The sequence below is a fragment of the Uloborus diversus genome, chromosome 3 (assembly GCF_026930045.1).
Source record: "Uloborus diversus isolate 005 chromosome 3, Udiv.v.3.1, whole genome shotgun sequence".
NCBI lineage: Eukaryota > Metazoa > Arthropoda > Arachnida > Araneae > Uloboridae > Uloborus > Uloborus diversus.
The window spans coordinates 161253777-161325865 of NC_072733.1; positions in this window are offsets into that span (position 1 = coordinate 161253777).

Here is a 72089-nt window from a genome sequence, read left to right on the forward strand (position 1 = left end):
GGCAACGTAACATGTGATTAACAATCGCCGTCCAGGAGTGTCTAGCTTACTCAAAATATTCAACCCATCCGACGGACAGCACGTTCTATACATCTGAATCATACTGAAAATGTTTGAGGTGCAGTCATGCTATTCGACAATGCCCTCCAATAAGCAAGGACACCCGTATCCATGACTGACAAAAGAATGAGGTAAATTACCCCTACAGATGCTGGATAATGTTGCGTAAAGCATCACATGACGTGTGGAAGCTTGTATCGCTTTCCATGGTAGCCATACCCCATATTGACATCTGATGGGGGCGGTACTTACGTTTATCACTTTTACGTATTTAGCCCAAAATGATCGTTTCGCCCTTTAAACACTTTTCAGTACCTTCTGGCTATCAGAACACAATAAATTATCGTCATTGCAATGTTCTAGAGTTCTGGCATTAGTTTATTTCACTTAGCATCGAATTACACATTTTTACGCGCTACATAGCCCATTGAAATCTGTCCTTTGCAATTGTCCACCAGTGTAGTATGAGTGATAGATTTAAACAATCACTGCAGTAGATATGCTAAACAGTTAAAATATCAGTTCGCACTTATAACCCACATAATACCTCAAATATAAACATTAACTCTACTGATAAATTACGTTCTGATCAGCCAAATGAGCTTGAACAAGTTGAAATAGATGTCAAATCTTTGTTTGAATGAAAAAAAAAATGTTTTGCTCCAGATAGATTTACAGTAAAAAATTGAGTCGCCCATTATGTAAACCCATTAGCGGATAGAATGCAAAGTTGGATTTCTAGAGTTTGAAATACGTTTTCTAAAGCGAAAAAGGTAATATGCTTAATCAGTCGATTTTTCTCGAAAAATTGACAAACAAACGAAATGATTGCATTCGACTTTTTAGGTTTTGAAAACATATGCTAGGCTTTTTCTTTTCTTTTTTATAAGTACTTTGACACTTACAATTATCTTTTCTCTTTTTTAAAACTAATTCAATTGACAAACTAATTCAGTTTTAACTCTTAACTTTATTATTGCAAGACAAGAAGCAAATAAGTTGATTTTTGTGCTCTTCATTCTAGGGGTTTTTTTTTTTTTTTGTAATTTTAGTTTCATTACACTACTTTAAAAAACTGTTAGTTTTATTTATTTAATATATTGTTCACAACTGTATTGAATAATAAGTAACTGATCAAAAGCATCATAAGTTCATTCAGGTTGGGTACATTATTTTTAGAAATATCCTAGTGGAATGTAAAACAATGTTATTTTGTATTCACATTATTATAATCCAATGAAGTAATTTGAAATAGTGTTATTTTTTAGAACATTATGTAGAAAACTAAAATCCACAAATAAATTGCCGATCTAATGAAAGTTCTACGTATTTTCTCAGTGGAATCAAGTATTCCCCATGAAGGGATTATGTATCCCTAGATATGGGGATATATGATCCTTTTATGAAATTATTGAAAATAAATTATTTTACCGAAACTATCTGTTTCATTCCAACTAAAAAAAATTCTGTCATTTAGAGGAAAAAATACCTTTGTTCACGTACTTTTTTTTTGAAAAAACAGATAATTTGCAGCAGAGAAAAAAATTGAAAACTAAAGAGGGGATCAAGTATCCCCAGTTTCCCCTATAGAACGATGCAAAGAAGAAGAGATTTCTTTGTATTTCCGCTTTGGCTTGGATGCAATTCCGTCTTGCATGCGTAAGACTTGACGAGAATTGTTTAATGTCCTCCGCCTTTTGAAGATAATTCTTAATAAGGTTCCAAGTATTATATCAGTAGTAATCCACCACAGCTGATCCTCAAATGTTGATCATTATTCACACGGCAAACCGATTGAAGATGCATCTTTCAACATAACGTGCGTAGAACAACGTTTTTTTTTTCACTGGAGGTTCTCATTCAGGATCACTGTTGTTCTGCAATGGTTATACATAATTTCACTTCGGCACACATTTAGGATATAGAGTAAAATAGAACCAGGCCCTGTACTAAGAGCGGTTTCATTGTAGATTTTCGTTCACTGCAAAAGAAAAAAGGTTTAACACTACTTTAGGCGATAAAAGAAAACTAAAGCATTAAAAAGAGCATTTCACATCTAGACTATTTTGTTATAGTTCTTTGATTTCAATTGTAATCCACATTATATACCAGGTGACTTTTACGAAAAACTTTATACAGCTGGATTAACAAACTCAACATTGCCTGGTGTAAAATCTACATTTCATCCTACTTTTGCAACAAATACCAAGCTCAAGCTCTGGTACGTGCATGAAGGTACATACATGTAACTACGTGTATATTTAGGTACAACTATTAATTTACGTCTGCAAGAGTATTTACCTATCGACATTCATACACGTATATGCAGGGTCGACGCCAAGGTGGGGGGTGTAGAGGGGGTGCTACACAGCTCCAGTTTTTCAGAAGTGGGACCGCCAGTTTTCTTTTAGTGATGCTACAAACGAAGAAAAAGGAAAACTCGGCGTTTTTTTTTTTAAATTAAAATAGTAAATTTAAATGAACAATTGAAATAATAGTGACAAAGTATTTTTTTTTTTTTTTGTAAAATTGGAATGGAAAATGTAATCTTAAAATACAATTTAGGAACATCAATGATTCTCTTTTATTAAGATTATCGAAGTAAGGGCCGCGGAAATGTGCGTTTCAAACATTTTTTAAAGCAAAAAAAAAAAAAAAATTATTCAGTGCACTATTCACTAGGCCGCATGGTGGGTATGTCTGTCTAGTCGGAAACTATGGGCCCGGTATTGAAGTATTGTACACACAGAAAATTAGCAAAATGGGAGGGAGGACCGGCGACAAAACGTGCACGCCTCGTCTCTCGCGGCACTGGTTAGACAATACCATGCTTCATAGTTCTTCGATTAAAAAAAATACATAAATAAATAAATAGGATGGCTTCATAGGGGCCGCCGAAACATTCCCATATGTAATTTTTTTTTTTTTTGGATGAAAAATATTGTCCTGAAAACTGTTTCTAAGTGGAGAAAAATGCATGGGTCGCCGAAATATATTTGAAACAGAGAGAGGGGAAAAAAAGTTTAATGCTAAAGGAGATTCAAAATATTGTGATGAATACTTACACCAGAAGTTCTAAATGTTTGAACGTAAAACTCGTAAGTAAATCAAAGCTTGATCAAGAGATACAGGAGACATTTAAAATAAAATGAAGTGGAATAAATAAAACCTAAGGTATCACAGAAGATAACCACATCCGTTCAAAATGTCAAAAGTTCTTTTTCTGGGGCCGCAGACGCTTGTATTTCATGAAAACAAAAATATTGGGCTGGAAATTGAGAATTTTACTATGGAAAATCCAAGCAAATAATCGTGTTTGGCAAAGGAAAATCGGAAGAAAGTATTACCACAATATGTTTATCAATAATTAAAATTTTAAAGATAGGGATATAGCCAAACGAGAGTGAAGAACTCAAAATCCTTTTTTTTTTACGTCCCTAAAGCTGGTCTGGAAGTGAGATTTTAAAAATTCGGATTTTAGAAAAATCCGAGAAAACGTTCTCCAAGTCCCATCCCTTCTCCTTACGTCATTGAAGATGGTCTACACATGAGTATTTAGAACTTTCGAAAAACCATGATAGTGCTCCCAACGTAACCCCCCGAAAAACGCCCTCTGAATTAATCATTCACGGTCGAATAAATTTCTTCTTTAGACATTGATTTTAAAAAAACTCCCTGAGGTCTCCCGAACCTGTCTTCCTCCTAATATTACCGAAGATCCTTAAAAATTTCATTGTTAAGGCTTCAATGCAGAAATTTTTTCGCGGGAGAATCTCACAAACCCCCTACCCCTCTAACAGTACTGAATATCACCTACGATTGCGCCAATTGAATTTCAATTTTGAAAATTTACCAGGGGAGGACTCCGAATCTCTCCACCAATTATCATTACCAAAAATCTTTTGAAACTGGTTTTTCTACACATCGAAATTTTTTCGAAAGAATGCCCCCCCCCCCCCTTCTCTCTCGCCAACATCATCGTAAAACGTCTTAAATCTCGCTTTTAGTGCTAAAATTACGAAACATTTCTGTGCACGAGCCCCTTCAAAACTCTGCCCCCCCCCCCCCCCGCTTTCATTGAATGTCGGCTTAAATTACTTTTTTGGAGCTTTAGTTAAGAAACTGGCGTTGCACTCAATTTTAACAAAAAGCCTACAACCGCGTTTTTAAGTTTTCGATTTCAAAAAATATTGGGGGGGGGGATGGGATGGCCCCCGCATCTCTCTTTCCCTTAATATCACCACATATCGTCTAAAACTGCATTTTGCAAACAACAATTTTCAATTTTTTCCCGGGGGAGAGCCTTCAGACCCCCTTTACCTATCACAATCGAAAATAATTCAAAATTGCGATCTTGGAGTTAGAAGTTTTAAAACTTATCGAGGGATGACCCTGAGTCTCCCGTAACATCACCACAGATCGTATAAAACCATATTTTTCATATAACAATCTTGAATATTTCCCGGGAGAGAGCCCCTGAACCCCCTATCAATATGTAATCAAATATAACGTACGACTGTGTTTTGGGAATTTAAATTTGGAGGGGGAGGGTTATCGGGAGAGGCTATCGGACCTCCTCTCCTTTTCCTCTAACTTAAAATATAGTCTAATACTGCGTTTTTTATATCTTCAATTTTGAAAAAATACCAGGAGGAAACCCTCCGGCACTCTTATTTCTGAATGAATATAATCCTTCGGATTAAATTTATTACTAGTACTAAGGTCTAGTAATATGACTATCCCTACTAAACCAGAAACTAAATCCTCTCTCTCTGCATATTGGAACATGCGTTTGGAACAATTAAGGGGCTGCCAAATGCGATGTCCAGGAAGAATAAAATTTTCAATTTTCCCCGAAAAATTGACTTTTTTTCTATATATTTAAAAAAAAATGTAAAGTAAATTTTACGAAGTTATCAAGCGAAAAAATATAAACAGAGTAATGCTAGTAATTAGCAATAAACAGAAATTTTTAACATCTTGCAATATTAGAGTCTCCCATAGTGCTCAAAGTACGGATTTCTTTTCAATTTTAAATAAAATTTTTCATTTTTAAATACATTATTTTTTATTATTCTTTTGCAAATATTGATTTAAAACTTTGTTTGCCATTAAATTTTAAACTTTATATTTTACTTAAATGAATATGTAATTTTTTACTAGATAAATCGAAAAATTCAATTCTTTGAAGAAAATTACAAATTTTAAGCTGCCTGCTGGACACCTAAATATTTTTTAATTGGGATAAATATTTTTGTGGTACATGTGTGGCTATAGGGTGAAATTTTATCAACATAAAATTTCGAACTTGCGATTTTTTATTTTAAATTCAGCCTAGTATTGTACGTTTTTCAGGAGGATTCACTTAACCCCGCCTCCTCTAACGCAGTGTTCCATTTTACGCGGGGCTAATGAGTAAACATATCCACGCGTTTCTAAATGAGACAACCAGACAACCTTACTTGGGTGTGCTTTTAAATGTGCAAACGTGTCTTAGTGTCCTTTACATCACCTTGCTTCACTTGTCTGATGCTATTTTCGTTATTCTTGCATTTTAAAACTGCTGCTTTTACAACAAAATGCTATGATTCGAATATACTTTCCGTCGAAAACAGAGAAATAGAATCATCGAATACAACGTGACGAAAGAGGAGTCAAGTGCATTGTCTTAGAAAACGGACAATACACTGAGCTGGTTCACACTTTCAGGCGGCACGGGTTGCCGTTGTTCAATTTATATGAAACTTTTTTAAAAATTGTTTTGACGTAAAAGAAAAAATATAAGAGGAAGTGCGACTTGAACAATCGACTTAAGTTTTTTTTATGTGGGGGGAGGGGGGCACTCTAATATATATATCGTTGCCTCAGTGCAACAGTAAGATATATAATCCCAGAAATAGCACTAAGATATTTTACTGGTTCGCTGAGGCGACGATATGTGCCCTTATATATACATATATGCTCTTATTCACGAATATGTTCGTATGTATACAAGTATGTATATACTCTAGATGCACGTTCATACACGCTTACAATGATCGACTATACAAGGTAAATTAGAATCATTCTTTCCACTTGGTAAGAAAATAAAAATTTAGTTTTCCCAGAGTAATGGTGAAGTCTTTTTAAGAAAATATGATGAAAACACACACAAAACGATGAAAAAGTTTCAACAGATCAAAACAATGCTATAAAGATCTTGACACTTGAGTTTCGATCGAAAAGAATTTGTGAATAAATTGCATTTATATTGGAAACGTGTTAGCTCTGTGTAAATACTGACCTCTTAAAATTTTTGTCTCTGTATCCATGTTTTCACTGGACTAAATTTTGCATTCTGATTCTATAGTTCGGGCATTTTTCAGATATATTTCTTTTAAAGTAAGAAATTAATTTAGCCTTGAGAAATTAATTTCGTTTTTCTCGTCTATGAGATGCTATTCTCAATTTACTTATAATGTGTGTTTCATTTATTCTTACGCTCTTAAGAGTTCACAACTTAATTTGAAAAGACAATAAAATCCATTTTCTGAATTATTATGCTTCATTTAAAAAAATTGGTGTAGGTACATATCTTTGTTTTTGGTTTAAACAGTTTTGAAAATCATATTTGGCAAGTGCCGCCCCGTATTTTAACGATAAAAATGTCCTCTTTTTTTCCCCTATAATTTGATAAATTTGACTAACGGGACATTTGGTACCAACAAGACTGATACCACGAGATCCCACTAGACTTGACCTCCTTTTTAGACACCTTACAAACCCTGTCAATCTTGATCAGTTCACGTGAAAGAGGTGTAAATAAAACGTGAAAGTAAGAATTTCTAACTTTTACTCTTCATATATGGTAACAATTTTAGGAAACTCGACGAGGGTAGGTCAAGCTTAGTGGGATCTTAGGCTATGAGAACGATTTTGCACTTGAAGGGCAAGGTTACGAAGTATTGGTGGTTTTACGGAACACTTTCCAAATCATTTTAGCTAAATAAAGAGTGATTAAATGTGCTTAGTTTGCTCCTGGATTTTACCCCATGCTATTTTTTGAAAGCCCGCACTTATGAGAACCGTCCTGGGCCCTTTTAATACCCGTAAAGGCAAAAATTGCCAACGCACCAGCTGTTATGCTAATAGAGGTCATAAGTTACATCGAAGTTTCTCCAGTGTATGAACAATCGATAGGCGTTACCTACCTGATATGATGTTAAAATCTGTATTAAAAAAAAAGTTTCCTCACATTGCTAAAGTAATAAAACTTTCCAAACCGAAATATAGGTTAAATCGAGTCTTGAAATTAAGAAGTTGTGCTGTCGCACACTATATAACACAGGGCAAAATGAAATTTGAATCTCAAATTCTACTCTTTTTTATTGAATAGCTCTATTAATATTAATGAATGTTTCAGCTTAGGGTGTTTAAGTGTTTTAAACTTTGCATCTTGATACTTTATTTTCAGTCAGTTGGTTTAAGTTTTTTTTTTTTTTTCAACAAAATATTTTGGGGAGAACTTTTTCTAATCTTTGGGGAAGTTATTCTCGGCTTCACTTGTTGCCTTATTATGTGTGTTTGATTTAATCTTACACGCATTACAGGAATATAACAATGGGCACAGTTTAGTTTTGGTTTAAGACAGAGCGATTCAGACGAAAAAGAACTATTTCTCTTAGAAATGTCTCAGCTAATTTTGAGAATTCATTTCTTAATTTTACTGTTTGCGTGTCATTTTTCGATGGTGTTTTTTTTGTACAAATTAACTATATTTTGTGTATGTTTTATTCGACTCTGTAGTAAGAAAAAAGCAGTTTGGGAACACAGATTGTTAGTTTTTCTTTACCATGGAGAGCCTTTTTTAAAAAATTGATTTCTTTTGTGTCTTTGGGGATGTTATCTCAAGTTCTCTCGTTAACCAGTGTCTAATTAAATTTTATGCGCGTTAGAGCAACATATCACTAAGCACATTTTAGATTCGGTTTAGAAGAAAACCTTTTTGCGGAATCTCTTCATCTAGTAACGAAACCTTTAGTGAAATATACGGCACTAATTTCCAAAATTTTACTATCTGTGTTATGATGCTTTTTAGTGTATTGAACTATATTCGGTGTATGTTTTCCGCAGAATGTTGTAATAAACATTTATTTCGGGAGACCTAATTTCTTGTTCTTTTAACTTGGCAGACTCTAACCCCCCCCTTCTCTCCACCCCCTTTCTTTGGACACTAATTATATTAGGATTATGTCAGCTAAGTGTAAGATTAATTTTTCAAATTTTACTGTCTTTGTGTCCATGATTTAAACTTTTTCATCAAATTGATTCTGTGTAAGTTTAAGAGTTTCTTAAAGATAAGAAACTAACTTATTTTAGGAGAACAGATTACCTAGCGGGCAACCTGATTCTTAAATTTTCATAAATTTATAACATGAATATTATTATACTATAATGTTTGTTTTATTTGTTACTACAGTGTTCGTGTTAAAAAGCAATGGATTCAGTTTGGGTTTATGCAAATTTCTTTTCGTACTAATAGCTAAAGCATTCCGACAATGATAGATCAAGTGTGAGTACTATTTTTATTAAATTTTATTGCGCGTGCAAATTTCGCATTATACTATATTTTATTTAATTAAAAACTGTCTAAACATACACCTCAGATACATAACTCCGCAACAACCAATTACTTTTTCCATGAAGTATATCTCGTTTTTCAAGTTCTTTACATTGGAATTTATTTCTAAATTCCAACACGAACTTTTAAATTAACACGTAACTGTTTTTACACGCTATTATGAAAGACGTTTAATATTTCAGGACAACTTTAAAGATTTTTTTTTAGATAAAGGCTAGAAATGAAGATGTACGAGGACTTTTGAAGCGATATTATACCATTTCTCAACTTGGAGAAAGTTATATCCAAATTATCTGTGCTTATAATGTGTCTGTATTTTAAGCTCTATTTCAATCTTACACGCGTAATTGGCTTGGAGTAATCGTCGATTATGTAATCGTAATCCGTGTTATCGATTACATTTTTGTGTAATCATTTACCATGATCATAATCTGGCAATGGGATGCTCGTAATCTGGTAATCGTAATTTTAATGAAGTTTCTTGCATAATCGTAACTGTAATCTAAATTCAATTAATCGTAATTTTAGCCTTGTAATCGTGTAATCCTGACTCGTTGAAAGTGAAAACTCTAAGAGACGAAGCTTTTTATAGTCAGAACCTAAGGTGCTGCTGTTTAGAGATCGTTAATGGCCATTTGTAAATAAAGGTCATAAACGAGCCTATTTGGTTTGTACCCCGCTGTAGCGCCGTAGATACCTTTGGCAGGAACGTCTCCTCAGATCTTAGGATTGGTCATCAATTTTCATTTTCATTCTGTCAATGGCAGGAAAACATGCGAAGCTGCAGTCTCGGAAAGAGAAAAATATCACAAGTACACACACGTGTTTTTGTGTCCTTTCCTTACTGTTCGTTTCGTGTTACTTTTTTTTTTTTTTTTGAAATTTTCGGACAATGTCAATTTAAGACATATGAAATCACGAATTAAAAGTTAGTTCATTATCTTCTTCTAAATGGGTTATGTATGTTGGCATAGATTTAAAAACAAAAAAAAAATGATATACCCCATCTTTACTATGTCCGTTATTTTTACGTTATTTTCTGCTGGTCCCTAAAAATTTGGATACTGATAATGCTAAAATATTTCGAATTTAACGTACCCCTTTTAAAAATTTTTGCTTTATATGTTTTTACCCGACTGCGCGTGCGCGACGCAAAGGAGGTTAGTGTGTTTATGAGTCTATGTACACTAGGGTGCGTCTTATTTTTGAAGATGTTATTTTTTAAATAAGGCACCCTTTCATTTTGTTCCTTTAGATGAAAAAAAAAATCACATATCTTGAAAATAAAAATTGAATAAAATTTAGAGGTTGCTACCATTGCTGCAAAATTTGAAATCCATCTTTTTTTTTTGCATCGGTTATTATAATATTTATTTATGTTATCTTTTGGTCATAAATTTTAATTTATAATAAATTTTATTGATACTGACTATAAAATTATTTCATATTTTATTAAATCATGTTAATTAACTGTAGCTACAATCAACTCTCAACTTCTTAACTAACTGTTGGTTAACAACTCAAAGAAACACAAGTTGTCAGTTAAGAACTCAAAAAGAAAATTAAAAGAGTTCTATTTCAATAATCAAAAACAAAATTATTGGAATCCATCATTAGATTATTTGTTTGACCTTGCTCTTGCTGATGATACTTTACGCAAGATTTCACTTTCAGGCGAGAAATTATTTCTAACTGAAAGAAAACTAGGAAATTGGTAACAAATAGATCTCTATTTATAAAGGCAAAAGATTTTGGGTGAAAATAAGAAATTTTGAAAGAAAGAAAATCACAAAGAATCTGAATCAACTGTAGTGAAAGTATTTTTTTTTTTTTAAAGCCTCTGTTGTAACTGAATGTACTTTGACTGATTCTGAAGAGCAAAAATTTGCAATAAAGTGTATCTAGGTTTGATCTTTTGTTGTTTAAAAGCATTTTCACTTACAAGAAGGAAACTGTTGCTTCAAATAATTTTATTTGACATCTACGTGTCATTGCTGAAGAGACAAACTCCAAATTGGTCTCTTTCTTAAAGAAACCTAAAACAACTCCTCCAATGAAACACTGAACAGCAGATGTGGTAGAACTAAAACCAAAGGAAAAAAATAGAGGATTTCATTACTAAAATTCAGATTTTTCACCATAAGACCTTTTCATCAAGTTTTTTTGAAGAGATATTATCAAATAGTTTGGATGATGACTAGCAATCAGAAAAAGGCTTGTATATTTCACATTATTAGAAACTAAGGGGTAAAAAATTACAATATGGGTGAATGGTTTAAGATTGAAATTGTAAACGAATGATATGAATGCGGTAGTGGAACTTTTGCATTATTTTTGTTTGACATTATTATACAGCATAGCAACCATGAAATGCTTATTATTTTTTTATATGCGTAGAAAATAAGTTTTTGGGTTATGTTTCTACCTTAACCAACTCAATTTTATGTTGATGTCAAGTATTGCAATAGAAAATTGGGAATATATTTTTACTCTATTTTTTCACAATGAACGTAATTTTAATCGCTGGTAGAAACCTCTAAATTTTGTTCAAATTCTATGAAACTTTTAAGTGGGTGTTTTTTCATCAAAAGGAAACAATTAAAGGGGTGCCCCATAAGAAATTCAAATTTTTTTCAAAAAGTGCATTATAAGACGCACCCTAATGTAGTACACTGCTCGACATTGAAAATGCAACACCAAGAAGGAGTGTTCAGAAATTTATGCAAATTTTAGAGTAGACGTACATTACTGAGTTATGTAAATGATGTGAAATGCTCAGCTCTCCGACGCACGTGAAGTATAAGATAAGGGAAGGAACTTGCAGAACGGGCAATATTCGTGTCATTATTTCTGACTGGAGAATTATCGAAGAAATTTTGTTTTTGTCTTGGAGGATACGTGTAACACGAGAGAATACCAGGCCACCATCAACGAAGGCACATCCAGCAGATAGACGATTTTACGAGCGGTATGGTGATCGCATTGAGAAGGGGAGGCTGGTCCGTACGTCAAATCGTAGCTGATACCCACACGGATGCGAGCACGGTGCATCGACTGTGCCAAAGATGGTTGGAACAACGAAATGTGGCAAGATTGAGGGGTGCAGGAGCAGCCAGAGTAACGTCAGAACGCGTGGATCGACGCATCCACCGACAAGCTGTAGCAAACCCACAAGTCACTTGTTCCTCGATTCTGCAGCAGGTGCAAGATACCCTGAATGTTCCCGGGTCAACCAGAACCATTTCCTGTCGTTTGGTCGCACGTGGTCTGCAATCACGGCGTCCGCTAAGAAGACTGAAATTGACCCCACAACATAGACAGCAACGTTTAGTATGGTGCCGAACTAGAGCGACGTGGATGACAGAATGGCGAAATGTCGTGTTCTCAGATGAATCCTGCTTCTGTTTATCCAGTGATAGTCGCCGCATACGTGTGCGGCGTTGACCTGGAGACAGATCTGATCCGGCAGTAACTGTGGAACGTCCCACCGCACTACAACCACCGCCCTAACTGCTTGGGGCGCAATTTCGTACAATTCCATATCACCTCTAGTTCGTATTCAGGGCACTATGATGGCCCAAAGATACTTGGATAATGTGCTGCGGCCGGTGGCAATCCCTTACCTTCAAGGGCTACCTAATGCAATTTTTCAGCAGGATAACGCCCGACCACACAGTGCTCGCACTGCCAACATGCTCTCCAAGGCACACAGATGCTTCCCTGGCCACCATACTCTCCTTGCTTGTCACCAATCGAACATGTGTGGGATGTGATTAGACGCCGTTTGCAGACTCCGTCCCTGTCTCGTTCAGAAGACGAACCGTAGCAAATGGTTGAAAGGGAATGGGGAGCCATCCCTCTGGACACAATCCGCACCCTTATTGACTCTATGCCTAGATGTGTTTCTTCGTGTATCGCTGTCCGCGGTGGTCCTACATCCTACTGAGCCAACGCCGTTCTCGCTCTGTATTCTGCCTATCAATTTGAAATTAAGATCATTTATTATTCCTTGCTGTCTCTGTCTTTTTTCCAAATCTCATCACTTTCTGACCACTCCTTCTTGATGTTGCACTTTCAATGTCGAGCAGTTTATGTTTGTTCCTATGTGGCGTTGTACTGGCTAAACCAATTGGCCGATTTTGATAAAACTTACGTCAATCGATATGTCTTAACCTTGGCAGTGTCCCTAAACACATAACAGTAATAATATTTACCATACCAACAACCAGTCGCAATATTGTCAGTTCGTGATCGTGTCGCACGCTACTTGCGTGCTACACAGCGTGCAACAGATGCAGGTAGCGTTTTCGCTGCCTGAATTTTTTGTTTATTAAGTATACTAATTCAAACTTCATCTCTAGCATGTTGTATTTGTTTTTCTCGAGATTCAGGGGACTACGTTTCGCGACGTGTACTCTTTTGACGAATTTTTAGTTTTGGGAGAAAGATTCGACTGACGACTTTTCTGCGCTGTAAATATAACTGTGGTTGACTTAAGTTCACACATTTTTGCTAAAGGTCAAGAATATGTAGCTTTAAGCCGAGTAAGGTCCATAGAGGGACTAATAATCAGTAGTTTAGACCAACGCAAGTTACTTAATAATCCTTACGATAGAAACTTTCTCAATAAAATGAAAATATTGCGCAGTTTGGCGTCTTATGATCATAACTAAGTAAATGAGAATGAACTAAAACGGGTAAAATAAAAAATTATTAAATAAAAACAAAAAACCCGACTGCGTAAAAACCAAAAAAAAAACTTTAAAAACAAAATATAAACCCAGTAGTTTAGAATTAAGTATACTGCCGTGTGCAGGTAATCGGCAGTAACTGCAGATTTTTTCGATTTTCATTTTTTTGCATTTCTGAAATCTTTATTACTATAATTTTATGTTACAAACATTTTTATTTGGCTGCCGCAGAAAAAAAGCATTTTTTTTTATCAGTGGTAATTAGCAGTAACTGCTTTTTTAGCAACATTTTGCGGGAAGTCGGCAGTATGTACTTACTGCTCTTTACCTGCCCACGGAAGAACGAAAACTTTCTCCCGTTGGCAGGCAAATGGCAGTAACTGCAAATTTTCTGATTTTCATGAAATTTTTTGCCCATGATCGTTCTGCCGTGGGAGAGTAAATGGCAGTAACTACAATTTTTTCCATTTTCTTTTCTTTTCTTTTGGAATTTTTCAAATCTACGCTTCTTCAGTTTTATGGTGCAAACATGTTTATTTGGTTAGCACTGAATAAAAGCATTTTTTTTTATCAGTTGTGATTAGCAGTAACTGATATTATGGCTACATTATCCAGGTAATCAGCAGTATGTACTTACTGCTCTATACCTGCCCATAACCATTGTCCGGAGAATAGAACATAAATGAATCGCCGCCAAAACTTGAACCAAGACGCATAAACAGTTTTCGCGATTTCTTTTTAGCTCAACTAAGCGCAAGCAGTAACACCCCGATGGGAGGTCATTGTGTGACCTCTCAAAAATTTCCTTGATTTGGCAAATTTAGAGAAAATATTGCATTTTTAAAAAATATTCCTAGTCGCCTCTCATTAGATGTAGGTATGCGTGCCAGGTCGTATTTTATTTTTCGACAAAACTTGGGAATTACCGTCTCTCGTCCTTGAGCGAAAGAGATACTTAAAATGGGGAGATACTTGGGGAAAATAATCATACTTTATTTCAAATAAAATCGAAAAAAACGTTTTGTAATTTCACAGCCCTCAAACATTTAAAAAAAAATCTTTGATTCTTCATATCCGTGTTCTAAAAACAATAAAACAAAATTATTTTTTGCTAATGTACAGTTATAGATGATAACATATGAGTAAACACAAGTAATGCTTGGCAGACGATAAATAAACGTGTAGCAACAGAACGATTCTGTTCCATTTGTTTTGTTCTGTCGCAGACGATATTTTTCACAATTTTTTTATATGTACTAAGCTGCTGCACTTTTAGTACATAGTTCGATCATTAACACACAAAGCATTTCTTTCGCCTAAATTTTCATGCATATTTATTGCTTTATTGCAAAGTGCGGAACATTAAGCGATTTGTCGTAGTTTTAAAAATGCCTCAAGAATCTTCCAGTTGCCAAGTGACAACGCGGGAACATTAAAGAGTTTTCGACAATGCCGTTAAGCAATCAAAACATATGCCTTGTTGACTATTCTTTGTCAGTATTTAAATTTTGAGTAAATGTATTCGATTTTCACGATTTTGAACATGTTGTGGCTTCTTCCAGCAACAACAAATTGACTGTCATCAGCATGACTACAGATGACTTCCGTGGTTTTCCAGCAGGACAATCTCAGTGGAAACTGAAATCCATGTCAAGACCGTACGTACAGGACATCGTCAAAGTTGAGTTTCGCCGAGGTTCCCGGAATCTTTCTTACAAAGTGAATCATGAAGATAATCAGTTCAAGAAATTTGATTTCCTAAAAATTAATTTTCATCTGAAGACTTCCATGTCTGCACCCCCCCCCCCCCCCCTTCGTCCGCGATTTTGAGGAATTCCAATTAAGAAGAAACATGACAGAAGATTTAGTAGATGCGCAAAAAAAAAAAAAAAAAAAAAAAGAAAAGAAAAGAAAATCTACTGAAGGTTTTTTCTATTCAGTGTTTAAAAAGGTAAAACACAAAAATGAGTTCGTTGTAGCAGAGATGGGCAGGTTCGTATTCGTAAATCCGAACTTTATTGATAGTGCCTTAACGTGTCAATCCGAATCCATTCGTATTCACAAGTGTGAATTCGAATAGATTCATACTTGCAAGTGTGAATCCGAATACGAAATTCGGAATCATACCTATGAATCCGAATCTAGTCAGATTCAGACCTATGAATCCAAATCCTTTCTGATTCACATCTGTGAATACGAATCCATTTGAATTCACACTTAGATTCACTGAAAAACTCAATTCAAAAGTTTAACATAAATAAATGTCTGTCTGTACCTCGCTACAGGTCGAGTTTTAGGTGTTAGTGAATTTCTGAAGAAAAATGACGATATTGCTATGGGTACAAAAATTTTAAAAGTGGAATTCTACCAAAGTAATGTAAATTGAAACTTTGATTTGTTTATATAATTTTACCACAGATAATTTATGTCAATTTCACAACTTTAAAATATAATGAATATACAGTGATTGATGTTACAAAGGACCAAATTTGATTGTAAAAATTTGTTGATGTTACAGATACTTGTACCGTTGAAAATGGAGATTCTCTATGAAGCGTTTCGTTTAAAAAAAAAAAAAAAAGAACAAATATATTATGATGGAAGAAAACGGTTTTTTACTCAATAATACAAACATACATTTCAACACTCCATCTCCGGAAGGAAGTATCGATCACAAAGATAATTACTCGCTAATGGTTCTAATAACCAAATTTCTCACGAAAAAAACAGAAAATGCGCAAAAGAAAGCTAGGTTGTATTATGCATTTATTTTCAACTATCGCAACCGTTGACTACTACGAAAAAGCTAGTCATATCTGCTAAAGAAGAATTCGTTATCACGAAACCCCGCTGGGCTCGCGAAACTCGGCACCATGCATCTTCGCGCTATCTCCCAACAATCAAGATTTGACTGTTTAATTATTGATTACGTCATCTACGCTATGGTGCCCCTTCAATCGGTGGATGACCCGACGTTCCACAAAATTTTTAATTTTCTAAACATAAGTAACCGAGGGTAGAAGGTTATGAGCTGGCGAACTTTAACACGAAGTCTAAATACAAAATAATTAAAACACGTTGAGGACACAAGAGAAACATTCAAGTCTGTACCTTGGCTGTGCACAACAGTTGATATCTGGTCCTCGGGAAAGAGAAGTTTTATTGGCGTCACAGCTCATTGGATTGACGAAAACAACGAAAGTAAGTCAACAGCTTTAGCATGCAGTGGATTCTAAGGTTCGCATACATACGATAGGATTGCTGCCAAATTACATGGGATTAATTGCAAATATAGATTGTCACCGGATAAGATCGTGGCTACAGTAACCGACAATGGGAGCAATTTCCTAAAAGCTGTCACAGTTTTTGGAGTTCATCTGAGATCCACGAACGTAGAAGAAAATTGTGACGAAAAACTGGCTAACGGTGGTGACGTTGATGACGAACTGTGAGTGTCGGTTAGCGATGATGTTGCAGCATAACTTTTCACCTAAGGTGTTATGTCCACACCTTGGCATTATGTGCAAGCACTGACATTCAGAAAGCAATCAAATCAAACTCAAGTCTGTTGTCTCTGCATGAGTCAGCAATGAAAAAGTGCAATATCCTGTGAGGTATTTCAAACAGGCCAAAAAGCGCAGAAGTGTTTGAACAGATTATTGGTCGATCCCTCCCCAGATCCACCGAAACCCAGTGGAATAGCCTTTATGATTCGTTGAAGGTGATTTTGGTTGTAAAATGCCACATGGAGGAAATTAATCTGAAGTTGCATATGACGTGATCCTTTAGCGATGAGGAATTCACCTATCTCCAAGAATTTGTAAAATGTTCAAAGCCAGTAGCCGAGGCAATACATATACAAGGTGATAAAGAATTCTATTATGGGTCATTATTGCCGACTATTTTAGCTGTAAGGTTGAAACTGCAGAAATTGGCTACGTCTGATCTGCAATATTGCGGCCCGATTGCAACAGCTTATTGTCCGTTTTTCAGCAGTTGAGACTTGGCCACGCCCCCAACACGTGGTATCGGAAGATTCTATATGCGTCTTTTGGGGATGAGGCTTCAGACCAACACTGAGAAAGGTTGCCAGCTGACCATCGTTATCGCACTGGAGGAAGACGAGTGTTCTATAATTTTCTAAGAAATCACCTACCACCTTCTCTCTCGAAAAAAAAGGTGTGCTACAAAGACAATTGTTCGACTTAAAAGTATTTTAAGATTTGCAGTGTATTTCTATACGTTTCGGGTTAATTTATCATTGATTTTGCAAAGGAAATCCTAAACTTTCTGTTTTTCACACTAACTAAACATTTTCTGCAAACACGGTGAACAGTTACTGGGGAAACTGGAACGGAAATGTTTCATTCTATTATACGTGGGGTTCGATCCAGTTTTCTCCTTTAAAGCGTTTTTTTAAAAATTACACTGTAGTATAGCATACATGAGCTATTTTTGCAATATTTCGAACTGTTTTACTTCGAATATAATGAAGAATTAATACATTTTCGAATTGCGTTTGTTGTTACTTTTCGAATTCGAGTCATTTTGAAAACAATACGCAGAATTTGTGAAGTAAACAAGCAAAAATTAATACCAAACGATTTTTTAACTATCACTGCATTGAAAAAATAATAAAAAAAGAAAACGACTGACGACAACTTTAATTTCGAATTTTTCTGAAAATATTTCTCTGTCACCTCATTTTTCGGTCCATTTCAAATAGTCAATCTTTTGTAAAAAATGTTGGGTTGATGTAATCATGTAGAGACAGTATGAAAAAGTATTGAACTACTTTTTCAATTCCTAGGCACTTCATTTTTAACCACACACATTTAAAGTGTACGAACAATTTTGGAAGCCACAGTAGGTAAATTGAACTCTGTGTGATACATTTCAATACTTAAGTACTATTTTTTTTTCAATATAACTTTTATTCTTCAGAAATGAAGAAAGGAACAAAACAAAAGTTAAAGCTTTCACATGCCAATATGGTTATCTACATAATAATTGAATAAGTGCTTGATACAACGTTTTATGTTACTGACCTATTTATTTTTGTAAATACGAAAAAATGTATATGCTTCATTTTTTCAAGTTTTTTCGATTACTCTAAAAGTAATTCAGTTCTTCCAGTACTTTTACGGAATAGCATTACTTGTGGGGATCATAAAATAGGCAAAATTTGTTGCCCGTATTCTAATACAGATCCGAACAAGGACTTATGCAAGGGAGGGGCGATGGGGGCGATCGTCCCTTCCTTGAGTCGAGATGGAAAACTCTTCCACAGCATATTTTTGATACTGAAGTTGAAAATTGTTTTAGCCCATCTTCAATAGCTTTACGAAGCTCTTGCTGTCTAGAACATGAAATTGTAGCACATATCTTAACACTTTAGTGATAGGGATCCGAACTTTATACAGGAAGTACTTCAAAGTTCCAAAAACTCAATTTTAGACGATTTTAGTGATATTAAATAGGGTTATGGTTCAAGGGCTCTTCTCAAGAAAGTTCCGAAAATTGAAGTCCCCTCCCCCCCCCCAAAAAAAAGCAACTATTATGGGACACCTTTGACGGCGTTAAGGTAAGGGATGAGGTTTGATACACTCCTCCGCAATTTTGTACAAAAGGAAGTCCTCCCCCTCCCAAAATAACTGAAATGAGACGATCTTTCATGCTGTTTGGAAGGGGGGGGGCGGAGGTTTGTGAATTTATGAAAGGGTAAGGGTGCGAAATCAATCGCCCCTCCTTGAATAGTCTCTGGATCCGTCCTTGACTCTGAATGTAAAAGGCGTAATTTTTAGCAAGAAACGTTGCTATAGTCAACTTATTCAGTTGTTCAACACATCGCACATTGCCCCCCTCGCACCATTTAGATGAGCTAACTTTGCGAATTTTGTGTTGAGAAAGAGCATTAAATTTAGATTTTAATTCAATAGCCGGTACGGTTTTCCCAAATTTTGAATTGTGTCACTTTCCTTGCCGGGGTGCGATATGATTCTTTGTTAAAAACATACATGATCTTAAAAAAATTATGACTAGCGCTATCCAGGGGGGGAGGGGCAGTCGGTCTTTTCCCTTAAAAGAATTGTTAGTGCGATTTTGGTGACTTAGAGCAAAGCTAAGGAGCCGTTCACAAATGATTGTCACGCTTGAAAGGGGTAGGGATGGAGGGTTCGGGATTCATGAAACTTCTGATAGTTAGTCTCAAAGGGGGAGGAGGGGATTACAAGAAATGTGACTTTACACATTTTGGTCCAAATAAAAGCATTCGTTATAGCAATATGTTCATCGAACATTGTGTGAGATGTGACGAGGGGAGAGGGTAAGGTGAAGTGTAACATCCTTTATGGACAATCCGTGTGGACGTTAAGTTACTGTGTATTGAAGTGCTATAACTAACTTCGTTTCAGCCCCCCCCCCAGAAAAGAAGTTGGTTAGCCCCCCCCCCCCCCCGCGCTGGCAAATACTCGTCCTGGGGGTAGTCGTCATCTCTTAAGACGGCCCTACCGATGAACGTATAATTTTAAAACAGTATTCCAACCAAATTTACGTTTTATAACGCACCGAAAAGTATTACATATTTTTAAACATTAACATTCATGCAATACTTGGAGAAATAATCTTGATTTTGATAGTCAATTGCATTAATATATTTCAGATTGATTTTTTATTGTTTTCTCATTAACTTTTATCGCTCACATGTAAATTCTTTCTGGAACAATTGGCCAGTCCCCGCCTTTGGTTTAACCAGGTTTTTTTTTTTTTTTTTGGGGGGGGGGGACTTTTGTTCGAATAATGTTTTCAGCGTTTTTTAAAAATAACTGCTACTGTAGATCTACTGACTGTATATCCACTCAATATGATCTGCAATTATGTACAATCCATACAGATGCATCAAAGACCCAGCCCCTAAGAGCTGCTGAGGCACCCCCCCCCCTCAAGAAAAAGAGAGAGGGAAATAGAGAGAGATACTAAGCCTTCAAAAAGAACGCAAGCATTTCAATGCCACAGTCTGTGTGGCAATGAAATTTTCCTGCCCCCCCCCCCCTTTTTTTTTCATCAGCGCACTTGAAATTTCGAATATAGGACGTTAGTGTTTAAAAGGATATCGTTCAAAGTTCAGGATGCCTATCCTTAATAGAAATGTTTCATTCGGAAAATAAAATACCTCACTTTTGTTTTTGTAAATACAATATTCATAGTTCTGAAATTTTCAGTTTAAAGGGTAAAAATTCCCCGTAGACGACAATTACGCGAAGCTAGAAACGAAGGAACACTAAGACATTTTCGCAAATTTAAATGCCCGCCAAAGTTAGGGTTGTCTCAATTGCAAGCGGTAGCGATCACCGTTGCGCTAAAATTAGCTCTGCTTTCGGGAAGGCGTTCCGAAGTGTCTTCTCCTCATGAATGCACAATACCTGAACAGTGTGAACCGCCGCTTCGCCACGTTCTTCGAATTGAACACGGCGCAAGGGAAAATTGCAACTATTGCAGCTCTTTCTTATCCAAAATTTTAAAAAGTATGGTGGCCTTGCGTCAATGATCGAGTTGAAGAGTTGTTAACCGATTTCAAGTGTCTTATATACGAATACTTGGCGAACAACCCAGACGAAAACGAGGACAACAGCATGGAAACAGATCCACCCTTAGGAAACTTCTATGATTTTGGGGAGAACGAGAGCGACGCTCCATCTCATTCTGACGACCTTATGAACAAGGCTGGCTTTATTATAAACGGTACTTTGAAGAAAAGAAGTCCAATTTGGAGGTGCTTCAAAATTACCCCATCATTCACAAAATTTTCAAGAAATGCAATACCCCACTGCCGTCGAGTGCACCGGTTGAAAGACTATTTTCATATGCAACGATGGTGAACACACCAAAATCAAATCGGGTTAGTGACGAGAAATTTGAGCAACTTGTGGTTTTGCGAGCAAATGCTTCATCCTAATAAAAAAACCTTAAATTCAATCTCCTTTCCAGTAACTTTTCCTTTCTTCATTTTTTCATGTTTCAATAAGTTCAACGAAAATTTAGAATTTTAGTTATATATTATTGAGGTACTTACTTGAATCCTTTGAATTTAAATTGTATAATAAAATTATTCAATCGATTCAGCCTCATTTAGACCCTACAAAAGCCTCTAGATTAAATTTAATGGTCATCTTATTCAACTTCCAAACTTTGAGCGTTCGCCGAATTACAAAAACGTATAAACATTAACGTTAAATGCTCACTCTTATTCATGTGATGTTTCAATCTGATGTTGCTAAGTGATGTTAACACTATTGTGTATGTGAGAATCTTATGAAATCACAGTTTGCCCTTGATGGAATGAACACACACTGTATAACAGTATCTTCCCGTCCCTTGGCAATGCAAAAATGTTGTGACATCTAACTTTTTTTCCGCTTTTTCTGTTTTTCATGAAACATTTGGTTAGTAAACTCACTAATAAATAATGAAAACGCTAATTTGATTGAAGGTTAATAAACTTGTTCATAATACAAATTTGTTAATCAAGTGCCCATACTTGGGACCCCCCCCCCCCCCCGCTCTTAGTTTTGAGGGCTGGTACACCTGTTGGAAAAAAAAACTATAATTGTATTAATAAAAGCGTATGGATAAAAAATTTTATAAATTCAGTGATATTTTGACGACAATAAATATGTCATACCATAACAGGACAGAACAGTTGTTATTGGTAAAAAAAATTGAAACTATTCATGAACAAAAGACGTTTCGTCAAAAAAAAAAAAAAAAAAAAAATACATTTGTTACTTCTACAAATGAAAATGAGTCTCAAAGTATAGATTAGGCTAATTCATTTGAAGTGAATTTAACGTTACTATGAAGGAATAAAAAGGAATGTGAAATGATGTGAAATAAGGCACATTAAAAGCTAAAAATAAGCTGTGCTAATAATTATTTGGGTTTATCAATTGCTTTTATGTTTCCAAGAGGGGAAAGCAGAAACATTACATGCAAAAGAATTAAGAAGGCAGGGGAGACCTTTAATGTTTTCAGAGGCAGGTGAACAATCTGATCATCGTTGAAAGTTTTCAAGATCATATTATTTCTATCTAATGATATTTTTTTCTTTATTGGGTTGTAAAATTATTTTTTAAATGACAGTCGGTGTCCCAAACTTTTATCTTTTGCTGAATACATGAAAGAAAGATCAAAATAATAAGTGTCCCAAGTTAGTGAGGGAGGTCCCTAACTTGGGACAATGATCATTTGTTTTATTATTTAAGGGACAAATCTACACACTTATACCTTGTCTTGAAGGGAAGTAGTAAGGCACATTCTGAAAATAGAATACTTCGTTCGAATGGAAAACGTTAATTAATATGCTACTAGAGGTAAAAGTTCAAAACTGTCCCAAGTATGGGCACTTGACTGTACGAAAAATTAGCAGAAATTTTTAGCGTTTATGCCCATAAAATCGTAATTTAACTTTTTATGGACTTCTAAAACCTGGGCCCAGTCGTATTCGACTTGGGGCTCCAAATAGTAGGAAGTTCATTTTCGGGTCAATTATTTAGTTTGACGCCAATAAATATGCATCCAAAACTTCGCTAACACCCAAAACTCGACCTGTAGCGAGGTACAAACAGACATTTATTTATTTATATTGGCCTATTAAATTGAATTTTTAGTGAATCCAAGTGTGAATCCAAATGGATTCGTATTCATAGATGTGAATCAGAAATGATTCATAGGATTGAATCCGAATAGATTCGGATTCATAGGTATGAATCCAAATTTCGTATTCGGATTCACACTTGCAAATATGAATCTATTTGAATTCACACTTGTGAATACGAATGTATTCGTATTGACACTTTAAGGTGCTGTGAATCAAATTCGGATTTGGATTTACGAATACGAATCTGCCCATCTCTGCGTTGTAGCAAGGACTGTTTAAATCAGCAAGTATATCTGGTATCTGAGGAGGTACGTAAATGTGTTTTGGATTAAATTTATATCAAGTGGATGTAGGTCGATACCCTATTTAAATTATGTCCTCTTTAATAATAAATTTAAAACCAACATATGTATAAAAATACACATGTATATTTATTAATTTATTTTTATATTGGCATAAAAACATTTGTGTAAAAAATAAATTTATATTCTATTTTTTAATATAAATAAATGAAATGTAATTTAATTTATGTCAAGTGTACACACGGTAATATTTATTTTTTAAAATAAAATATATTATTCACATTGCAATAAATATACTTCGTAATGACATATCTACTCTGTATTACGTTGAATTTGTAATTAATGGTCATTCAATTGTACATTGTGCAGTTACTGCTGATTACCAGTAAAAGTGCATGAAAATTACTTCTGCAAAGAGCAGGTAAACGGCAGTAGCTGCTTTAAATAAAATTTTGATTGCAAAATCAACATGAAACAAACTGCCAAAAAAAACTTCGATATAAACATATAGAATAGCCTAAAATCAAATTTCAATATTTTATTGATATTTGTGGGAAATTAAAAACGCGTTTCTTCAAATATCTCAAAAACTCATTTTTGTAGATACTGCCGTTTACCTGAAGAATCAACAGTCGGTACCCATTCAAATTTTACGGGGTTCCATGACTGGTAAAAAAGAAATGGGCCACGACAGTTGATCCATCTCTTCTGCTTTTGAATTTATGATTTTTCTTACGTGAATCTATTAAAACTATTTCAGTGGAGTAGTTATTCAGTTATACTTAATAAAATTTTAAACTACTGGACTTATATATTTTTCTTTAGTTTTTTACTTCCTTTTACAAAAAAGGAAGTATTGTATTCGCGAAAAAATTTTCACTCAAAAATCGCCCTTAATTTCCATTTTGCTCACCCCCAAATGAATGTTGAGTTTTTTTTTCGATTCGACCACATGCGGAAAAGTGCCTAAGAATGTATAGACACGCGAAATATCCATTTTGACCATCACCGAGGTAATTACAACGACTTTTCTCGTGACGTCTGTATGTATGTGCGTATGTGCGTATGTATCTCGCATAACTCAAAAATGGTATGTCCTAGAAAGTTGAAATTTGGTACATAGACTCGTAGTGGGGTCTAGTTGTGCACCTCCCCTTTTGGTTGCTTTCGGATGTTCCTAAGGGGGTCTTTTGCACCTTTTTGGGGGGAAATCATTGTTAATATCAATGCAAACTTAAGTGGTGTTACAATTTGGCGGACACTTGGCGATATATCGCCAGTCTTTTGGTCGCCAAGTTTTGTCGCCAACTTGGCGGAAAATTTGGCGATTTTTTTTTATCTGGTTTTAATTTGGCCATCGTTTTTAATATTTAGAGATTAAACTATTGAATCACATTAAAATTGCCAATAATGGGAAAATGACATTAAAATGGAGTAAAAGGAAGTCATGTGAGGCACACATCAGCTCGTTTTTTTTTTTTTTTTTTTTACGCAGTCGGGTTTTTTGTTTTTATTTAATAATGATTTTTTTCCTACACATAGATTAAAATCATTTTTCACCTATAAACCTCACACAAGGTTTTTCTTTTCTTTTTTAAAGATAAATTTGCTTTATAGCTGTTAAGAGCCGCTCTGGAACTCTTTCTGTTCTATCTTATTGTCGTTTGAACGATCGGAGGAAACCTTCTTATTAACAATCTTCCTTCAGATAAATTGAGGACCAGAGCTAGAGCTTCTGACGCTCTTCGTCTTGAAAATCTTCCAGAAGTTGATAACACATTATCATTTTATCCAATCACAAATTACTTTGGTATTCGATATAACACCAGCTCCTGATGAGAATAATGAAGACAATGAAGAAATAATGCAAGATGTCCCCGCAACTGATCAAGCGATTTAAAGCATAAAAACTCGAAAACAATTTTTATTTCCGAATTCGAACCAAGAAGCAAATTTGCAATTTAACTAAAAAACGAATTTACGAAATTTTTTTAATATAGAATGTTCTTTTAAGGAAATTAAGTCTGAAAATTAAAAAAAAAAAATTACAAATTTTTTTACAAGTTCCTGGGCAGGGATCAATTTTTGAACAATACACAGAGTTTAAGACCCGACCTCGATTTTACGTTTTCCCGCTTGGTACGTCTTTTATCACTAGTCCGACAGAAAACGTGAAGTCGGGGTTTCAATGTATTATTGAAAATTTTCTGCTCCTTAGAAATTTCCTTTTCGTTTCCCGTGAGATCATCCCCCGTGGTCTTCTCTATAATATTTGTTAGTTAAAAACCATAATTTTTCAACTATGACGTTGTTAGCACAAATGTGCAATGAGAATAATATATATTTACGAACATAAGTGTCGGATATTTCATTTAATTTTATAAATGTGTTCGCGTTTTAGGCAAATCTTAAATTTTTACTAGTTAAATCTATTTTTAATACTTATTAAGAGTTTGTTTCAAATGAGGACTAATTAATCAAAAGGGAACATATCCATTTGGCAAAAATGTTCAGGAGGAAAAAGCGAATTAGGGTAACAGCAAAATCGTTTTATCATTTTTTCTAGATACAGAATTGAGCATAAACGCATTACTGATTGTGTTCCAGAGTAAGAAATTTTCTTAAAAAAACAAGTAGATATCACCATCTTAATTTTGGATATGAGTATTTTTTAACGAAAACATGAACGTTAAGATTTCCTATTTCATCAAAACTTTTTTATTTCACCGCCTTATATTCTCATATCTATTCTCATATTGGACTTTCTGAAAGATAGGGATTCGATTAAGGTCATCTGAAAGATACAGAAAATGCATTAAAATGATTTTTTTTTCTAAAAAGTGGACTTGTTCCCTTTTGATAAATTACTCAATTATTTTATTGTAAATTTTAATCGTACCTGTCGGCCTTACAATGAGTGATGGTCAAAAGCTTATCTTTCTTGGGCTTACATTACAAAGACTCTATAGCACGATATTTCTAACTACACTCTAAGAAATTTCCGTAAATTTAGGCGCATTGGCCATAAAATTATACGGTCAGTGCCCTTCTTCGAGAAAACAGAGCAGTGACCGTAATTGTAAAAAAATTACAGTAAATTTAAGTTGCGTTGACCGTAAAATTACGGGGCAGTCGTCAGTCCCTTAATCTGTGCAAGAATACGGGCATTCCCCGTAATTTTCCATTTTCTTCTAGCCTGCAAATAAGATTAGCTAGCTGATAAAGATCACGTGTCGTTGTCACGTGTTTCTACGCAAAAAAGCGGGAAGGAGAAAAGTCAAGATGGATGCCTTGTGTTGAACGAATGTTGTCTTCCAACAAGATAACTTTTTAATATGTAATATATGATATACTTCTTACAATATCTGGACCAAATATACGTATTGGAGAGTAGGGACTCTGTCATCCAGGCTCTCATCTAAGTATTGCACTTAGGCGTCGAAAGAAAGAATGTTCAATGTTGTCTTCATGTCTTCGTCGCCATGTGAGAGTCAAGATCGTGTTCGTCGAATGTCAAGAGTCAAAATATGAAGTAAGTGCTTTTTATTCTATGTTTTAAGTGTAATTTTAACCTGCTGTTCTTTTTTTTATCAGCTATTTTGATAACAATAATTTGTGAGCATTGATTGATGGCGAGTACCGAAGCTTCGCTGTAACGTTGAAATTTAGCATTAATATTGATTGTATCAAGACGTACTTACATAGTACAATGCATGCAAACGTGATGCAATATAAACGCACAAATGAATATCATATTATGCTCCATGTGTTTTAATTTCCATAGTTTCATTCAAAAATTTCTGCAGTATTTTTCTAAATTAATGTAATTAATTAAAGATGTTGTGCATGAGGACAAAATGAATTATTTACTAATTCTCTGCATGCTTCATATTCCTGGTTTTAAATAACCATGATCAATGACTAATAGGAATTAGTTACATTTTTTAGACAGATTGTTTTTAATGAACTCAAATATTACATTTAAACCAATGAAATAAAACCTAGGTAAGTAGTCGAAAATAAATTGCTTCAGGCTACCTATTAACGACAGATTCGTTTTTAGTAGAAAATATAAATAATGACATCATTGTTTTCATTAGTTTCACAGCTAGAAATGTTTAAAACATATTTCATGCATTTTTTTTAATAGCTAAATCTTTAAACAGGTATTCATACAATTATTATAAACCAAAAATAATGTGATGTAACATGTATTTCTTATCAACTTTCGACACTCAATTAATTACTGAATTGTTTCTGGTTCAATGTGCCTAAACTTATAAATTAAATGTAAATTTCTATAATAATACTATGTTTTACTGTAACTTACAACTGTTCATAACTTTAATATTTTGTATAATAATTACTGTAAGAAGAATGTTCACATTATTAACTACTGTATTGTCTGAATCGCAGCTCTCTATGAAATTGAAGCAGTTTTCAATTTGCTCAATCTGAGCGAACTTGAGGGCATGTCTTTCTAGTAGGAATCTTAGGCCGTGTTTGCATCATAGAAGTAGTGTAAGTTTTTTTTTTGGGGGGGGGGGAGGAGGTGATTAAAGTGGTGAGATTGTGCTATTGAAATTTACTGTGGGTATGCCTTTTTTAGAGAGTCGTTCATGTGACTTATAATATCAAATAACTTTATTGGGGGTTGCATAGCCAGGATTTCATTTCTTTAAGGGTCCAATATACAGAATACAGAGTGGTTCAAAAAGGGTGACCTCCCCTCCCCCCATCGTATATTCAGTGTTATGTTCGTTACGCACAGTCACTTTACAGTGTTGAAAGTAGTAAAAATCGGCAGAGCACCATCCATGTCGTAACACAGCGGAATTCTGCTCCATGTTATCGCAGATGTTTTGCTGGGTTCGGAGCAGAATTTTAAACGCAATGTTCCAAACGCCAAAATTGAGGGAAATATGGTGCAGAATTCAGCTGTGTTGCAACATGGATCTTGTACAACTGAAGTTCTTAAGAATTCAAAGTAACTGTTAAGCCCAGCTCTATAAATTTTTGCCCCCTTGCAAAAACTCAGTGGGTCCTCTCCTAGACCAGCAGTGTATATTGTTTACGTAAATAAGTCTCAGTACTAGTTTTTTTTTTCTTTTTTTTCCCTCAATTTCTTGGGGGCCGTGGATCTCTTAAGGATGTCCCCCCCCCCCGAACTGCAGGTAGTCAGATCGGAGCCTGAACTGTACAGCAAACATTCAACCATAGTAAAATTAAAAAAGGGTTACTCCCGCTTTCGGACCACTCTGTGTATTATACAGTGAAGCACAGTTTATACGTTTCTCTTGTATACATTTTTTATCATTTATACGTTTTTAAAATTAGTCACTGCCGAGTTCAATACATAATAACGAAAACCTATTATACTTTTTTTCATTTATACGCTTGTTTCATGCAGTACTTTCAAAAACGTATAAACCGTGCTTACTTCAAGTTTTCTTATATACGACTAATGAAATTATATGTGAAACACAAATAGTTTCATTTTTGAATTTTCTTGGTCATTTCAATTAGGGTCTAGATCCATGAACGCTCCCCCTGGTTGTACTGCTGTTTTTTGAAGTGTTTCATTCAAATAGTGTTATAATCGAATGTATGTTGTCAAAGGCGCGTTCCAGGTTATTCTTTCGAATGATTTGGTTCTGGTATGAATGTTTTTGACTGGAATGTGTTTTAATCATAATGGCAGGTTTATAGGAGTCATGGTTGCAGGTCCTTGAAGTGGGGGAGGGGCAGTGGTGGATCTACAGAGGGAGCAATTGGGGTGATCCCCCCCCCCAAATTCACAAACCTAAATTTACCTTTGCAAATTTAAATTTGTAAATTCGAAAAATTTCCGGAAAAGGTATCCAAACTCTCAAACTCCCCCCAAACTCATCAAAAAAAATCGCCAACTGTATTTTTACAACTTTAGTTCCAAAATTTTTTTTCAGGGTAGAGTCCCACAACCCCCTCTCTCCAATGTCATCAAAGATCGTCAACATTTTTGGAGCTTCAATTTCGAAAAACTAAAAGAATCGAAAACGTTTTCGAAAATGTCGTACATTCAAATTTTACGGGGTTCTTGAATCAGAAAGGAATGGGCCCTTACTGTTGATCCTTCTATTCTGCTTTTGCATTTATGCTTTGTCTTATTTGTGTACGGTTATAAAACTATTTCAACGGTGTAGTTATATAGTAGTACTTAATACATTCTAAACTACTGGGCTTATACATTTTTATTTTATTTATTTTATTTTTTTTTGGTTTTTACGCAGTCGGGTTTTTTGTTTTTATTTAATAATTTTTTATTTAATCTGGAGTTTTTTTTATATAAATGATGCATAATCATACCTTCAATTTTTATTTTGTTCCATATACTTAGTTGAATTTTCTTTCACCCAGACAATCCTTGCTTTCAAGTTTGATCCAGTTTGCACAATTGAGTGAAAAATAACTTCTGGATCAAGAAGTGTTTCATCGGAATTTATTCAGAGGTACGTATTAATATTTTATTTTAAGAAATGTTTTTCTAAACTCTATTGAGCGACGATCAGTTTCTTTGCTCAAAAACTAACAATTGTAATTTTTCTACTTGTATTCAGTGCTTTTATTTTTGGTCGCTCTTATATTTAAATGTTATAGATATGAAAAAATAAAATTTTATAATAAGTTTAAAAGAATATAAAATGTTAAGTATAATTGTGCCAGAGAGTGATGTCCGATGAACTGGACATAGAAACAGAACACTTCATTTTGTAATCTTAGGTTGTCTCTTTGTATTGTATAGGTATGAGAACACGTCCTATTTATTGTATTGTATAGGCAGGCATTTTGTAAATAGGCCGGCAAGAATGCGCAAGCAGTAAAGTTTTTACTGCTCGCCCTTATACCATGGGCGCCCATATGCAAAGTTGCAAGGGGGGGCGGGCTCAAATATTTTCCCTGTGGTTTAGCTATATATTTTCCCCGTGGAAACTGATTTCAGGACAGATTAGTCATTAAAGTTTGACATTTTTTATAACTTATTCATTAATGGCTGGAGAAGAAATGTTTCTACATTTTTGCAAGGAAAAAAGTACTAAAAGCAAGGAAATTCTAATTTCAAGGGGGGGCTCGAGCCCCCCCCCCCTTGCACCCCTATATGGGCCCCCTTGCCTTATACGTATATAAACTACTGTATTTCTGATTGGCAACATGTGATACAACCAAGGATACTTGGGCAGTTTTTAACAGTTAAAATCTCAACCCTGGCTGCCCCACTGCATACCCATCCATGCTCGTCATTGGAGGGGGGGGGGGATTTCCCCCCTCCCTTTCTTCCAAGAAAAAAAGATGAGCATGGCTAGGGTATGCACGGGCGCTGCCAGTTAGGAGGTTTTAGGGGCTCAATTCCTCCCAGAATCCTTGGTTTTAACACCCATTGCCGATCCTAATGCCTAATGCATTCACAGTAGTTAAAATGCCGGGCCTGATCCTACTTACGACAAAAGAAGTGCATTTGCCATCTTTTGTGGTACAACTTATAAATGATGAAAAGGTTGATATCAGGGGGTTAGGTACTGCTACTTTAGGGCTGGTCATGCTGAAGAATATTTTTAAGGTGCATAAAAAATTCTGAAAATACTTGGGTGTCAATTAAAGCAATAACTTAGCCAGAAATAAAGCACCTTGTGGGACGTAAACAATAGTAATTAATTTTAAAAGCAATGAAAGTAAGTTGTATTCCAGATTTTTACTTTTAAAAATATTAAGTGAATTTAAAAAAAAAAAAAATACTCCAATTGTTTGCAGGTTATTCATTAAGTATATTTGAACACAAAGTGATTGGATAATAATGTCGGCAGAGAATTATGACCCTCGCCTTGTATCCATCGTTGCATGTAGGATGCGCAGATTTCCATATTTATTTTGAAAATACAGTCAAACCTTATTAAAACTAACTCCAAGGGACCTTTATAATCTATTGACCTTCACCTTAGTTTATCTTATCAAAATATCAATCAGTAACAATCAATAGGACAGGGATCACAAATGTAGTTTATCTTAGCAGAAATTCATTTTAAGCGTGTTCAAAATAGTATGGTATGTTTGATATTTTGTTTTCCAATTGCGATGTTTGCAATCTAAGAATTATATTAATCTTATCTGTAACACTCATTTAGTATTGAAAAGAACCGAAAGTAGACTGCTAATAAAATTTACTGTAAGGGTGTCTTTTTTAGGAATGTCCTTCTTTGAGGCACCGTCTTTTAGGGGATGAGGATGAGCCTCCACTATTGTGGAACAGACACCGTTGTGGTTTTTTAAATGATTGTTTCTTTAGTGTTTTAATTAAATAGTGTTATAAAAGAATGTTTGTTGTCGAGAGTTTGGTTATTGATTTCTTTTGGATGATTTGATAGTTCAATTATATGTTTTTGAGCGAATATTTTATTAGAATTCTAGTCAAATATTTGACTGAAGACTGAATATTTGGCTAAAAAATGATTTATAATTTTTGTATTTTATTTTATGGCAATTCAGAATTGAAGATGCTTATCTATTTTCTGTAGATTAATTATTTTGTTTTAAGCATTACATAATATTTTGAATGGTAAAACTTCTGAAATCAAAATACTGCAAAATTTAATTTCTGAGTGTTTTCTTTGCACGTTATAAATTGCCTTTTTTAAACATTTGTGAGACGAGAAACGTTTCACAAATTGATTTTTTCTGCTTAGTGTTTCATACCTAAGAAGTCCAGTGGCACTTTGTGCCTCCTCATTGCAGATTTGAGTTTAATTCCCCGTTGGGCACAGTTGACTTCACCTTTCATCCCATAAGTGGGTCAATAAAATTAGTTTCCAAGCATGCTTGGTACTCAACACTGGAGGTTCCACGTTCGGCTGACCACCTTACTAGAACACCTGCCTTTGCACCCCACAGCCCTCTGTCATGAAGATTGATATGGGCACGGTGGGATTGCCTCCAATTTTGCGCCACTGAGTTTAGTTTCATACTTATGACTTATAAGTGGTAAAAAAAATGTTTATGTGGCGTAAGATATAAAAGAAAGTGAAAAGTTGCGAAACTTAAATGTAACATCTGAATGTTTTCTCTTGCACTAAAATCACCTTAAATGGGTCATTCTTCGAACAGTACGCCTTTTACAGAAAAAATTTTTAGGAACAATTCATTTAACAATGATTTTTAATTTCATCAAAAGTATATCGATTTAAACCTGCCACCAATTTTTGAATAACAAGTTTTATTTTAGTATATTTTTGGTTCACAACGTGTGAATTTCACTTCCATGGCATGTCACACACCTTGTGTGGCTGTTTATGTTGCTTAATAACTTGATTAATTAAAAGTATATACTTATTTATTAATTATTCCTTTCACAAGTGCCTCAAATGATAATTGTTGAAGTATATTTAACTTTTTAATATTGTGGTTTAGTTCATTTTAGTTGGACAAGAAGTCATGTCGCACAAAAATTTACTAAATACTATTTTACATGTATTTGAAACTACTAATTAAACCATACTTTAATGAAGAGAACTTAATTATATTTCCACTAATCATTAAAATAGCCGATTGATTGCACAATTAATAAAACTACCACTTTGATATTAAATTGGCCTCAATTTTTAAGTACTAAAACAAAAGTTATTTTTCTTTTTTTTTAATTTCTATGAAAAAGGGATTATTTTATTTTTAATTTATACGTAAAATAATTGGAACTGAGCTGGGCCATTGTTTATGGTTACTTCTAGCAGGTAACACTTTCATGGAAGAACGGGAAAAAAAAGGAAACAAAAGGTTTCGAAATTGAAAAATATTTGCATTCAAAAGTTATGTTTTCTGAAGAATTACCCAAATGTGATAATATTAGTAAATAACAGGTTGGAAGTTTGTACTAGAGTACTATTCATTCATTGTATAAAAAATTGTTTGCCTACTAATTGTCAACTATTTATGTTATTTACTATTCAATTGCTGACTAAAATATTAAGGTATTCAGCCAAACCAAGTATTCGGTTTTGTGTGCCAAATAGCCAGTAGTATACCAAAAATCAACTGCATATTCAATGTATCCCTAATTTAAACGAAGAACTTTTTCAAAGTTGGTGGGTATGCATGTTAAAACCCAGTGTGCATGTGTGGTTGAAAACATTGTCCTACTATTGAGTGCAGTAATTTAGTGTGGTTGAATAGTACTTAGGATGATTACTGAGTACTCAATCCAAGTTCATGCTACTGGGTCAAGTACTGAATATAGATCTTTTTTTTAACGAACAACTGACATACACAAGGAAAAATTTTTCTGTTATTGGAATATTTATATGGATATTGAGCATGAAATAAGTTTTCAATTAAAAAGGAAATCCAAAAATATTTAAAGTTTAAAATTTAAAACTATTTTTTCAGAATTTGTGGGGGGAAAATTGAAATTTATTTAAAAAACTTAAATTTTTCCATCACAGTTCTTTCTCGCGTTAAAAATTAATCTTAGATAGCTTCTTTGTGCTTTAAAAATTTTTGACCAGTACTTTTACTGGGAAGTCTCTTATTTTGGGGTAAGGAGCTGAAGATTCCCGTAGTTTGTCTTTTTCCTTCCAACAATGCAACATGTTTTCTGTCTTTTCTTTTCGAACTTGGAAAAAAAAAAAAAAAAATACAAATACTAAACCTGTACAAATGCATCCTTTAGGACTGGACTCAGACTCCAATATTATTCCTATAGCGAACAAAAGTAGTTTTATTCAAAAGTGTTTTATGTTTTTATTCATAAAATTTGTTTAAAAGTTTTATTTATGTATGGGAAAATGAATGAAAATTTATGAAATAAAATAGTTTATTTTTATTTATCCCTTGTGGCCTCCCTTAGCCCCTCTACTAGAAAATCTGCTACCATGCTTATGTATGGGGTCAAAAAGCTTGGATGCTTATGCTCTGAAAAAAGGTGTTTTCAATATCTGTGTTTATCATACTGTAGATGCCCGTCAGGAAATAGCCCATATTGGCACTAAAAATGCCAAAATGTTTTTTCCCTGAAATTTCCCCTTATACTTGTACTACAGTTGCAGGTTTCCTCCAAGATCTTTGCAAGACTCCAAAGTGCTTTATGTTTAATTATATCTCTTAATGATCATCATTATTGTTTATGTTTTTAATTGAATATGATTCATTGTTTCTTTCTTTTTTTGAAATTGATGTTCACTAAATATTCATAACCTCATTTTGTTTTCTTTTCAAAACAGACCACATATTTTGAATTGATGTTGGAAAAATGCTTTTCTTTGACATTCGTTTGATTTGATGAAACAAATTTTTCGATATTTACATATTTACCAACTTTTATGCATTAAACTTAAGATTTATACATTTTAGCAGTTACGATGTCTTTTGATCTAGCCTTAATTTTTTGTTTAATTTTATTATTGCTTATATTTCTATGTATGCATGTGCTTTTTCCTAGAATTCCTGGAAATTATGTAAAAATCCTTTGAACATCATATTAGGGAGGAAAACCTTATGAAACCAGGGAAAGGGGTGAAAAAAAATAGGGTGCTTTAAAATGCTTTATTTTGATTTTCATTATTTAGTGAGAATGCTGCTCTGCTTTAAATGTGTGAAAAATAAATCATTCTTAATTTTCCTTATGGTGATTTCTTTTTAGGGCAATATTTTGGATAAGTTACTGAACTAAAGGATCCAAAAGGAATAAAGATTTGGAAAAAGTGATTCAACCAAGTTTTGAAAAATTTGACCATAATTTCTCTTCTGAAAAAGTTTATTTGTAATTATGTTGATATTTAACTTGTAATTAGTGTAAAATAAACCTTTTTGATGTTTTAACTTCTTTGTTTTCATTGTTGACACTTCTGGATATTGTCTCTTCTTATTTCTTATGTAGACATGCTCACATATTTTTTTGGTAATAATTTTTGAGCTAATTCTTTCTCTCGATAAAATTGTTTTCGAGATGGACCTTTAATGGATACTTATGGTGTTTAAAAATTAATTTATCCTTAAGTTTATGCTAGCTAGTAAAAAATGCAGTCTATTTTTGAAGTCGACTGCACAAGTTTTTAATTTATGTATAATTTAATTTATAATTTTTTAAATATGAAGTATAAATACGTTTTTTAATAATTTATATAACTTTTTTGAATGTTCTATGTTCTTTGAATGAACGAGGTTAGCAAACAAGTAAAGGCAATGGACGAACCATTAAAAAAACACTCGTTGCCAATGTTGGTAACATGTGTTTTAGCGATGAAACAAATTGTGTATGTAAGCATTTTACATAAAATATTAAGTGTTGTATTTTACTATAATCCATACAGTAAAAAAGCTTTGCTGAATTTGTTTTTTGTTTTCAGTTAAGTTTCCCTTATTTCACGGGATTTTTTCTATATTTCTTTTTATACTTCTCTCTCTTAAACATGCATTCTCATTTTTAGAGATCATTTAATAGAATATTTATAATTCTGGCAACTGGGGTCCTCAAACTGCATTACTAACAGTGTTAGCCTATTTTACGTATTAATTGAATTGTAAAAATGACTTGCATTTTATTGTGTTCTTAAAACTTTTATTCATAACTTGGTTCTTATATGACAATAAACTAAGTTTTAAAGCACCTAATAATTTATGGGCAGTGACGATAAAGAATGACATTTTTTTTATGAATATCATGTTAATTTACAGGAGGCAGTGACCATAGAAGAGTTTTATGAGCATAACGCCGATTTACGGGCAGTGATCCTAGAAAACGAATTATAGCTTTTACGGAAGTAATATCATTTTACGGGCAATAGGCGTAGAGAATAAATTCTAGCTTTTACGGGAGCAATATCAATTTACGGGCAATAGGCCTAGAAAATAAATTCTAGCTTTTACGGGAGCAATATCAATTTACGGGCAATGGGCGTAGAAAACAAATTCTAGCTTTTACGGGCATATAGTCAATATACGGGAAGTGGCCGTAGAAAAAGGAATATAATTTTCACGGGCACATTGTCAATTTACGGTCACTCCCCTTTTATTTTACGGGGAGGAAATTACGGGCAAACCTATTATTTTTACGGTCATGAAAGATTACGGGCAGAATGTTATTTTTACGGGCAGTGACCGGACCACTTTCTGCCAGTCACTGATCGTATTCTAACGGTGAAATTTCTTGGAGTGTACAAAGCATATTTTCACCTCAAACGTTTATTACTGAGCATTATTTTACTGCCGACAACAATTGTAAAGAATATGACAATTTTTTCCCTTTATTTATAGAATTATTTGGAAGAAATGTGTTTTTTTTTTTTTGTTTATTTCGCAGTATTGGTCACTCCTTCGTTCAAAATATTTTAATTCTCTTTTTGCGCATTAGTGCGTTTCTTCTTGTCTATCGGTTTCTCTGAGACGTATGTAATCGGCTCACGCCCGATTAATATAAAACAAATCTCACTACAAAATCAAGAAAAAACCGTCTTTTCATTGCCTTGCCTCATATATTTCTCAGTTTTTTTTCTTGGAAGGGAGGGGGGGACGCCATTTATTCCTTAATACGTGATCTATCATAACGAATAACAAAGATCTTCCTACCTCGCTTTAGGTAAAAAACACTTCTTTTAAATGGCTAAATGTGAACTGAAGTCCCAGTTAAAAGGATTAGGTGGATACTGGAAAAACCAAAGCATACTTTTTCATTGTGTTCGTGTGTTTTTCACTGGATTTTTGCAGTCGAAATGTTCTAGACTTTTGATAAACGCTAAACACGTCTGTTATTTATTCCCAAACGTGCTAAATACCCCTTATGTTGTTGTAAAACAATTGTTAGAAGATCTTCGAAAAAAAAGTTCATCATTTATTGAATTACCTTCTCAAATCAATTTGGCCAGCCTGAAAAACTGAGACGGATGGACATTCTCCCTATCCAATTCTAAGTTCCGCAGTACATCTTAAAGCACGTGAATCAATTATATCACTGATATAGTAGAGATAAGCAATTTGCAATTATTCAAGTACATATGCATTTTCTTAAAATCTAAGCTCCCGTTATGTGTGTGTGTGTGTATCTGTCTGTCGCACTCTAGCGCCAAAATGGATGGACAGCTTTATTTAAAAAAAAATCGAAAGGAGAGTTGATCGAGAGTGTTTTTAGCTAGGTCGCGTCTTTGAATGACATTAATTAACGAAGATATTAGTTAAAAACCTCTAAAATGTTTTTTGCGATTTTAGCAGTGAGAACATAGTTAAAAATTTTAAAATTTAATACCAAAATAAAGAGAATTTTTTTCCCGCCTTCTGATGAAATGTGTTTGGAGCTTCTTTCATAAAATTCGAATTATGACGTTTTTTAAAGCAGATTTTAATAACGGCTAAGCATTTATTCACGCGATTGAAAATCGAATGGGGTTGTTTCCTTCAGTCAAAAGTAGTACTTTTAGTCACTAAAATTGATTGAATAAGCAAAAAAAAAATAAATGAATAAATAAACATAACCCAGAAAATTCTTTCAATTTCCCAACAGTTATTTTTTAATTAATTTTTTAATATGTCCGATTTTTCAAACAAAGCGTGGTCTTGGTGACGTCACAAATGATGCTCTTTGACGCATCTTTGTACCGCGTTTCCACGGTATGATAATCAAGAAGCGAATTAAAATTGCGCTCTACGTTTGCTATTAACCCTATCGTTGCCAATACACGTGAGTAAAGATGCGAATTAAATATTTTGCTCTGTGAATGGCAACACAGAATGGCATTTCATCATTTGTGATGTCATATGCAAGAAATGTAAACAATGAAAGCACGCAGATTTTAGCATTTTTTTTAAAATATTAAACTTAAACAAATTATTTAAAAAATGGTCAGATCCTGTGTTTGTAAGCATGCTCTTCCAGAAAAAATATTTTTAAAATTTTGGAAGCGACCCCATTCATTGTTGGCCAACAAGGAAATTAAAAGCAGTGATTTAAAGTTTTTATCTGTTGCCAGTTTCTATTTAATAGAAAAAAAAAACTTGACTTTGATTTTTAATAATATAAGACATAAAAGGATTTTCAATTTTCCCTCTTGATTCTGCAGTTGCGACTCAATCGGAGGTTTTTAAAATTTTTAATTTTATCGTTCCTTGTCAATATACGCATTTGCGTTTTATTCCGCAATTTTAACTTTAAGACAATCAAAGTCTTCAGATTTCAAGCGATAAATGTTCGCATTGTATCCTTATCAACTAGAAATCAGCCCGCAGACCTTTTCCACGACACATATATAGTGACCTTTATAACTTTTTCCTGAAAATCACCTTTTCGGACAGCGTTTTTATATGAAGAAGGTTTTCCAAAAAAGTACAGAGGTAAATACAGAACGTCATTTAACACTTTTAAGAGGTTTTTTTTTTTTTTGAACTACTAAAGCTCGACAAAGAGTAAATATTAGGTTTATTTTGCATTCAATATTATAATGCGGGGTGCATTGTAGACTTACCTCCACGTGGTGCACCCTGGGCAACGGTTTAACCGGCAGAATGGTCTACAACTTTGGCAGGCACTCTAATGAGCTTGCTGATGCTCTGGCCAAGAGGGGGTCTGCTATTATTCAACTACCAAATGAGTCAGTCTCATTCAATGCAATAAAGATATATATGAGGAAAAAATCAAGAGTTTTTTTTTTTTTTGGCAAGACCTAAAAGCTAGAAGCAACCACAAAGTTTGGTTTATAAACCGTGATTTTGTCCCTTCAGCACCAAGAGCAGAGTCAGTGGCTTTGTTTCGACTTTTAACTGGCCATGACTGTTTACCAAAACATCTTTACCGCTTAAGGATTGTGAAGAGTCCCAATTGTCCCCTTTGCAATTCAAACGAAGAAATGGACATTCGTCACCTGCACACTTGCACCCAGCTTTCCAGACGTAGCCTGTGTGACCGTTATTGGGAAGCAAGAGAGCGTATCGGCAGCTAAATATTTCACCCTATTGTTTCTGTATTTTTCCTTGTTCTGTGTATTGTGTTTGTTTTTGCTATTTTGTTCTTTGTAACCTTTTCTTCCTGCCAGCCATTGGAAATAAAAAAAAAAAAAAAAATATTATAATGCTTCTTGAGAACACAAAAAGCGTTTCCCCAATAAGAAAAATATGCATATTTGAACACTCAAAATTATGATTGAAAGCTAAGTAATAAGAAATTCTCTTCATGATTTGAGCCGCACTTTTCTTCGTTTGTGGTGTCATTTTCTTGGAATTTTCGAAAACTACAGGAATGCTTAAATTGTCCTTTCTGACCCAGAAAGGTTATTTTGTCCTTTTGAGTGCGTTATGAAAAGTGCCAAGTATTTTTTTTTTTTTTAATTCTGTTATTTAAGCACTTTTATTATACTTGGCCTTATTGTCTCAGAAATCTGAGGCCTGGTTTTGCTTATATCTCTGCTATTAGACCACTTAGAGACTTCGGGATTTCACTAAATGATTTGCTTAATCTTAAGGTACAACTTAGAGCTGAAAAAATAAAATTCTAAAATAAAATAATTATTTCAGTTAAGATGGAAAACCGCAAGTTTCATGTAATTTCCTCATTAAATGTTTAAATATAAAACCCATTGTTACAAATTTTGTTGCCTTTCAACACTAATGTTAAAAGCAATCATAATGAAAATTTTGAATCAAGGCTCCTCTGAAGCAATCATGAAATTAGCAAACATAAATCCTACAGAGGAACAAGGATTAAATTTTAGTGTCTACTGCTTAAAGTTTTAGACACGTACATAGGTTTTTTCCCTTTTAGTGGGGAGCATTTATATTAAAAACGTGAGGGTAAAATTATTCTATTTCTGAAATACATTTACACTAAAAAGAACAAAAGAACAGAATGTTTAAAAAATACCAAGCACTTTTCATAATGCACTCAAAAGGACAAAATAGCTTTTCTAGATCAGAAAGGGCAATATAAATAAGAATTCTTATATTTTTCGAAAATTCTAAGAAAATGACACCACAAACGAAGAAAAGTGCGGTTCTTAGTCACTTCAAACCAAACTTTCCCAATAAGAAAAATATGCATGTTTCAACACTCAAAGTTATGATTGAAACCCTATTGGAAAAAAAATGATACCGGAAAAAAATATACCGGCTTATGAAACACCGGAACCGGTATCATACTTCCGGTATGTCAGTATTTATACCGGAACCGGTGTTCCATAAGCCGGTATAATTCAGATCCCGGTATTCCATACCGGAACCGGTGTTCCATAAGCCGGTATACTTCAGATCCCGGTATTCCATACCGGAACCGGTATTAAAATAATACCGGTATTCCATGCCGGAACCAGTGCTCCATACCAGAACCGGTATTCCATACCGGAACCGGTGTTCCATAAGCCGGTATACTTCAGATCCCGGTATTCCATACCAGAACCGGTATTCCAATAATACCGGTATTCCATGCCGGAACCAGTGCTCCATACCAGAACCGGTATTCCATACCGGAACCGGTGTTCCATAAGCCGATATACTTCAGATCCGGGTATTTCATACTGAAACCTGTGTTCCATACCGGAACGGGAGTTCCATCAGCCAGTATACTTCAGATCCCAGTAGTCCATACCGGAACCTGTGTTCCGGTATACTTCAGATTTCGGTAGTTCCTACCGGAACCGGTGTTCCATAAGCTGGTACTTCAGATCCCGGCACTCCATTTCCGAACCGGTGTTCTATTCTGGAATTTATTTGGTTCTTCAAATCCCGGTAGTTTTAGCCAGAGTTGTTGTTCCAACTTCAGTTATATACCGATATTTATGGTGCGTTATTACGTTACTTCCTATCACGGTAGTATATTCTGGTGATTCTCCAGAATGGTGTACCGACTTATGATGTGGGAATAGACACTGGTGCAGTCCATTTTGATGTTAAAGAGTACTGGCATTGCATAAGCTGGTACGGTGCATGGTGCCAGAAGCATATTGAAGTCACTAGAATACCAGCATTGCATTAGGTATATTTGCAAAGCACAATATTTTAACGTAACATAATTAAATCAACTAAAAGTGCAACTTATCAATATTCAAAACTTAAAAAAGATGCAAAATTACAATATTAATCAAAGCTATACGTAGTGTATTATAGTGTAAATTATTAAAAAATAAACACAGACTATATTTAGTCAGAACAAAAATGTTTAATTGCAATATACTGTTTCGAGTTCAGCTACTTCAAGAAATTCTTTAAATGACAACACAGTTCTTGAGAAAATAGAGGAGATTTATTTACGACAAGAAATATCGTTAGCAACTGCTAAATTAACCATAGCAATTAGGCAAATTTCATTAACACCGTAAACTCAATGGTTACACGCGTATTTACATCACAATACGAAAAAACAAAGCGCAAAGGCTAATACACACTTTTCAGAGCAAGAACTAAAATGAGACTCACTCATCCCACCGTGGCTATTTATAAATCTAATTTAAAATGCTTTCAATCATTTCTGTAATAAAAAAATCAGTCAAAATAACTTTAAACTTTTGAAATGATTGAAATATTTACAAGCATATACTTGAAACCTCAAGCTCAGATGCAATTTTCAAAAAACTATTCCAATATTCAAAGTCAATCGAAATATTATATAAAAAAATAGTATGAGAAATAATTACTTATTAACATAACACTTAAATTCATTAAAAGCTGCATTTCACAGCATCAATTTGTAGCTTATTTCTACATTTATGATACAATACTGGAATGGAAGCTCTAAAAAGCAATGCTGACTGAAGTTTTGAATAATAAAAATACAAATTATTAAAATAGAGCACAAAATAAATAGATCAAAATAGCACAGACTAAAATGAGATACTTTTTTGCTCTTGAGACACTTTCCTTTACTACAGCACTGACAATGTTGGTGAAAAATTATTAGTCTTTTAATCGAGATTATTGTTCAAAACACATAGATATAGCAGTAATGATCGACTGGTGGTCGCTAATGACACTTTTCAGAATTTTTCGTAGTAGTAAAGATTAGTGATTTGGTAATGTACAGTTTAAAGGTCTATGCTAACTATGATATCATTGTTCATGACAGGTAAGTATTCTTTTTATCATTTAAGATGCACCCAGAATCACATCTTTGATACGATTAGTTTCATCTTTGAAAGCATTATCCAACATGAGTGTTGATAGCCGAGTTATCAGTGCACTGCATGTTGATCAAAAGTATGTATTATATAAGAGAAAAACTCATGAGGCTTTCAGGTAGACAAGCAATGCATATTTTGTTTTTAAGATGTAAGTATTGCAGTTCGTATATCTTTTTATGTTTGCCACCAATGTTCAGCTGCATTCATCAAGAGGGGGCAGGGAGCTCAACCACAACTCAAAATCATTAGTTGTGCTATACATAGTAGTTTTGTCGGTATTCTCTTTAGCAGCAATCATTGTAGTGTATTTTTCACTTGAGTCCTCAGATTTCTGAACTAGCAGCATCAGGCAGTAGCATAATGTGTACCATAATCGTTTTTACTCCATTTAAGGGAAAGGGTGTTACTATTGCCATAAATAGTTGGACTTCAGCCTGTTGGTCCACGGAGGGTATTTTATTTCCCCTCTACCACCCAAAGGAAAACCATTGGAGGCATTCCCCAATTCGCCAGTTGGGGACGCGCCCTCTCGGGTTTACAGGCTTTGTCCAACAGTTTCCACTTAGTTTCAATACAACGTAACTAAATTCTTATTACACTTGAAATTCACCTTCATTTTTCACAATGCAAAATGATGTAACAGGGTGTATTATTGAAAAAAACGTAACTTTCAATATCCAATGTCTTCCCTATACCAGTTGTGGTATTCTTAGTAGAAAGCTCATCCACCACGACAAGGTGATACCACGTCGAATGAGAAAAATCGGTTTTTAACTGTCCCAAGGCCAAAAACCGTAGAAAAAGCAAGTGATATCGGTTTTTAATTGTCCTGAGGCCAAAAACCGTAGAAAAAGCAGTAATAAAGTCGGTTTTTAATTGTCCCGAGGCCAAAAACCGTATAAAAAGCAACAGTGAAATCGGTTTTTAATTGTCTTGCCAAAAACTGCATAAAAAGCAAATCGGTTTTTAACTTTAAAGTAACTGCCGACAATCGGGAAATTACTGTAGTTAAATATTAATAATTTAAAGATTATCGTGAGTTGGACATTCTTTTTTGCTGCTTTGCCAAATCCATTATTTTGTCGGAAAGCAGTTTGCGTATGACAACTGGCGAGGAAAGCTTCATAGCTTCAAGGTCGTCCTTCCCCTGATACTCTTTCGCCAGAATCTTAATCCATCTATAAAAATTAAAAAGGAATTTTCAATTTGGGAAAAAAAAAATTTAAATAAATAAAACAAAACTCAGAGACAGGCTACATAAAAAATACTGCAATTCATGTATTGATAACCAAACTCACTTTGAACAGCATCCACTTTTATGGGTGTTAAGGCTTTTTTCCCTTCAGCACCATCTTTTATGTAACGCTTACAGATGGCACCAGTGACACTCCTCTCTTTCAGACACTCGGACCCCCACAATGCAATGGCTAGGTTTCGAGTCAGGCGTGATTCATTTAAATTTTTTGTTTTCATTACATTTTGCCACTGCTCTTTTTTTATTGTTACACCTGGTGCGAGTTCCATCTGTAGAAAATAAGAAAAACATGATGAAATATTAAGAACTGAACATATGACTGACTAGGTACATTTTATACAAATTAATGTTAAAGATGGCACTAAATTGAAAAATGAGACAGTAAGCTGAAAATGCTGTATAACCCTAACAATATTAAAACATATGGAGTACAGTATCATTGTATGCATTTATTATGCATTCAATGCTCATACGTGATGTGTGCAGCAGCCAAAGCTTTGGTAAATGGCGCTTTGGCCACACACACACTGAGCTTCGTGTCATCTCTACTAATAATCATACAGATATGCATCAATGTTTCTGTCCTCTTTCCTACTAAAAGAGGAACCCTTTAAAAATAAAAAGTAGTGTAATTTTCACAAGATGCTTATAAAGGACTAAAATTAGTACTTTAAGCTGTTGAAGGGAAGACCCTCTCTAAAATGTTTATGATTTTTGGGCATCTTGTAAAATATATATATATATATATATATATATATATATATATATACATACATACATATGGCAAATGCACAAACTCATTTGCTGTCTTATTTCCCACCTTAAAAACTGAATTTTTATGTGAAAATGAATTATTATGTATCACAAAAACTAATACAGAAATGCATACTTCGTCTTCTTTCCATTTCAACAATTCACCATTGTCGTGCAAGTAAAATGATGCAGCTGCAACATTATCTGTAATGGAAAAATGTTATTGATTTACAGGGGCATCTATTAGTGCATATCATCTTTCATCTCAAGTAAATAGTCATTAATATGAAATAATGTAAAAAAATAATAAAAGTGAAATTGACTCATTGACCCCCCCCCCTCCCCTAACTTCAAAAAATGCAACTTGTTATACCTGTTAGCTACAAAAGTTCATCAATTTATAAAATAATATATCTTCACTGATGACAGGGTAAGGTAGGGACAACTTTTACGAAACACTACTTAACTTAAACAATTTTAGTTTATTCATTTTATATAAATATGACAGAAGTCAAATTATGTTTTACTGTTGTAATAGATGTTTATTTATTAATTTTTGAGTTTTACTGGCTATCTTTCTTAAACCAGAGGTTTTCAACCTTTCGAGCTTCTGCACCCAACCACTGATGTGAGGTCATCCCCCCCCCCCCCAATACTATCATTGATGGTCAATACAAGTAGTAACAAAGAGCAAAACAGACTGGGAAACTGAAATTGATTAAATGAAAATATAGATTAGTGCAGATACAAAATTTAACAGTTTTTTTTTTTTTTAATGTTATTTGTAGAACAGAAATCAAAGAATCAGAAAACTAAATACAAATTTGAGCTAATCTAGGATCAGGTGAGAATGGTATATGATACCAGTCACTTTCATAATACTGATGGGAGAGCTGCCACTGTTTGTTCTGAACAAGTTTTTAAAAATTAGATTGTAACTAAAAACAAAGCACATCTCAGATTTCATTCAATGATCCACTAAATCTTTTTGACTTAATATATGCTAAAATTCAGATTCATTGGGATCAATTAAAACTAAGCTAAAAATTTCAATTAAAAGAGAGAGTTAAAAATGTTTCACATGACAATGTAGTTTAGCAATTGACAGATAGTTTTGCTGTTTATTTTAGTATTTTCAGAAGTTCACCCCTACTTTGAAACTCTTCAATGTTCCTCAGAGAAGCATGTTCTGCAGCCTGAGGGTCACAGCTTTTAACAATCTTTGGCAGTGCATTTTGTTGAAAGTCTCTTTTTTTTTCATTTCCGTGAGAACATTCAATAAATTTATTTATTTACTTTTTTTTTGAGGTTTCGGTTATGGTATTAGGATGTTGGGGTTACTCTTTCATGTTTAGTTACCACCCTCCCTCCACTGTGCCTTTATTAAGGAGTTAACCAACAGTTGGGCAGCATTATGGGTTTGCACTTAAAAAAAAAATTACAAAACCATACGATCATAAAACAGATGCATTTAGGAAATCAAACTCAGCAACCAAAGCTTTAAATTAGTCTTCTTTTTTCTCAATCATCAGCCTTTAATATTAGGTGCATTTCAATCAAAATAAAATTCATTATAGTTAATAAAAATTAACAACATACAATAACTTGTTATAGCTACTTTTATTAACTAAATCATTTTTTTTTTTGACACTTTTCAATCTTTTTTTAAACATACCTTTTGTGCCTTCAATTTTCTCTTTGGAGGGTTTTGTTGAAGAAGTTTCTTCCACTTCCAGAAGTTTGGGCGCTACAAATACTTCCTGAAGCACAATTTCTGTAGAAAAAAACATTAATATGTAGTATATATCAATTACCTAAATTATAAAATCATTATCAATGATATTTAGATAAAAAAATGTAATTTAAAAACTCATGACATAGGAATTCATTCAATAAAATGTGTCAGAAACACAAAACTTTTCTTAAACACATTACAAGAGTTGAATTGTGTCGCTTTCTCATTATAACTTTAGTATATTTAAAAGTATATTGATTATAAATTATCGATTAAATTTCAAAGGAATTTCTTTTCAGTTAACATTTTGAAACATACATCCATTAGTTTCAATTTCTCCTTGGGGGGGGGGGGGGAGTGTTGCTTCCTACACTTTCCAGAATCACTTCTGATGAAGATGTTTTTACAAACCCCTCCTGGGAACTTGTGAGAACCATAGTACCTTTAGAAAAATAATAATATACAAATTTTTACTAAGTTGTTTACTGCCTCTAGAAACATAAAACAAAATTTCATTGTTAGTAATTGCACTCTTTTAACTATTATATTTGGGTACATTATAAATTCAGTATGTATACATAAAATAAACATAATTGAAAAACTCCCATAAAATAAGAAGTTCATTTAGCAAAATTTGTCAGAAAGATTCGCGAGATGTTAAATTATATAAGTATTGAAATGTGTATTTTTAGCATTTTAATTTTATTATACTAAAAAATATCTTGATTATGAATTATTATTGCAATTGAATATCATAGAAATACTTTGGAAGGTTGGAACACCCTAGCATTAATTTTTTTAATCTTCTTTTATTTTCTAAACTTACCTCCTTTATTTAATTTCCCACTGCAATGCTGCACTGCCACTACTTCATCCACTTTTGGAAGTTTGTGTGGTGAAGTGCCTATGTGTATCACGTTAGCTGAAAAATAAATAAACTTAACTTTAAATGTGAATAACGGCATTCAATTATAAAAAATGAATTCAAATATTCTTATTATTTTTAAAGTTAAATATTTCAAATGAAAACAACTTCAATAAAGCAGGAATCAAAAATATTATTTAACTTCTTGGTACATCAAAAATGTAATGTATATTCAATACTCATATCTAATAATCAGGTATCGAGAAAGGTAAGACAAAAGATATCTATAACATACCATTTGAACTCAGCTGTTTTAACAGCTCAGCCTGCAGCTTAAAGTTTAATTCTTGTAGTTCATCATTTTTTTGCTTAAGCTGCAAATTTTCTGCATTCTTGAGCTATAGAGAAAATTTAATTTTTTAAATTTTTAACACCTTGGCAAATTATGCAGACAATTTCAGGAAAGGTAAAGAGGGGTCACATCTGTAATATGGAATTAAAAATAAATTGTAAGATCCCTCAAAAAATTATTTCAATTTAATTTGTTAACATTTGTTTAAAAATAATTTCAAGAGTGAATTATTTTTAAAAAGAGTAGAAGTAAAAGAAAATTAAAAGAATAAAAAAAAGAACGGGTTTCAATTTTTTTTTCTTTTATGCTCTCTCCGTGAGTCAAAAAAAGGATGAGACTTATTGGTATGGATCATCTAAATCATACATTTCTTTCACCCCAATAAATTTCATTCCAATGCAGTAAACAAAAAAAAAAGTAATTTACCTTCAACTTATGCAGAACCCTGTTAAGCTCATTGTTTAATCTTTTCAGTTCAGACTTTAGAACTAAATCGTCGCCGTCGGAACTATTCTCGCTTGATATTCTTTTTTTCAAGCTTGAAGATAGCTTATGTCTGTGATTTTCATCTGATGATGGAGATTTTCCTCTCTTTTGTTGCACTTTTCTTTTCAATATCTCTTTTAATTTAGCTTTATCCATCACCTGTCTTCTCTCCTGCGTTTCCTAAAATTATAAATGTTACAAATAACAAGTTGTGTGAGCAAATCTTGCTTTTAAAGTGGTTACCACTGGTCCAAAGTTCGAAATTAAAGGTCATTAGCCACATTTTGCGACCAAAAATTTTAATTTGACACCTGAATTTTTAACCCTACGTATCAAATATAAAGCTATAAGTTTTGTACACACTGAAGATTTTCTTTCCTGACATGAGATCAGTGATCAGGGTTGTCAGATTTAAGAACAGTAAATACGGGACAGGCTTCTAAGAGTGAAAGGGGGGGGAGAGGGTAATAATTTTGTGGTTGAGGGCAGTTACTGGTTAGGCTTGTTTTTAAGGGGTGATAAACAATCATGTTTCAATAGCTTTCGAAAGATTCCTCGCAGTATATTTATTTGAGTACACTTTTGAAAGAACTCTAACTCAAAGAATAAATCAAGCAACAAAACGAAGTTCGGTATACAGATTGACGTTGATAGGAACAGGTGCTAATTAGTATAGTCACATTTTTTGTTTTACTTATTTTTTTACCTTAAAATGCTGTCTCTTATTATAAAATATTGTTATTAGCTAGAATACGGGACCTTTGCTGTCCCGTATGGAAGTTCCCCGGGACGCGGGACAATTTTTCAAAATATGGGACTGTCCGTTAAAATCCGGGACGTCTGGCAATCCTGTCAGTGATTGACTGGAAGGATAAATTTGCTAAAATATGTTGAGAATTCAATCTTTTTTCTTTAAAAAAAATTTTTCAGTATATTTAAGAGATCTTTTTGAATATACTATTGATAAGGTGTAGCATTAGTATTTCATACAGTACAACCTCGATATCTCAAATCTCTTGGTAAGGGGAAAAAAAATAGAGATATCGAGTTATCAAAGTTTTGAAAAAAATTACACTAATATCACTCACAATTACATACACATAAAAGACATATTTATATATGTACTATGCAACCACTTCGAAAGACAGTTAAGTTTTTTCTGAAATAAGTAGAAAGATTGACTTTCTTTTTTCCTCTGCAAACTTCAAAGTTCTAATTTCATCTTAGAGCGTATTCAATTTACACTTTCATTGGTCATTTTGCAATACTTAAAAATGTATAGACGTGAGGAACATGTTGTCCGGTTTTCGTTTACAAAACTGGTCGACTGCTAAAAAAATTGAATCTCTCTCCTCCAAGTGTGCACATGTCCTAATGAAAAGCAAACCTTTGGGGGAAAACACTGAGATAAAAAAAAGTCTACAGGAGCCCCTTCATTGCCACTCTTTTACATTCTCGCTTCAATCCAAGATATTTGCTTTTCAGGAAAAGGAATGAGAAACTAGAAACAGATGCCTACAAAAATTGCCAAAGAAAAGTAACAATTCAAAAGTTCTTTAGTGTGAAAATTTTGACATATCCAGCAACATCCCCAAAAATAAATTTTAAGATAACTGTGGGGAAACACATGGGAGTTTTTATGTAAAATGCAGATGAAAAAATGTTTTTCAATATACTGAGGGTTTCGAGAAATCAAGGTTTGACTGTAATTTTTTAACCGACTTCAAAAAGGAGGCGGTTATCAATTCATACCGTATGTATGTTTTTTTTTTGTTTGTCCACTCATAGCGTCTCACCTAGTGAACCGATTTTGATGATTCTTTTTTTTAATGGATAGGGGATGGCTCAACTTAGGTCCCATTACTTTGTTTGACCATATTTGTTCTTTAGAAAAAAAGTTATGGGCAAAAAACAGTAAATTTTATGCAATTTCCCTATTAAATGATTTTGTAGCGAAGTTCGCACTTTTCATCCGTGGATAACGGCGGCTCAGTGGTAGAATTCTCGCCTCCCACACGAGCGACCCGAGTTCAAATCCCGACTAGGAAAAAGTGAATTTTACTAAAATTTCGTTTCTACTGTTTCCCGTATTTTCTCGAATTTTCTATTAATTTCTGTATCTTTCCAAGTCTGGAAAGTTCCAGCACTTTCTCAAGTTGTATATAAGGAGATGTAACGTTCATTCGTGGTTCTGAATAAAGATCTCGAGTTGAGACTAACGAGTATTCGCTTCATTTGGCTTTCACATTGTCTTCGCTATCTTCATCTACGCGACAATAGGAAACTCATTGTTATAAAAGTTTGGTGCCAGATAACAGTAACATTAATAGTAATTGTAATTATAATTTTGAATGAAGGCTTCTCTGAATTAAAGCATCAAATTTCTTCAAGGGATATTTCGATAATGGGGAATCTGGTGCTGTCGTCTCATTTTTGGCGTAAATAATTTTATTTTAGTAACCCTGCTGATTTATAGTAACCCTATGTGAATTATCAAAATCTTCCTTTCTTCAGTGCTATTGCTCCATAGTAGGGGTAAACCTAACCTGGAAGCGAGGTGATGCAGTGATTAGGATCTGCTTAGCCTTCACAATGCTGCCATTAAATTTGACTCAACTACTCTGTAGTATTTTTATCATTATCGTCTATGCCGATAACAGATGATCGGGACTAAGTAAGAAAATATAGGATTGCATCATGAGCAACTTAGATGCTGTGGAATGTAAATTAGTTAGGAAAAACTTAATACTTAAATGGTTATAATTAAATTAACTACGCATGATTTCCAGAGAGGAACAAAGATAAGTTTTTAGTGCCAATCGCTTAAAGTTTAACGCGTGTCAATAGTTTTTTTTTAGTATGGAGCATTTTTAAGAAAAAAATGTGAAGTTTCGTGATAGTAACTTCTTATTATTTCTGAAATACCTACATTTACACTAAAAAGAATGAAATAAAAAACTTTTGAAAAAAAAAAAAATAGAACCGACTTCAAAATTGCTCTAAAAAGTGAAAAATAATTTTATTCTTTAAACACCATCGATAATGCTTTTAAACATAATTTTTGAAGTTGGCGCAAAAACGATAGATAAAATCATTCACAGCCATAACTCAAATACAACTATAAATTTAACCAGGACCAGTTTCTTCACTATCACATACATTATGCATTGATGACGGCATATTTGAATAACGATATAAATATTTCGTTCGTAACTTTAGATGCTTTTCTGAAAAAAATATGAACGAAGCATGGATACACTGGATTTTACGTTTTGTTTTTGCGCCAACTTCAAAAATTATGTTTAAAAGCATTATCGATGGTGTTTAAAGAATAAAATTATTTTTCACTTTTTAGAGCAATTTTGAAGTCGGTTCTATTTTTTTTTTCAAAAGTTTTTTATAATTTTAGAACACATATTTATGAATCATTAAAAATAGCATCTAAGTTGTTTGATTCAAATACCGTGAAATAGCCTGAAAGGGTCAATTGGGTTAGACAATATTTATAAAATGTAGTACAATTTTAATGAACAAAAAAAAAGTATGCAATAAAATCGGTGCATTTTCTTTTTTTCTAAATATAACGATGTCATCTCAACAGGAAATTAAAAGCATATTTAGGAACAGGTAGAGAAATTATGCGTAGTGAATTTTGTATTTTAAAAGAACCAAGAATAATAAAATCAGTTCGGAAGGGCCAGTACTAAAGCAGTAGATCTGCTAAAATTTGACTTCCAATTGCAAAAAATGAACATACAGTTGCCTCGAGTTGAGGCAAAACTAACCTGGCAGTTCACTAATGATGCGATGAGGCTTTGTGTAGCATTCACAATGCTGGCAATTTATATTTCCCCTAATTACGTAGTATCATCTAGTTAAGAGATAAGTAAAATCTTTACCTTGGATTTTCGTCGATTTTCCTCTTCATCAATTACAGACTTAGTTGTGCCCTTGTCTAATGTCATGGCTAGAAGGTCTTCCAACTTTTTCAGAGGTGGTAACTTCACTCTTTTTTTCCTTTGCTCAAGAAGTTCTTCCGTTTCTGAAAAGTCATGATAAAACATCAGTAATTTGCAATTAACTATTTTAGTTGGTTTCAAATTCAGAAGATGCTTTGCTTAAAACATATAACTTACCTGCAACGAGAAGAATAACTGCGTACCAGTAGCCTGTACCTTCACCATTGCCACTGGATGATTTTCAAAATACTTCATACGCTCGAGAGAAGTCCGCTTCAACAAAAGAATCTAAATCGAAATTCTTGATATCCTTCACTGGCACAATTGTCTTAACTTTATCAACGAGAAATTGAACAAACGCATACATCTTGGAGTGAAGAATGAACAAAATACGAAAGTCAAATGAAGAAAATATTTATTAAGAATGCACGTGATACTAATAACAACAACGCCGGGATACGAGAAGATGTTTGCAGAATGTTGCCGTTCACGAAAATACATATAACACGGTACAGTAACATTGAACGAAGTCGACATAAAATTTAATTTAAAAAAAATCAAAATACCGCAAAATACCTCATAACAAGTACATAGCCATTCCTTTCCCACAGCATTTTACTGCCAATGCACTGAAGTTTTCATGAGCTTAAGTAAGGCGACCAAAAGTGTCCCCATCTTAAAAGGACAGTCTCCATTTTCCAATTTCCTCTCCTAATTTTAAAAAAGCGGACATATTTTCTCATTCTCCCAATTTATTCCCATCATGATTAAATAATTTGAAAATCCGCATTTAAAAAACGTTTTTCGCATTCTAGTTTATTTTTGTGAAACATCAACCATCGCATTGAGGAACAATAACAATGAACGGCGACATTTAAGAAGAATTAAGTAATTCTTTTATTATCATATCTTACCCGTTTGATTACAATTTAAATGTACATAATCATTCACATCCGGCTTTTACAGTGTGAATTTTTTTGCATTTTTTGGTTTACTATCATGTTCCTTTGCTACCACGTGTTACCACAATTACCATTTTCCTGTAGTTTTGCTGCAATTATTCAGTATCTGTTTTCGGTTTCTCATTCATTTTTCTTTTACAGTAGTATACAATATGCCAACCATACTGAGCAGAAACTCGTGAGTATTTTTTCAGAATTAATGTGTTTCATTTAATTGCAACGATCGGCATGAATAATGAGACAAACGTGTTATCTGTTGATTAAAAACAATAGTTTTGGAAGATATGCATAAAGCTGCCGCATACTAGACCGAAGAAATTGCACATGGGCCGTTAGTTCACAGAAGGAAATAAATCAAAGGAAAAAATGAATCTCGGTTTCTGATGTTATTATTATTTTATCTTTATGCACTCGCCATGCGGCAAGTAGATGTATTTTAAGGTTTATTCTATGGGAGAATAACCTACCAAGAATTATTCACTATATATATATATGCTTATTCATAGTCGTTGGTGCACATTCACAGAACGAAAATAAATCAAAGGGAAAAAAATTGAATCGCAGAAAAGAAAGTATCTCTGTTATTATTAGTTTTTCCTTTTTTCACTTGCCATGCGGCAAGAAGATATATTTTAAGGTTTATTCTATGGGAGCTTAACATACCCAAGAATAAATCACTATATGTGCTTATTCATAGGCGATTAGTGCAAATTCACAGAACAAAAATGAATCAAATTTAAAAAAAAATCTGACCCAGTTCCCTCAATTAACTCTAATTTGAATTCTAAAACTTTGAATTCAAATTATGTTTTTCGCAATCACGAGTTGCGGCAATACCCTACTGATTAGAGTTATTGTTTCTAGAAATGGCTCCCACCCCCCAAGCACGTCCCTCCTCCTGGGTGGTTACGTGTGTATATTTGTGTGTGTGTATGTGTGTAAAGGCGCGAGTAGGCGAGTGTGTATGTGCATGCGTGTGTAGGTAATGAACGCCATCACCCAGCAGAAGTGGATTTCGGACGACAGTGCTCAGGACCAGAGGAGCCACGCCGCCGTCGGTGGGGCTGCAGAGGCCCCTGGTCCAAGCTGAAAAAGGAACCACAACATCAAGGACGGTCAAATGAGAACAATAAACTCGTGATTGCTCAAAAAAATAAAAATAAATAAATAAAAATAAAAAAATTAATTTGAATTCTGAAATTTTGAATTCAAATTATGTTTTCCGCAATCACGAACTGAGACAGGACTTTACTCATTGGAGTTATTGTTTCTAGAAACGGCTCCTGTCCCCCCCCCCCAAGCCTGCCTCTCCTCCTGGGCGGTTACGTGTGCATAGTTGTGTGTGTGCGTAGACCTGTGTGTATGCACGTAGGCGTGCGAAAGGGTATGTGTGTGAACGTGCGTGTGTGTAGGACGTGGACTCCTCCGACCAGGAGAAGCGGGTAGCTCAAAACCGGAGCAGCCGCGCCGCGCCGCCAGGAGAGGACTGTGGGTGGTGGTGCTGCATAGGCTTCTGGTTCAAGTTGAAAAAGGCACGGACACCAAAAACGGTCAAATGAGAACAATAAGCAATCGCGATTGCTCAAAAGAAAAAAAAAACCGCGGAAAGAAAAGTATTTTTGTTATTATTCTTTTTTCTTCATTCACTCGCCATGTGGCAAGTAGATATATTTTAAGGTGTATTCTGTGGGAGAATAGCATATCAAGAATTACATACAATGCACCGCCAGCTCAGTTATTCCATTCGAGGACTGCAGCGTCGTACTTTTTAGAACTCATCAGCCCGGAGTAGGAAGTAACTGAGCTGGAGGCTGACTAAGAAAATCTAACTAAAAGCTAACTTCGAAAAGAGTTTAAAGAAAAGTATCTATTACCTTTTATCCGATTATTATTATGCGATAATATTTCCTAGGGCCTATTTCGTTAAGCCTACTTAAAATGAGGTTTATGTTAAATTTATAAATCATGATATAAACTTGATATGCGTATTTTTTCACGCATATTTAAACTTGCAACATACTATTATTGGCAAAAGTGTATTACGTGTTTGGAGTGAGTTGATTATTTTTCTGTGCCTGTCCCTATTTTTCATTTTGAAAATGGGAGATGTCCCTATTTTAGTGTACAGAAATTTGATCGTCTAAGGGAATGTATGTATTTTAGTTTGTTCGCTAAGACCAGCCTAGCTGAGCCAAGAGCCTGGTTGCTGGTCGTCACATTTGTATTTGTATTTCAGGGACGTAAATAGTGGAGGGAGAGGGATCCTCAAAGTCTGTGAAATATTCTTCTTTTGCCGACAGAAGAAGGATCTTTTCGATTTTTTTTAATAGCCAGTATTCGATAAGCGACCAGTAGCTCACCGGTTAAAATAATGCCGTCACCTCTAGTGCTTCAGCATTAGATGACGTCACTACTGTCACGTGATTAATCGACCGGTCGCTACCGGTTGAGCTCGTAGAACGTAAGCCCAGAATGTTATCCCAGTACGAAATCACTAGTGTATATATATATATATGAACTAGAGCATAAATTTTCACTTTTCTAGACCCTTAGTCTTAACTGTAACATTGTAGCTGTTTATGTTTTCACATCATTGCGCTTACCATCGTGTGTATATTAAATCGTTTCATGGCAACCCTGATTTAATACCGATTCTCACTTTGCAAATTTAATTGAATCTGCTGATTTTTAAAGATGCATCATTGATTTATGGCTTTATCTTTTCAATACATTTCGTTATGGTATTTTAGTTTATTTTAATTATTTAAATGATCCTGTATGCGCCGATTTAGGCATTCAAATCAGCGACCATGAGTCAAAATTGCCTTAAAAAACGAAAGAAGTACTTGGAACCTGATGCTTTGGACCGGGATAAGGCCATACCTCGTACATCTGTATGGCGTGAACATCAACTTTCTGCAACCAAAAGCGAAAATCAGACTCATTCACTACCGGCTGACAGTCCAATTGAAGCAGCAGAGGATGAAGTATCTATTCACACTGCAGAAGCTTTGTTTTCAAACAGTGATGGACTGGATGTTCACAGTTCCTTCCTGGTAAACGAATCTGAGCAGCATGAGCAGGAGATGGATTTTCCACAATCTGAAGATGACCTTAATTTTCAATCTGATGATCATGCATCAAATGATGACAGTGAAAATGAGTGCACTGAAAACGAAGACAGCACATTCAGGTCAAACATTTTGGCTGATTCTCTCAAGAATTTTGATTCTCCAGTGTTTGAAAATGCCCCAACTTCAATTGCCGAAGCTCTCCTAATGATAATGATTTTTGCCATGAAGCACACATTGACGTGGACTGCAGTTGAAGATTTGCTGACGTTATTCAACACTATTTTTGGGCAGTCGGTTCTACCACATACCAAGTATGCTTTGAATAAAATATTTGGGACCACTGATTCTATGCTTTTCCATTTTTATTGCACTGAGTGCAACCACTACTTGGGAAAACAGGACGGGCATGTGAAAAAAAAAAAAAAAATTCAACCTTAAAGTGTCCCAACCCAAACTACGGGAAAGTCCTTGACACTAACAATCTTAAAGAAGGTCATTTCTTCGCAACTCTTTCTTTAAGAAACCAAATTGCTGCCTTGCTCGATCAAAAGGAAGGCAGAGAATCACTGCTCGTATCCCTGGAGAAAATAAACCAAAATTTATACAATGTTCCTGAGAGTATTTTGGACTTGACTGATGGAGAAATTTACAAAGAGAAGCGAAAACAACTTTTCAAGACTCATGATCTCAGCCTGATAATGAATACTGATGGGAGCCCTGTATTCAAATCTTCCAGATCCAGTATGTGGCTCATCCAAGCTCTAATTAATGAACTCCCTCCCCAATTGAGATGGACGCATGGCCTCATCGGTGGACTTTGGTTTGGCAAAGGCCATCCGAATATGAAGCTCTTTATGGAAATTTATATAAATGAGCTAGCAGAGCTTTCTACTCATGGCGTAAAATGGGCTAATGAAAATATAAATATTAAATCCAACATTTATACGTTATGTGGATGTTTTGACTCTCCAGCCAGGTCTGCAGTCCAAAATATGATTCAATTTAATGGTTATTTTGGCTGCCCTTGGTGTCTGCATCCTGGAGTGTCAGTAGATGGAATTATAAAATATGTGACCCAAGAAGAAGACCCAAAAATTAGAACAGAAAAGGATACCATCAGCCTTATGAAAAAGGCTATAAACGGAGACAAAGGCAACATAAAGGGCATTAAAGGGCCATCACCCTTGATTCTTGCTAAGGGCCTTGATTTTATACGTGGAATTTGCCCTGAATATATGCATGCAGTTTTGCTTGGTGTGGTGCGCCAACTAACTGAGCTGTATTTCGCAAATGTTGGTGCAGAATACTATATTGGGTCTCCCACCAATCTTAACCGTATAGATGGAAGGCTACTCAAAATCAAGCCTCCACATTTTTTCACTCGTCTGCCCAGATCTGTGACAGACAGGAAGTTTTGGAAAGCCCACGAGTGGAAGGCTTGGCTTCTGTATTATGCTGCACCATGTCTCCGTGGTATCCTTTCTGATAAATATATCCAGCACTTATCTTTGCTGTCAAACTCAATATTTTTGCTTTTGAAGGATCAAATTCTGTTTTCTGACATAAGCAGTGCTGATGCTATGTTAACAGAATTTGTCATCAAGACTGAGATACTGTTTGGGCCTGCAGCAATGACTTTTAACATGCATCAGATGCTGCACCCTGCTGCTAGTGTGCGAGACTTGGGTCCCCTTTGGGCACATTCAGCCTTTGTGTTCGAAGGAAATAATGGCAAAATTCTGAATCTTGTCACAGCTGCCAAAGGCGTTCCATTGCAAATTTTAAACCGATTTGCTATGGAAAAAAAATTACAGCACTTATTTAGTCAGGACTGCAGCACTGAAAAAGTCCAACACTTTTATCAGTGTCTGCACTCAAATAAGCCACTCAAGAATTGCAGGACTCTTGGGCATGGAATAAATATGCTTGGAAAGGAAATAATACGTAGCACCTTTGATGAAATTGAAGTTCAGGCATATGTTGCTGCAATTGGCCTTGTACCTCAAGTGGTGTCGGAATACAGCCGCATGATCATGTACGCAACCATGTATCATAGCGAAGAATACAAACGTGCCGGAAGAACTGATAACACTGTAGTGAAGATCAGTGCTGATAATGGCAGTTGCTCCTACGTCAAAATTAAAAAATTCATAGTCACCACTGTCAACAATGATCCTCATTGCTACGTCTTATGCCGGGAACTGTTGACTCCAGTGCAAGCCCAATCAGCAAGTGGCATGCCACAACATATCACGGAACGCTGCTTGGTTCCAAATACACATTCTCTTCTAATTCCAGTTGAGAAAATTATGTGTATATGTGCATTTGTTGAAGTTGGCACCATTCAATATGTCTGTGAAATTCCCAACTTTCATGAAAAGGATTAAGTTGAGTCCTACTTATTCTATTATCCTGTACATAATATGTCTATTGCTTTTTCTACGGTTTTTGGCTTAAGGCAATTAAAAACCGATTTTACTATTGCTTTTTATATGGTTTTTGGCCTATGACAATTAAAAACCGATTTGCTTTTTATGCGGTTTTTGGCAAGACAATTAAAAACCGATTTCACTGTTGCTTTTTATACGGTTTTTGGCCTCGGGACAATTAAAAACCGACTTTATTGCTGCTTTTTCTACGGTTTTTGGCCTCAGGACAATTAAAAACCGATATCACTTGCTTTTTCTACGGTTTTTGGCCTTGGGACAGTTAAAAACCGATTTTTCTCATTCGACGTGGTATCACCTTGTCGTGGTGGATGGGCTTTCTACTAAGAATACCACAACTGGTATAGGGAAGACATTGGATATTGAAAGTTACGTTTTTTCAATAATACACCCTGTTACATCATTTTGCATTGTGAAAAATGAAGGTGAATTTCAAGTGTAATAAGAATTTAGTTACGTTGTATTGAAACTAAGTGGAAACTGTTGGACAAAGCCTGTAAACCCGAGAGGGCGCGTCCCCAACTGGCGAATTGGGGAATGCCTCCAATGGTTTTCCTTTGGGTGGTAGAGGGGAAATAAAATACCCTCCGCGGACCAACAGGCTGAAGTACAACTATTTATGGCAATAGTAACACCCTTTCCCTTAAATGGAGTAAAAACGATTATGGTACACATTATGCTACTGCCTGATGCTGCTAGTTCAGAAATCTGAGGACTCAAGTGAAAAATACACTACAATGATTGCTGCTAAAGAGAATACCGACAAAACTACTATGTATAGCACAACTAATGATTTTGAGTTGAGGTTGAGCTCCCTGCCCCCCTTGATGAATGCAGCTGAACATTGGTGGCAAACATAAAAAGATATACGACCTGCAATACTTACATCTTCAAAACAAAATATGCCTTGCTTGTCTACCTGAAAGCCTCATGAGTTTTTCTCTTATATAATACATACTTTTTATCAACATGCAGTGCACTGATAACTCTGCTATCAACACTCATGTTGGATAATGCTTTCAAAGATGAAACTGACCGTATCAAAGATGTGATTCTGGATGCATCTTAAATGATAAAAAGAATACTTACCTGTCATGAACAATGATATCATAGTTAACATAGACCTTAAACTGTACATTACCAAATCACTAATCTTTGCTACTATGAAAAATTCTGAAAAGTGTCATTAGCGACCACCCGTCGATAATTATTGCTATATCTACGTGTTTTGAACAATAATCTCGATTAAAAGACTAATAATTTTTCACCAACATTGTCACTGCTATAGCAAAGGAAAGTATCTCAAGAGCAAAAAAAGGAAAAGGATTACATCCTCTACTGCTTTCATTTAAAAATTAGTTTGTTGATTACTCAACAAGATAATACGAAGAAACTTCTAACATCCAAAAATGCTGTGAGAACTAAAAAAGGATTAAGCTATCTGTGAAGGTTAAAGAAAAGATTTTGTTGCATAAAGTGGGCAGAGTTCTGTGAAACTTTGAATCTCCAGAAATAATGTAAATCAATCAAGGCTTAAATTCATGGTTTCTAGAAGGATACAATTCAAACATCATATCTCATTCAATCATGAAATGATTTAGTCCATAAGCAAGAAACTGGAAAGAATGTTCACAAATCATTACTAAAATGTGAGCAGTTTTGACTTTAACCAAGAGAATAAAAGTTAAATAAAGCTATAAATTATCCTCTTATGTTCTAAGGCTTACTAAAATAATGATGCTTTCTCTAGCCTTCTGACCAATATAGAACTTAACTACTATTCATCCTGTATAGAAATCACCTAAAAGCGATCTCACTTTTTAGGAATATGGTCATTCACTTATTTAGAGTGATGGCAAAAGAACATCCAGTGGTTATTTTAAATGTTCATTATTCACAGGATGTGTTATGTGGATACATTAAAACATTTAGAAAGAACTTCTACAAACTTCAAAATGTGCTACCTAACAAGTGTAATGTTCACAACATTACAGAATTCCAAAATAACTTCTGTTGCCAGATACCTTTTACACAAAATACATTTTGAATTAAAACTGACTTGTCTAGAGGGACATGAACACGTTCAAGCACTTTGCCATACAAGAGGCCCTAAACATCCATATTAAGCTCGAAAATTCAAGAGAAGCAATTTCCATCAGCCAGGCCATCCGAGACCCAGAAACAGAGCATGATTTACAAATAGACCCACAATGCCCAGTCAAGAGGCTGGGGCCCCAAAATTATAGATCATATAGAAAATTATAAAACTAAATGAAATTTTAATTTGTTCATTATGAGTTTTAAAATCAAGAGAAGTGTATAAACTGTATGGCAATTTGGCTTTTAACATCAAAACATCCTCCTTTTGCTATCTAGTACTTTGTTAAGTTTGCTTGTTTACATTCTTAATGTATCCTAACCTGAAGTATATGCAACAATATAAAAGGTATATGGCTGCAACTCTACAGTACTTTCTTCAATTATACTATTCAAGGTGGCACCTGCAGATAGATCTAGCCTACTAAAATTTCTAAATCAGCCCTGGCCAGAAAAGCAGAATTCAGCCTTCCTTTTTTTAAATCTTCAGTTACTTTTGGGCTACCCGTCTAGCAATGCAGCAGTGCCTTTCCTGACCAGTCTGAAATCTACCAATAAAATAGATACTGCAATTGACTGCAGCTCATGTACAAATAGAAGTCGGCAAAATTGAAGATGCCCTAGCCAAAGAAATGAAAATACTAAGAAAGTTTCTCTACATCCTCCTCAGTTAAGGTTATTAATGCTGTTGTTCCCCCTCCATTGATTCATGTCAAGCCGAAGATAACCCCATCAGCTGCTATTGCTCTATTCTCAGACATGGAGGTGGAGGAGTGCCTCTCTAACACATTGACCAAAGCCTAATTTGGAGATCCTAAGAAGCAGTGCCTCTACCTAAAAAAATAACTAAGGACAGCTAACAAATGATTTTAAGCAAAATAGACTTGGAGCAGATCAGTGAAGGTGTATGCTACAGAATGAAAAAAGAAAAAGAGTTCTCTCTCTACTGACATGCTGAGTAAATAGAAGGAATGTCTTAGAATTTGGTGACCTAACATCCTGAGTGTTTGAAAACAATTGTCGAATTGGAGAAAGAAAAGTACGCCTGTCGATCAGTTAAACAAAACACCACCCCCTGGCCCCTACCAGACAGACGGATTTAAGGGTTTGTCACAATCCCAAAATTTTTAGTTTGGATTTTAAAGAAAAATTTGAGTTGAATATGTTATCAGGAAACTAAATTTGTTCACAAATACTATGCATGTTGATTTAGTTGACAGCAAGCCCAAAAAGGTGTAGGGGCTGCGACAGCCACCTTTGGCTGAGCAATTGCCAGGGGCGTGCACAGAAATTTTGGGGCCCGTCACAAATGACTTTTCTGGGCCCCCTCCATATTATTTAGCCCTATATTTCACACCTAGTTTTATAAATATTGGGCCCCCTCGGGCCAACAGGTGTCCCTTCTTTCTCCCCCCACCCCCGTGTGCATGCTCCTGGCAACTGCCCTTACAGTGATATAATCGCAAAAAGGGGAAGAACCCACCTTTTAAATTCCTTGAAATGCAAGAACGACAAGGATAAAGAGGATAATAAAGACAACAGGATGCATCTGCCCGAAGCCTGCTACATCCCATCCATAGAAATGATAATGTGCTATCGAAGCTTCTCTCACCCTTGGGGGTGCTCCACTGACTTCTACACTGAGAGTTGCTCACCACTCCTATCCAGTTCACAGAGACATAAAGTAGCTCAGGCAACATGAGATCTTCAAATGTAACTTTTCACATGATTCAGGGGAAAAGAGCTGCTGTTCTGTAGGCCCCATTAAAATTGTTGATTGACTGGTCAAGACTAGAAATGTCTCTATTGAAAACAATTTCACAGTTTGTCATTTTTAATGACGCAAAAAAGAGTTCATATCCATTTGTCAAATATGCAGAGCATATAAGAGATACTTTTTCTGCATATAACTATGTATCTTGTATTATTTTGCTGCAAGTTAGCGTTAATGACTTGTTGATTTAAAAAACATTTGTCATAAAACATGTATTATATACAAAATATAGTTGAATCTGTCTAATGGAATAGCCAATTTGCCTCGAAAAATTATTCTTATAAGCAGGATATTCCTTTATCCTGGATCAAAACCCTTGATTACAACGGTTTGATTCAAACAAAACTAATTTCAAATGGAACATTCTTATGATATTTCAAGAAACGGACTTGACTATTGGTTATGTAATGCAGCCCAGCTGGGATAACATTAAAAAATTCACTACAACTTGCCCCACATAAGCAACATTGTATATAAGTAACATATATATATAAGTAAATCAATAGTTGAAAGCTGGTAGGAAAATTTGGAAGTGCCCTGGGGACGGAAACTTGCAAGTCGGGTCCTGATAAAACACCATTGCTTTATGGTCATATTCTAAATTCCATTATAAAGCTCAAAATAAAATTGTTCGGACTTTCAATTGAAATAGCTTTAATTTACTAAAGTTTAGAAAATTCCTTTAAAAAGGAAAATAATTGAAAGAATAAAAATTATTTGTTGTATAATACTTATAAATCAATGTTATGAAGAAAAAAAAAGATTGAAATAATGGCAAAATTATCAATAAAAATGCCAGATTTACCCAACATTTTGTTTGCAAATTTTCTAATGCCAGTGCTAGAAGTTATTAGAAATATGAAAACCAAGAAAAAGGGATTTATTATCGAGCTGTAATTAAAAGTTTTGCTACAAGCAAAGCACGTTTTTCAAGTATTCGAATTGGTACCTTCTGGCATGTTGTATTCAAGTTTCAAAATTTCCAGTATTTTTGATAGAGCTTTTTAAAAAGTAAAATTTTTTTCAATCCAGTTTCAAAGTTTCCATTATCATTTCCTGCCGGTTTCGGAATTTCAAGTTAAAGGATTTCTTACAGGCTTCAAAATTTCCAGTGTGGGTTGTTACTGGATAATTAAAAAATATAATAAATTAAAACTGAACAAACATTTAAGCAGCAAGTTAGTGCACCTAAGCCAGTGCTAAAGAATTTACCATAGCTATTCAATAAATAAAAAATAAACTTACCTCTCTTAAAATAAACCCAAAGTATTTTACTATCTAAAAAAATTATGAACGAATCGCAGTAACAATGGTTTGCTTTTTGATAGGAACTATATGGGGAAATTAACTTTAGTTTTGTTGCAAAATAAACCTTAAATTATCTGGCATGCCGGAAAATTCAAATTTCCCGGCATGCTGATCAACCTCGCTTTTCGGAGTAATACGGTATTAAAAAATCTAGATTAAATTGATGCTCGTTTCAAAATTCCCCCGTAAGATTTCATACCGGCATTTAAATTTCCAATGTGGTTAGTTACAGGTTTCAAAATTTCCAGTACGTTTAAAAACCACTATTAAAAATCCAGATTAAATTGATACTGGTTTCAAAATTTCCAGATGTTTCAAACTAGCATTAAAAAATCCAGATTAAATTGATTCTGGTTTCAAAATTTTCAGTACATTTAGAAACCAGGATTAAAAAAACTAAGTTAAATTGACTGGTTTCAAAATTTCCAGTATGTTTAAAAACCGGTATAAAAAATCCAGATTAAATTGATACTGGTTTCGAAATTTCCAGTATAAATTGATACCGGTTTCAAAATTTCCAGTAGGTTTGCAAAAACCGGTATAAAAAAAATCCAGATTAAATTTATACTGGTTTTCAAATTTCCAGTATAAATTGATACCGGTTTCAAAATTTCCAGTAAGATTTCATACCGGAATTTAAATTTCCGGTATGATTTTCTTTTTTCCAGTACAAATCATACTGGATCCGGTATCATTTGGATACCGGTTTTAGGATTTTTTTCCAATAGGGAAGCTAAATAATAATAAATCCTCTTCATGACGTGAGCCTCACTTTTCTTCGTTTGTGGTGTCATTTTCGAAAACTACAGGAATTCTTAAATTGTCCTTCGTGACCCAGAAAAATTATTTTGTACTTTTTGAGTTCATTATAAAAAGTTCTTGGTATTTTTTAAAAAATTCTCTTATTTGTTTGTTTACAAAATAAGTCAATTTTTGTTCTGCGCACTTGAATCGTAATGGAAACACAATGTTGTCAGCCCCGCCTTATCTTGTAACGGATAAACGAAAACCCCGCTTGTACGAATAAAATCTCCAGGAACCGAATATTTCCCAATGTTAGACATTTCGCAATGTTAGGGATCCCGCTTAATCGAACAATTTCCCCGGTTAATCGAATAATAGTGATCAGCTTTCGCATATGTTTTAGCTGAGAAAATTTTTGAATACATAAAAAATTAAGAGCAATTACTGAATCAAAAATTAAAAATTGTATTTTTCGGCAAACAACCGGCGGTGAAAAAACATTCATAATCCATCAAAGCATATCCACTATTCTATTTATTTTCTTTTATCGTTGCCATTACCAACAGACAGTTGATAAATTAAAAAACACAACGAAATATAAACATTGCAGAAGATAAGAAATTGATAGATATTAATTGCGTAAAACACGGTAATTGAAGTTAGAAAGGTGTTCCCAAAATACCTTGAGCAAGGAATTCACTATTATGGACTGTCTCCAAAAAATATTAACTGAAAAAAGGTGTCGAAACAAAGATTCACTACCCACAGTTTTAAGTGACATAATTTTCATACGTACTTTTATTTACTTAGCATATTTAAAACGCTTTTTAATAAAAAACATGTTTCTTCTATTACTTAGATATTGATTTATTATAACGTTTTAAGACAAACGTTGTCAATCAGGAAAAATAAATAAAATTTCCCCGCTGAATCGAATAATATTTCTTGGAACTCACGGTATTCGTTTAAGCGGGGCCGACTACCAGTTTTCCATTCAGTAGGGGAAATTCATCACAGACCGCCTACGATCAAGAAAAATCATCGTTCAACTCGCCTTAAACCTTATTATACTGCCCTGTGCAGGTAAACAGCAGTAACTGCCGAAATGATTTTTCAAGATATTTGAAGAAACGCGTTTTGGATTTAATGCTAACAATAGGAAAATGTTGGAATTAGACGTCTTTTTCAAGCGTTATTTTCAGCGGAAACCAAATAAGCGAGCTTGTACAGTAAAGATAACGCACAATAAATGACAAAAATGCAAAAAAAAAATCAAAAATGAAAAATTTGCAGTTACTGCCTTTTACCTGCACACGGCAGTATATTATTGCACCATTAATATCCTTAGACCTCATTAACAATTTCCCTGATGATCTCCGGGGGGGGGGGGACTAACCTTACGGACATAGCTTTTTCTTCCGTGCCTCTGGGGGTGATTGATGGGTTAGTGATTGGTGCTTTCGGATTAATAGGAAGAGAAGAGAGAACTAATAAGAAGAGAGATGGGGAAGAGGGGAAGCCCGGTAAATGTATCTTTACAGAGTTTCCAAAAAAGTATCAACGACTAGGATCATTCAGCAGTTTTTCAAAAATCATAAGTGGGCCCCCTTATTAAGCGTGCAAGTTGCTCCGATATTCGATAAAGTTCGATAATTTTCCATGATTAAGTAGGAAGAGAATAAGCTTGATCCATTTCGTCGTATGAAACTATACAAAATAGTTATACCTGGATGGAAACAATTAAGAACTCATGTTTAAAACTATTTTCGTCCAGAAATGTACTAAAGAGAACTCGAATTTGTCAAAGTAAAGTTTCAGTACAACAGGTTCTAATAAAAGTGAAAATGTTTTAGATTGTGCAAAAAAAAACCCCAATTTTAACAAAGGTCGGTAACATGATAATGAGTGATAGTCTTTCAATGATGAAAAGTAATGAAAGATGTCTAATTTAAAAAATAGCTTTTATCCCACAAATTCAATTCATTTCTGGTGAAATCATTCAATGTTTTTCGTAATACAATGTTTTTTATGCTACGTAATGTGTACTACAGCCTATATAGAGCTAATATTCTAATGATCAATAGGCAATTTCATTAGTTATTTCCTTTTATATTAAATTTATCTTGACTTCAATCAGTTTGGTTATGTATGCTCATTTTCCCAATTGTATTGTTTGCATCAAAAATAAAGATTGCATTAAAAATTTGAGTCAATAAAATTCATAATACACTGAAACACTTGATTACATAAAATAAGAATATTTACATTATTAGTTCATTAGTTTGCTTCCATATCATTACATTTCTTATTGTTGTCAGGTCAACAAATTAATTACAACACTATATTTCACTAGAAATCTGCTCAGATGCAATGACAAATTGGTTAGAGCAATTTTTTGTCATTTTGAACTGAAAAACCATTTGAATTGCAACAAGCAACATTTTGAATACGATTTTGTGAACAATTGTAGGGGAAGATCGAAAACTCAATTCCCAAATTGTATCCTTTCTTCGAAAAAATGTAAACAATAAATAATATACTATTTCCATTTTAGAACAGTCTCAAATTTCATTCTATGTATTAGACTAACTTATATTGCGTAATATAGAATAACATTGCAACTGCAACGAAATAATGATTAATGACCACAAACAAAATACAGTTAGAGAATATTGAAAATATTGAGTCAGTGAAAATAGTGAGTAAATGTCTATTAAAAATAACTTAAATGCATAACATACTGTTTTATGCATGTACCATAGCATGCATTATGATATACACGATATTATCAAGAACACAACTTATATACATGTGACTCATTTGTGTAATGTATGCATACAAAAAGGGCTCGTCATAAATATGATAAGCGTTGAATAGGATACTTTGGGCTGAAATGCATGTTAAGAGTTAAAAATAAATGGACAAAAATGGCACAACACAGTAAAAAATTGTTTTAAAATAATTTACGAGATCATTTCGTTTATTGTTACCATCATTTTGCATCGCCTTCTTCGAAGCTGGTTGCGTATTCTAAAGAGAGTTGATTGTACAAAACATGATTTTTTGAGTAATTTAAAAGTTTTAAAAAAATAATAAAATAAACCTCACAAATTAGTACATAACCGTGTAGGTAAAACTGCATTTAAATCACCTCTAATCTGGAGACGAGTCCGCACAAAGAATAACCAGTGACTTTCACCAGAGAGACAATTATGAGAGTTTTAACATTTTTTTAAAAAAATCCAAAATAAATTTCGATACATTTTTATGAATAAGTCGTATGAAATTTTTAAACTTTATTCAGCCACAAGATGTCCCGTGTCAGAGCTTAGTTTGCATAGGAATTCTCAGAAGCTAAAAACTGTACTTATTTTATTAGGTGATTTTTTCACACGTTAAATAGAATTCAGATGGTTTATAGCTAAAGCTTGTTGTCAGAAGATCAGCACACCGCATTTATTTCGCTGTACAGGCTCGTATTTCTTAGCTCCCTTTTAGCTGCGTTTCTGTTTGACAAGGCTAGGGTAAGGTGGGGTCCCGTTGGTTCATGTTCTTCCGTTGACCCGATTAACTTCTCGGTGGACTTGACCTCTACGTAAAATGCCCCAGTGAAGTGTGAAGTATTGCATAGGATGTAATTAAGACTTCCCTTGTTCCTCCTTGTTAAGGAAAGCAGGGAAATCGGAGTACGGTTGTGTGCGGGGGGGGGGGTGAGATGCTAACTCATTTTATTTTAGGTTTAATCTTTTATTAGAATGAATGTAACTAAAACGGTCTGAAGTTGCATTTTCACGTTGCATCCATTTCGCCAAAGCATTTCTTACGGGGCCACATTTTTGCGCAGGAGGTCAAATTTCTAAAACATAACACTGAAATATTTGTGACATGGGTTTAAGTTACATCCATAGATCAAATGAAAAACAAATAATGGAATTTTTATTCAAAGTGTATTATACAAAAGACTCAGCTCAATTACCAACCAGACCAATTAGGCTGTTGGCCATGGGTCCCCAATTTTTAAAAGCCTCAAAAATACTAAAATTGCTATAGTTTCTATTTAAGAAAATAAGGTACTCTCCTGAATTTATCTACAGTTTTTTTATGTGTACAAGAGTGGGTTACTTTGAATAAGTGATTTAACACTTCAACACCCCTGAAACTACCACCCCTGATTCTTAATTAATGCTTTTGTTTATAAGGTTTGACTGTAGAAGACCCCCAAAAAAGTTTGTTTAGGGTCTACATTCGTCGGGCCCTGAAAATATTACATACAAAGATCCAATTCGTCACACATCACGCAAAGCGAATATATGCATTGCAAGAACTTGCAAGTTGACCGTAATTCGTTGAAGCCTTGTTACTAAACTTGCTAGATATTTACTCCATGTAGTGAGTTTTTCTGAATGTAACTAGACTGCAAACTGACTATAGCAGAGCAAATATGCTGGAGGCAGTCCTTGTTTCAGAAGCCTACACTTTGATTTAGAAATGCATAAAATGGAGTTAAAACTGCATAATTTGAGTAAAACAGCTGAAATTAACTGAAAACTAGAGCTGCTAGAGAAAAACTAATTTCATATTTTGATTCAGAGCCCCAAACATATCTAAAATCAGTCCTCAAACTCTGGGCACCAAACACACATTTTTTTGTGCTGTAAAGTAGATGCTGGGACACTCGGTGTTCCTATCAAAGGGGTAAAATTAAGCAAACAAAATATTAACTACTTTTAAATTTATATCTTCGTTTAAACCATTTCTTTAAATAAAAAAAAAGAAGAATACCCCCCTACAACTACTCCCGTAGCAGACCAAAAAGGTTATGTTGTTTTTACAACCTCAATGACATAAATCGGCGAAAGTGGAAATAAATAATAATGTTTCTTCCCTCAATGATCAGTAACAGGGGAAATTTAGGGCGAATTTATTCTGATTAGTAGATGCATCAGTTCGGAAGTCCGTAATCAACAAAACACTTAAAGCTGCCCCAAAAAGAGTGAAGAAACAAATTTCCCCCATCAACACAACGCTCAGGGGCAGGACCATAGAAAGTAGGTCCTGGCTCAGGGGTCGAACGGCGCGATGACACTTCTTCCATGCTCACTCGCGGCATGAAAAGAGAAAAATCGCGGTATCACTTGCGGTTTTACAACAGTAGCAAATGAGTACATTAGTTAAAAGAGAAGAACGATTGAACATCTGGAACTCGTCAAATCTTCAGATACAAAAGGCTTTAGAATCTCCACAGGGGTCGTGGTCGTGTCTCCGACTCCCGCGAGGAAATGGCAACCCTCCGCCAAGCCAGTTCACCGTTGGCGACGAATTTGTTCCTAAATGTCGACTTTAGTCCCAAAACATGTTTCCGTTAGTATTTTTTTTTCTCTGCGGAGCTTACAAATTGGTCTCGAAGTGGAACTTCTTCTCCCTTTATCTTACCGCGGGTCGCGGATAATCGGGAGTTTACTGTATTAGAGAGTGCAATCAGGTTGAATAGTGAAGGAAACACCTGTCATCCTTCACACGACTGGCAACTGTGCCTGGTGTGCCGAACACACCAAGCACATGTGCGGCAACCGTTCTCATCTCGATGAATGTAATCAATTTTAGTTGCTTACACTCATCGGGACATTGTCAAGCTCTCGCTCTACAACAAGTAAATTTGTTGAGAGTTGACTCTGTTCAATTTCAACAGTGTTGTGGAGAGCTACAAGGATAAAGTCGCCTATCAGAAGAACATTTGATTCAACTAATTTGCCTCGTGTAGAAAACGAGAAATGCCAGTCAACTAGTTGACAGGCAATTTTTCAAAATTTCGATTCCACTAAAACCCTCGTGTGTAGGAGGCCTAAATCACGTCACGTCTTAAATACATAATTCAATCATAAATGTGGAAACTATTTTTTTGTCTAAAAAGAAACTTTATTAAATATGTAGCTCCAAAATTAAAGGTATTACTTTCAATTAAAGCAATCAATCACTAAGTTTCAACCCTTTTGAAATATTGTCATTTGCGTAAAACATGCTTAACAGATGTCTCAATTTTGTAGGGAAAAAGAGTGTGATAACCATTGAGAAGAATTAAAATGGAGGGAGTGAAGACTTCATTCATGAAACCAAGACCCTAGATCCCGTGATAGATTTTAAAGCAAAGAATTGGAAGAAATTGGGTTTCTTTCGCTTGTTTCACGCAAAACGTGCCAAACATTCGTCGTTAGCGAGTCACGTGACTTGAGGTCTTTGGGTCAGCTTTTGCTAAGCCAATGATTGGACTTGCTCCGTCCATTTTAATTCCTGCTCCAAGGTGATAACAGAACCACTAAGTTATGCCTATCTAAAAGCAATCAGACATTGCATCCACTTGTAGGTAAAATACATACAGAAATAATCCATTTTTAAATGTTATTGCAACGTAACATTAACTGAACACAACTATAATTGATTAGCATAACCGACACTCAAGTACATATAAAAGGGATATGTACTTGAGTACGGATAAAGTACATAATAACGGAGAACGATATTAACGGTAAATATAATCGATAACGGAGCACATTTCTGATTTAAAAGAATATGTATCTGCTCTTTTGAATTTCATTTGGAGCATTAGTTCCTTTCACTTTTAGAAGCTCATCTTTATTTGAAGAATGTCCAATTCTTTTCTCTTGAAAAAAATTTTTCTCGTTTTTTTTTCCAATCTGAGAAGATTTCTTGCATTTTCAATCCAACGAAGATCGGGTTTCTCTTCATTGAAATTTTTTCACTCAAGGCTTTTTTTTTTAATTGAGAGTTTTGCTTTTCAAAGGACTTCAGCATTTTTTCATTACAGCAATTTATAAATGTCAAGAGAAGTCAAATCACGAAAACTTAAAGTTATGCCTTTAGTAGACATAAGCTCTGATGAAAAATGTGTATGCGGAGTTTCCAAGAACAGGATACAAGAAGTTTTCGGACAAACCCGCCACAGGAATCTTAATTTTTCCCATGTTATAGCTTTTTCAGAAGGGTTTAAAATCCTTTTTGAACTGCAGATCCATCACAAATTCATCTGATTCTAATTACGAGACATAATATTGCAGCGTTCGAAAAAGTTCTGCGATGAGAACTTTGTGCTACGTTTCCAAAGTTCAGTGTTAAACATAAGGCCTTTGCTAATGCAAAATAAATTCACATTTACATTGTGCGTAGAAATATATTACAATTCTAATGTAAATAGCTTTACAACAGAATACATATAAATTATAGATATACAAATCAAAGGCGTTCTTGGTGTAGAAAAGGCACACTACAACAATTGAGCAAGTTCAGTTTTGCAACCCTAATTGCCTTCCAAGGAACAAGACTAGGTTGCAATAGGTTGACTCGAGACTACCAGCATCCCACTCAGGTTTACATTACTGAATCTTCAAACTGGTTACTAGTCTCTAAAAACTGAACAATGTTGTTTCCATTACCACTCAAAAGGTTCCAAGAACTTTTATATCATTTTTGAAAGCATATCGTATCATATACAAATCAAAAGTATTTTTTACAGTAGTGAAGGTACACCACAATAACTAAGCATGTTCAGTTTTGAAACCCTAATTGCCTTCCCAGGAACAAGACTAGGATGCCAATAGGGAGACTTGAGACTACCAGCATCCCACTCAGGTTTACATAACTGAATCTTCAGACTGGTTACTAGTCCCTTAAAACTGAACAATTTTGTTCCCTTACCAGTTAGGAAGAGTTAAGAACTTTTCTATCATTTTTAAAAACATCAAGTTAAAAACGAATATGCAAGAAATTAAGCAAAATTTCAAATTACAAGTAACAACACATTTCAATACCATTTTTTCTTAATGTTC